Source organism: Ursus americanus, chromosome 23 (genome assembly GCF_024610735.1).
Source record: "Ursus americanus isolate L20-20 chromosome 23, mUrsAme1.1.p, whole genome shotgun sequence".
NCBI lineage: Eukaryota > Metazoa > Chordata > Mammalia > Carnivora > Ursidae > Ursus > Ursus americanus.
In genome coordinates this window covers 35,706,030-35,776,148 of record NC_142149.1, presented here as the reverse complement: position 1 = coordinate 35,776,148, position 70,119 = coordinate 35,706,030, and the positions used below count along the sequence as shown (strand labels likewise).

The following is a 70,119-nucleotide window of genomic DNA, read 5'->3' as shown; positions in this document are numbered from 1 at the left end:
AGGATGGCAGGAGGACTGGCCTAAACATAGCACCAGGCTGGGAGCATGAGCGGCTGGTCTCTAAGAGGACATTTGTGAGGGGCCCAGTGAGAAATGTACAAGAAGCAGCAAGGGTTTATCAATAATCTTTCCAAATGACCAATTTTTGATTTTCCTGACTTTTTCTTTTGCCTGTTTTCTGTCTCATTATTTACCAATCTTATACTTTTCTTCCCTCTATTTACTTTGGGTTTAATCTGCTCAATTTTTCCTAGCTTCTTGGGGTGGAGGCATTATCCATTATTTCACACCTTTCTTCTTTTCACATAGAAACATTTAAAGCTGTAAATTCTCTTCTCGGTTCTGCTTCAGCTTCACAATGCCGATTTTCTATGTATGTTTTCATTGCCATTTAATTCAAAATGTTCTCTTGTTACCCTAGTGATTTTGTCTTTGGTGCATGAGCAATTTAGAACTGCATTCTTTTTTTTTTTTTTTTAAGATTTTATTTATTTATTCGACAGAGAGAGCCAGCCAGCGAGAGAGGGAACACAAGCAGGGGGAGTGGGAGAGGAAGAAGCAGGCTCCCAGCAGAGGAGCCTGATGCGGGGCTCCATCCCAGAACGCTGGGATCACGCCCTGAGCCGAAGGCAGACACTTAACGACTGAGCCACCCAGGCGCCCCTAGAACTGCATTCTTTATTTTCAAATAATTTAGGCATTTTCTATGTATCTTGTTGTTACAGATTTCTTTAAAAAAAGATTTTCTTTATTTGAGAGCGAGAGAGCACAGGCAGGGGGAGCGGCAGGCAGAGGGAGAAGCAGGCTCCCCCACTGAGCAGGGAGCCTGAAGTGGGGCTCAGTCCCAGGACTCTGGGGTCATGACCTAAGCTGAAGGCAGATGCTTAACTGAGCCACCCAGGTGCCCCTTGTTATAGATTTCTAATTAAATTCCACTATGCTCAGAGAATATACTCCCACTTCCATCAGCAAACTTCAGGCCTTTTTTAAAAAAAAATTCGTTTCAGAGTTAGAATTTAGTGATTCATCAGTTGCATATAACACCCGATGCTCATTATATCACGTGCCCTCCTTAATGTCCATTACCCAGTTTTCCCATCCCTCCACCCACCTCCCCTCCAGCAACCCTCAGTTTGTTTCCTAGAATTCAGCATCTCTTATGGTTTGCCTCCCTCTCAATTTTCATCTTATTTTATTTTTCCCTCCCTTCCCCCATGTCTGTTTTGTTTCTTAAATTCCACATATCAGTGAAATCATATGGTATTTGTTTCTCTCTGACTGACTTAGTTTGCTTAGCACAATACCCTCTGGTTCTACCCACGTTATTGCAAATGGCAAGATTTCATTCCTTTTGATGACTGATAGTCCAGTGTGTGTGTGTACACATCTTCTTTATCCATTCGTCTGTCGATGGACATCTGGGCTCTTTCCATAGTTTGGCTCTTGAAGACATTGCTGCTATAAACCTTGGGGTGCAGGTGCCCCTTCGAATCACTACGTGTGTATCCTTTAGATAAATGCCTAGTAGTGTAGTTTCTGAGTTGTAGGATAGTCTATTTTTAACTTTTTGAGGACCCTCCACACTGTTTTCCAGAGTGGCTGCACCAGCTTGCATTTCCACCAACAGTATAGGAGGGCTCCCCTTTCTCCTCATCCTTACCAACATCGGTTGTTTCCTGACTTGTTAATTTTAGCCATTCTGATAGGTGTGAGGTGGTATCTTGTTGTGGCTTTGATTTGTGTTTCCTTGATGCAGGCCTTTATCAAAGTAAAGTGCCATATGTATTGTATTTATGTTAACTATTTAAGATGTGTAAAACTGTGCTTTTACTAGTTCCTATTTCTTTTTTGTGTGTCACTGATAAAATGTTTCAGTGTCGTGCCCCAACTCTCTCTTCCGCAAGACCTGTGGTTTTTATTGCATGATTTTGCAGCGTGCAATGGTTTTTAAATGCACACGTCATGGTCTTACACAACTAACTGTACCACAATTTGTTTACCCACTCACCACTCGATGGACATTTGTGTTCTATTTTGAATAAAGTTTGGGGATATATATATATTTTTAAGTAGGCTCCATGCCCAACTCGGGGTTGAACCCAGGACCCTAGATCAAGAGTCACACGCTCTATCAAAATGAGCCAGCCAGATGTCCCTCTTTGGGGATATTTTAAATAACACTTTTATAAGGACTTGTGTACAAGTCTTTGGACATAGAGATGAAAATTGTGGGAAATCAGAGGGAGCAAATGTAAAGGTGCTGAGCCTTGTGGGTGGAGCCTTGACCATGTCTTCATATAGGAGAACTTGGTAAGGAGCTCACTTTTCATTTGCACTCCAAGCTCCCTGGATACCTGTTGTATTCAGTGTCACCAAGACCTGCTCTGGTTGGACATTTATTTTTAATTCTAATAGAGTTGTCAGAAAGGATAATGGGGAAAAGGAAAACTTTAATTTCTTTTAGAAGCAAAATTATAGAGTTCAATACACTTAGGTATATAATATGTTATTTTTTTTTTACCAATTTGTTCTTGATATATGAAGAATATTAATCCTCATATAAATTGTGTGTATCTTTTCTAAAATTGAAGAAATAGGAGCGCTTAGGTGGCTCATTCAGTTAAGTGTCTGACTTTTGATTTTGGCTCAGGTCATGATCTCAGGGTCATGAAATCAAGCCCTGTGTCAGTTTCCACACTTAGCTGATAGTCTGCTTGAGGATTCTCTCCCTTTTCCTCTGCTCCTCCCCCCTACTCGCATGAGGGCACTCTCTCTCTCTCTTTTGCTCTCTAAAATAAATAAATATATCTTTAAAAATAAATAGATAAAATTGAAGAAGTAGTTGTGGATTCCCCATCTAAGTTGTAGAGTTCTGGTCTAATCCTATGAGTAATTATCCTCCTTTATTTTCCAGCATTAGGCAGTGTCACTGCCCTGTGTTGTCTTGGAATTTTCTGTGTCATTTAACAAGTTGTTGACTGGGATTTATCCTGTTGCAAAGTTGTTGTCTCATTCAAGATCATACCATAGACCCCTCCAGCCAAGACATCCTCTGATGATGGCAGGAGTAGCCCTTTACCTCTCCCCATCATTCTCTTCTATTGAGGCAGGAGAGTGAAGAGGGGGAACAGGAGAGAATCATTGCCCAGAGCAGGAGTATTAAAGTTTCTCTGCTCCCCAAAGGCGGATGAGAGAACTCCAAAGGAAATATTTCTAGAAATTGGAGGTGCCATCAAGGAAAGAGGGAGTCTTCTCACTATTTAGAGTCTACCTAGACAGCATATTTGTTGCTGTGCCCTGAGGATATATCTGAGTAGGGGAAGAGAGACAGATGGCAAGCAGAGAGACTGCCTACACTCTGACTTTTGGCTTGATGCGCGTAAGCAAAGTGAAGATGCAGTTAACAGGTAGAGGGCCTTGAATCATCTTGCTTTTGCACACCCACGACGATGATCTCCTGGTTAGATGGACCCAGAGCGCCCACATCACGGAACAGGGAATGCCAGTTTAAGTCTGTTCCAGGTACAACAACTCCTTGAGAGATAGGGGTCCGATGGTTAAGGGCGTGGGACATGAACATCCCAACACAGCCAACTGATGGAGGAGTTAACCTAACCTCCCTGAACTTCTGTTTCCTTATCTATCAATTGGCACAATAACAGAACAGGTGTCACAGTAGTATTCTGAGGACAAAATGAGCCAATGCATGAAAGTTCTTAATTCATGTTAAATTCAATAATTGTAAATTATTATTCTTAAGAAAGGTTGATTTATTTAAAAAATGCAAAGATGCATATGAAAGAATGTCTTGCTCTTTTGTTCAGGTCAAGTGCTGATTTTATTTTAGAGAATAGAGATTATGGTTTAATCTAAACATATATTTCAGCTCTGGCTTTTCTGGTTGATAATCTCCATTGTAAAATGAGGTGTCATTACAGATTACAGAGGCATGTTTTCTGTCTTTTCTCACTTCCCTTATTTTCTCAAACTTCCCCTTTCATTCCTCCCAGTTGGTATTATTTACGTTCAAGAAAACAAGCAACACAATGGCTAGAAGGTCTAGGCTTACTTTAAAACAAATGAAAGCATCTTTGTTATTACAAGGTTAAAACATAGTGCAAAGACCAAATACTCATTGAAAAAAATGGGTATTTAAAAATTCTTGTTTGTTGATGGATTTGGTCAAATATCTAAGGCAAAATTTAGTACCATCATTCAACATCACCTTGAATGACCATGTGCTATGTGATTTCTTAGAGAGAACATTCAATGGAAAACATAATTCAAAATAAAAATAAAGATGAAATAATTTAAATAAATTAAAATTTAAGTATGGAAGGCTCCAGAGTTTGGTTAGTGGGAGGTAGGGTTTAGACCCATAAAAGAGGTAGCTCCTGAGGTTCCAAGTGCTGTTCTTCTGGCTGAGGTCCCTGTTCCTCAATCTATGGATTGATTTGGTTCTTTCTTTCTAGACCCCTCAAATTCAGCTCCAGGTTCATGATGGACCCAGGCATCACTGGGGTTGGCACAGACCCAATTGGTCTCTCTTAGTATGGAAGCTAAATGGATAGAGAAGACAGAAGGATTCAGGAGGACATAGCCAGCTGGGAAGTTTCTGGGCCCACAGTGGCCCTTCCATCCCTTTTTCTAACTTGACATCTCAGGGTCTGTCACTTTCTCAGCAATCAGCTCTCAAACTTGAGGGCCCCCAATTTCCTTGACTGTCTCATGGGGATCTCCTCCTATAGCTTTCCTCCTGCTGTCACTTTCTTCCCCCTCTTCTTCTGCACGTGGCCAGCTTCTTCTGGCTCCTTCCTGGCCCTGGACTAGCTCAGAAACTTCTGTACTTGTGGTGGGCCAGAGATCTGGGTATTCCCAGGATGGTGTCCAGTCTACCTCCCTATACCAGTGGGGGTTGCTCTTTCCCCCAGGGCTTCCCCAGTTTCTCACCAGGAGTGAGTAGGAGGAGTGCCCTTATATGTCACTGGGCTTAGAGCACTGGCTGTCAGTTTCATAAGAGTCTGCTACAAAATCTTGAGGGATACTCTGGTGGGTGTAAGAGAAGCAGCAAGAGGCTGGGGAGTTAACACTAATTGTAGGAGAAGGAGCAGCTTGAGACTGAGTCATTTAAAATCCAAAGATCAACTTCTCCTTTATGCTAATCCCAAAAAAGGTCAAAAGGAACTAGAAAGTCATAGTATTTCTTAAAGTTGGGGAATTCAAATGAACTGGGGGATGTGCATTTTTCCTAGAAATTCCCATGTCCATCTCTCCATTTTGGTTTTTATTCTTTAAGAAACTTAAAATGTCTTATCTAGTCTTCTGCCTTTTTTAGGAAGGAAATTCATCTAGCCCGGGATATCACAATAGAACAGAGGTCAAACTGGGATATCTCTTATGTCATCAAAACAACTGGGCTTTTGAGAATAGCTGACGTGAATCTAAACTTATCTACACCAATGGGAAGTGAATAGACCTGGGGTATGTCTCTTGCCAACTGTTATTCAGTGAATTGGGCCTCAATTATTTTATCTATAAAGTGGAACTTAACCTCCTCTGCTCTCTCTCCTCTCTCTCTGAACTACTTGATAAAATATGATAGCTTGGACGCTCTTGAAAGAGAGACCAGGGCGGTTCAAATCCTCGTGTTAAGTATTCTATTTTCACCTGAGTGATCTTTGTCATCAGGACATTTTTGATATAGTCTCACCTGGGACCAGAGAGGGTGACATCTGAAAAAGACAGAAGGGACGATAGACTGACATGGTATTGAGAAGGTCTGGGAGCAAAGGGTCATGGTGAGTCTCGAATGCCTCCATGATGCTGGGCGGGCAGGAGATTCTGAGATCAAGCATTGGCACAGCTAAGACGAGACTTGGGTACTTGTAGCTGGCACCAGGTTCAAGCCGTCACTCCTTCTCTTTCTAGAAAGCCCCATAGCATTGGAAGATGGAAACTGGGGGTGATGGGCGGGGAAGATTTTAATGATAGTGTTGGTGTCATGCTATAAGTTGCAAAACTCAGGGTTTGTCAACACCCTTTGGTTAACACAGGGGCTCAGCTCTTCAAATGTAGTTCAATTTCTCCATCAGTTGTGGGCACTTCTCAGATAATTGTTTGCTAGTTCATTGAGATTGTTCTTAAGAAATTATTTCTGTAGTTAGTGCGTGGCCAGGAGTTGGTATCGCCACAGGCCTCCTTGCAAGGACAGATATACCTGTGAACTGTGGGCTGACTGTTACTCTCCCATAGAGCAGAAGGTGCTAATGCTATTTTACAATAGCTCTGACCACGCAGATGTGATATAAATTATGATGCCACAAGCTGTCCTACCATAAATAGCCCTCACCTCTGCACTGTAAGGTCTATTTCTAGGATGGCTTCCTCAATCACATGTCTGGCACCTGGGCTGGGCTGGTTGATAGGGTTGGCTTGGACTGTCAACAGGAGCTGTCTACATGTGGCCCTTCCAGGCTGGCAGTCTCAGGGCTCTGAGATGACTGTTCCTGGTGAACTAGATGGAAGGTGTGTGGCCCTCCACAACCTAGCCACAGAAGTCACATTGCATCTTCTCCACTGTAATGGAAGAAGTCACAAACCTGGCCAGATTCAAGGAGAGGGGAACTAGATCCCACCTCTCATGAGCGGAATGTCAGAGAAATTGTGGCTACGTTTTAAAACCTCTATGATATCATTTTATGTGTAAATATTTGTATTAGTTTCTTATTGCTGCTGTAACAAATTACCACAAACTCAGTCACTTGAAACAACACATTTATGTTTGTATCGTTCTGGAGGTCAGAAGTCCTGAAATGGGTCTCAAAGGGTTAAAACCAAGGTGTCTGCAGGGCTTCATTCCTTTTTGGGGGCTCAATGGGAGAATCCATTTTCTTGTCTTTTTGGCTTCTAGAAGCTGCCCACATTTCTTGGATGTAGCCAACAATGGCTGCTCAAGTCTTCCTCCCGTTGTGTCACTCTGACACTGACCTTCCTGCCTCCCATATTATGAGGATCCCTGGGATTACATTGGGCCCACTCAGATAATCCAGAGTAATCTCCCCAATTTAGAGTCAATGGATAGCACTCTTGATTCCTCCAGACTGTATAACATAACATGTTCATAGGTTCCAGGGATTAAGACATGGACGACTTTGTGGGAAGGGGAGGGTGACATTATTTTTACCTACCTGACTATTTCAGTCTGTATCTTTAAAAGTAAGGATTAAAAAACCCACAGTCAACAATACCATTGTTTATTTGTGGTGCGTATATCCTCTTCATTGAAATATTCCTTCATACCTCTTGCCCATTTTCTGATTGGACTGTTGGTTTGTTTACTGTTGAGTTTTGAGAGTTCTTTACATATTCCAGATACAAGTCCTTTGCCAAATCTGTGGTTTGTGGATATTTTCTCTCATTCTGTAGTTTGTCTTTCACCTTGTTGACAGGGTCTTTGGAAGAGCAAAAAGTATAAAGTTTCAAGGGAGTCCAGTTTATCAAAATTTCCTTTTATGGGTTGTACTTTTGGTGTCCAATCTAAAAACTCTTTGCCTAGTCTTAGATTCTGAAAATTTCTATTTTTTTCTCTAAAAGCTTTATAGCTTTATGTTTTACATTTAGGTCCATGATCCATTTTGAGTTAATTTTTTGCATAAGGTGTTAGGTTGACGTCAATGTCATGTTTTTTGGTCTATGGATGTTCAGTTGCTGCTGCACCATTTGTTAAAAGGCTATACTTCCTCCATTATTTCTTCCATAAATGTTTGACGGAGCTTGCTTATAGAGCCAGCTACGTATGAAGGTTTTCTTTTCCCAAAGGATTTTAATTAATGATTTAATTCATTAATAGAAATAGGACCAGTCATAGTTTCCATATCTTCTTGTTAAATAGTCTTCTTGTATCAGTCAATTATTATTTCTGAGAAGGGAGAATAGGGACTATATTCCAAAGGAACAGCAAAGTTTAGTAAGCATGTGCCAGCCTGAGCTGGGGAAGTGTCTTGGGTTTGGATTCTGAGGGTGCTTGATCAAGCAAACTGGAACACAAGACTGGATAAGGGGGAGCTTATTGACTTGGGAGTACTCTTTCTAGGTATAGGTTATAACTACCTGACAAGGATCCCAGGGGTTGGTAAAAATTTGCTGCCAGGAAAGTTCCAGATGCCTGGAGAAAGCAATGGATCATGCTGAGTGAAGTTAAAATACCTGACTTGCCATGACAGATGGAGGAGAAAGGGATAAAGAGGCTCATGGAAGTGAGCATGCTGGAATGGATATATTGGGTGAGGCTGGAAGACCCACCAGATAATGTTCCATGGGAAATCCCGGAGAACGTACTATTTACCAAAGCCATCAGGATTCACCGGTGGAAGGGGCACCAGCATCTCTAAAAAGTTCACTGGTATCTCTCCTCTGTAGGCTCGGGCTGATGGTAAGAGTGGCTGGCATTAACTTGGTCCATTGATAGCAACAGGGATGATGTCTTCACTCTTGGAATCTTCAAAATCATACCTTTCAGCAGTTTTGTAAAAATGTTAGCCATTTATCTCTCCAGATACATCCGCTGTCTTCTTTTTCTCTTCTCATTTTGGGTTCCAGTTAACCAGATGACAGACACCTTTTTATATTCCCTCTTTTGTATTTTCTATTCTTCTGTTTCTCCGTGCTTCATTTTGATTATGTTTTAACTTTACCAACATTTCTTCTGTTGTGTTTAATATGCTCTGAATTTTTTAATCTCAGTTATTGCATTTTTCAGTTCTGGAATTTATTTTTCACTTTTACAAATCTGCAGTGATACTCATTACAGCTTTTAGTGCCTTGCCAAAAAGTTCAGGCTTTGTTTGTCAAGCATTTGTTGCATCAACAACTGAGATCATGTTTTTAAAAATTTCAGAGTTTGAGATTTTCTAGACCATGCCCCCTGTCTGTTCAGGGACTGGTTCACTTCTAATTTACTTTTACTTCTATGGCATCAACCCAAACATGGGATGGTTTCCTAAGGTCTCTTCCCTGGGACCCTCAGCCCTGGACTCTGTTTTCCTCCAGCCCATTCAGGCTGTGTAAGCTTCAGATTATGTCCCCACCAGCCTCTTCTGAATTGCAAACATCTTTAGTCTAGAAGAAGTCTCTAACACCAGGCTTACATCCATGGATTTCTGTCTTTTCTGGGATCTTAGACAAACAAGTCCTTACTCGTTGCTTGCCTAGTGTAGACTCTCTTGTATTAGGGATTCGTGCTTTCCTGGTGAATCTGTTTCTGATGGAACATGGGCACATTGAGAGACTGTTTCCTAGTGGTTAATTAGGAGTGTGGGACTTGCTCTGGTCTTCAGGTTTAACTCCAACATGCCTAGCTGTGTGACCTCGGGCGAGTTTCTTAACTGTACTGAGACTCTGTTTCCTCATATGTCAAAGGGAGATAAGCAGTATAGACAACACAATGATATTTTGAAGACTAGACAATGCACGTAAATTCCTTGGTACAGGCTGTGGCTATAGTAAATCCTCAAAAACTGTTAGCCTTTATTCTTAAAAAGCTGAACTCATGAAAATACATAAACATGCATGATAGAATGCCTTGTTTGTTGTTCATTTCAGTGGATTTCCCTGATGCATATAAATTTGCGTTTGTTTCGAATACTTTGCTTATTCTTCAGCCTATGAGGACTGTATCACCAGCATAAAGCCTGGTATCATTGGAATGACACTCATCCATTTTCTCTTGTCATCCCTTCCTACTCAGATGCTCCTAATCATTCTCTCTTATTCTTTCCAGCCAATGAAACTGCTTTGTCAGGGAAACCAAACCAAACCAAAGAACAGACAAAACTCCAAGATTCACTTAAGAGAACAAAAAGAGTCTTTATTATTCTGACATGCATCACAGAGTAAAGGTCTCATAAAAACTCAATATGCATCTGTTGATGGATTTGGCCCAATGTCTACCCAGAGATAGGAACACAGTAATTCACTAACACCTTCAATATGGCAACCACTGTATGATTGACTGGGAAGGGATTTAGGGATAAGAGGGTGTCATATGATTGTTCAGAAAAAAATATCAAATAATAAAACAGTTTGTAATATTAAAATAGCTTAACTAAATTAGTTTCCAGAATGTGGTTAGGAGAAGAGAGAGGGAATTTCTGGAGTTATAGAGACAGTTCTCTGGTTCAGGTCCCTGCTGCTCAATCTACCCGTACCTCTAATGGGTTCCTGCTGGACCGCTTGTATTCCTGGACCCTGATGTATTCCTGGACCCAGGCACTGCTGGGGTTGGCACAGAAATACTGGCCCTGTTTGGTGACAAAGCTGTGGAGAAGGCAGAAGTATTATATAGAGAATGAGTAAGGATATTCTTGACCACTTCTGGCCCCTTCATCTTCATCCCTTTGGGCAGCTTAGCGCTGGACCACCTTATCAAGGCATCATTGCCCAAACCTCACGACTCCTAGTTCTTTCCTGAGTGATTTATGGAGATAACCTTAGGTCACTTCCTTTCTGCTGTCTCTTTCTTCCTTCTCTTCCCTTTACTTCTGGGCGCATCCTCCCTGGCTCCCTGCGTGCCCATCCCATGTTGGGAAATAGCTCAGTGGTCTCTCTCTGTGTCCTGGATGCACAAAAGACCCCCAGAAGGCCAGGCCTTCTCAGGACAGCTCCTTATCCATCAGTTGGAGCACCCTGCTCTGACTCCTGCAGACACTCCCAACCCCCATGTCCTGTGTTTCCCCAGGGTTGGGCAGGAAGAATGGCACCTGACACCATGTTTGGGCACTAGCTGCTGGTCTTAAAATAGGCAACCACAAGGTTGTGGGGGATCTGCAGGGACATGTAGGCGAAGCAGCAGGGGGATGTGGTGTAAACTTACTTGCGAGGGAACAAGAACAACAGAAGTTAGAGCACAGGTGAGCCCGAGAGGGTCTGGAAGAAGTAGAGAGAGAGATAGCATAGCTCAGAGTTGGGGCTTAGGAGGAAAGGAAGCTGGAAATAATTTGGCTTTTTTGTTTATTTGTTTGTTTCTCATTAATTTCCCTAGTCTTATCTCTGGTTTTGACTATTTTGGGTTCTGTCTTACTCCACAAGGAATCAGCCCATAGAGAGTCTATCCCCTTTTCCTAACTTCCTTTGGGGGAAATTTTTTTTCGAATCCATTAAATCATACAGATATTGAGTGAAAGTAGGAACAATTTTATAATTCTTTTAAAACTTATCGGCAGCAATAGGATCTAAATAGACCAAGATTCTACTGCATATTAATAACCCAATAAGCTAGGCTTTAGTGATCTCGTCTGAAAAGTAGGATCAAATCTCTCCTAACTCCCATTCTGCAGCCCAGATCAATAAGCTCCTTTTGAACCTTTTGAAGAAAACAACTGTGTCATTTTGAAAGCCCACTCGAGGCTCTCTAATTTCACATGGGGGTTCTCAGACCACAGCACTAGGAAGATGGGGACTGACTTCTGGCCCGTGTGGGGAGCAACTGTTGAAGGCAAATGGACAATAAGACTCACCTTGTGCATAAGAGCTGAGGGCCTGTGGTGCAGAGGAGGGTAAAGCCAGCAGCCACGAGGCCCCTCATAGCGCTGGACAGGTGGATAAGTGTGGGCAGAGCTGAGATGGGTCTTGGGAACTCACTAGTGCTGGACTCCGAGGATCTGAGCTATCTCTCTTCCTTTTTATAGGCAGCCCTATGGCTATGGGAACACAGAAATTAGAGGTGCCTAAGCAAGAAATTAAGTATGGCATCGTCATGTGAGTTGTACAACCCAGGGTTGCCCATAGTTATGAGAAATTTAGGGTGCACATCAGAAAGGTTCAATTGCTAATTTGACTGGGGTGCTTGAAAGGAAGTCATTTCCCCAGATGGGTGACAAGCCTCCTTCCATAAAACAGAGTGTTCTGATGGACTTCCACAGTAATTCTGACCGTATACCTGTGACAGAGGTAATAATGTCCTTCAGTCTCAAGCAGTAGAAGCCAAGTTTATTCTCCATGCATACATATACATATACACAACTACATCTTTTTTTTTTTTAAGATTTTATTTATTTATTCGACAGAGATAGAGACAGCCAGCGAGAGAGGGAACACAAGCAGGGGGAGTGGGAGAGGAAGAAGCAGGCTCATAGCGGAAGAGCCTGATGTGGGGCTCGATCCCATAAAGCCGGGATCATGCCCTGAGCTGAAAGCGACGCTCAACCGCTGTGCCACCCAGGCGCCCCCACAACTACATCTTAAGGAAAGAACAGAATTGGAAAGCCTGGAGGCATAAGAATGGTAAAAATAAGGATTAGCTTTCCAGGAATTGGTCTATTTATCAGATATTCATCATAGACCTACAGTGAGTCCAGATTTAATCCTGGATGAAGGTCAGCAGCCTTACAGATGTCCATACTCTTTCAACCAGAGGCAACTTCTCAGAATCTATCCTATGGAAATGAACTCACAAATGGGCAAAACTTTAGGGGCAATGTTATTTGGCGCAGCTTATCTGTAACCAAATAATTGACCCCAAACTATAGTCTACAGTGATGGAATTAATAAAGTTAATCCATGGATGGATCCTTAAACACATAGAATGACATGAAAATACTTGATTTTTACTATTAACTATTAAAAGGATAGATGCAAAATGTCAGAGTTTTATTTCAAAAATCCTGGGAAGAAAAAAAATCCAGAAAGAAAGAAAACCCTCTGCCTGTACCTATCTGCTCCTCAGCCCCATGTCCTGTGGGTCGTCTCTCCTCCACATGACCTGCTTCTCTCTGAGAGGGAGGAATGCTTCTGACGTCACACAAGGAGAGGGAGGCTGGCTGCCGGTGTCACCATGATTATCAACAAATCTGGGACAGATCTGGGGGGAAAGAAGAGAGAAAGCAGGAGCAGTGTGGTGTCTACCCTCAGTGTGAAGGAGCAGCAAACAAGTGTCTGAAAAAAGCTAAGCCAACTTCTTCCATACTGTGAGGGGCCTGGGGGGAAGTTGACGGAGATGTTGTTGCCCAGAGCTGCAGAGTAAGGCACAAAAGGAACCAGGGGAGCCAACCATTGCTTGTTTATCTTGAATTTTTGTTTTGAATCTCTGTCTTATTCTCAGTCTCTAGCTCCCTCTTGAGGAAGTCTGGCTATCGGAACCATGGGCCCTCCTACGTCTTTTGGGGAAACTTCGTCTGGCCTACAGAGATATTTCCGAGAAGACTTCATCTTCCAAGTCACCCAAAGGATGGAGCTCCTTGGGAGAACTGAGGGAAATTTGCCATTTGGCTCATCCTAGGAACCAAATAGACCTGGCATCTGCATCTTGTTAGAGACTGAGTTAGACCTCAATTTTTCCAGCAGTAAATGGGTCCTAGTCTTCCTCTGCCTCTCAGATTCTGAGACTAGGATAGATAAAACTCTTTGGGAAACAGCCTAGAACATTTGAAACCTTCTGTGAAGTTCTTTGCTTGCATTTAGGGACTTTCTAGCTATAGGATGTAAGTGATATGGTTTAGGCATCTATCCAGAGCACTGGGACACAACCCTAACAGCAAGAAAGGATAAGGGTTGAGAGTCTTGTGGTGTGGACAAGACCATGAGCTGAGGGCCATGTGAGGAGATGGTTAACAGGGCAGCTGTGGAGACCTTAACAATGTTGGGCGCAGAGGAGTGTGGGCAAAGCCAAGTCAGGACTGGGTACCTACTGCTGCGTATATCCTTTTGGGGTCCAAGCCATGTCCTTGTCCCTTTATAGGCAACTCTGGAGCATGGGGAGCCAGCGGCTGGGGATGGCCAGGGGAGAAGCTGTTACATGGTGTCATGCTATGAGACACATATGTTGGGGTACCTGGGGTCGCACATGGAGGTTCAGGTTACGCAAGAACAGTTCAGTTGCTTACTTGTTGGGACTGATAGTGTGAGAACATTTTGGACAGTGACGAGTAGGTGAGATGATGTCTGTGTCCGAGCTCTAAGGGCATGGAGAGATCTGCAGATTGATGATTCCTCCCACAGAGCAGATCTATGCTCTGCTACAGCTCTTCTGACCACATAGGCTGACATCTGCGGTGACACTTCAGCATCCTGGGCACACGAGTCACACTTAAACCACACCCTAGGCGAAAAGGACCATGACATCATGTTGACTAGTGTTTCTAAGGAAATGATTAACCAGTGAGGGGGAAACCGGGAGTTGTCGTCAGGGGACCAGGCTTAGCTGGTTCCTTCTACCAAAGCAGATCTGTCTGTGAACGGCACCGTTCTCTTTCCCATCCACAAAGCAGGCACGTCTAATGTCCTTTGCTGGTGTTTCGGCTGCACAGATGTGATCTATATAATGATGCCACTGAGTCTTGAGTAGCCCAGGCTATGTTTGATCTGGACCCAGATGGACAGAATGGAATTGGGGAACCCCAGGCCCCAAGCACGACAAGAGCGACAAAATCAGCTTTTTTTTTTTTTAAGATTTTATTTTATTTTATTCGACAGAGATAGAGACAGCCAGCGAGAGAGGGAACACAAGCTGGGGAGTGGGAGAGGAAGAAGCAGGCTCATAGCGGAGGAGCCTGATGTGGGGCTCAATCCCATAACGCCGGGATCATGCCCTGAGCCGAAGGCAGACGCCTAACCGCTGTGCCACCCAGGCGCCCCAGACAAAATCAGCTTTTTAATCGCTGTTTCATTCACCAAACATTCGCAAGTCTCTATCATATGCCATCACCGAGTTTGACAGTAGGGAATAAAAACACACATTGTATATGGGGTATCTATATAGGTCAGGAGCCTCAAGTGTCCCTCCTTTTTGGCCCTGAAAGTCAACCGCTAGGAAAATATCCAATAGAAATAACCTCACTTATGGAGAATGTTTTATGGATGTAGATGTTTGGTACAGTTTATTTATAATTAAAATACACTACAAATAAATAGACTACTATAAATAATACCCTATACTATAAATATAAATATACTATAAATAAAATACACTATAATTAAAAACTAAATACAAAACTAGAACCAGTTCAAATGTTCCAGAGTAATGATCTATAATCAATGATCTATAATCATTGAGCTGTAATAACACATGATCATATTGATGCACTAGGCTCATGGCTGAGTCAATCAGGCCGCTCTTAAAAATACTGGAATGATCTGGAAAAGTCTTACAATATTAAATATAAATAATAAAAATACAAAATTACATTCATATTATGATTATAATAATGCCCCTGACCCGCCCCCTCTCCGCCCCAGACATACAGTAAAAAGGAGGAGGAAAGCAAATAAGCAAACAGAACTATCATAAGCCTAGAAAAAAATGCACTTGAAAGAAATAAACCAAAATGTTAATAGGCGATATGGGTTATAACATTTTTCCTACCTTCCAGGAAAGAAATTTTCCTCAAATTATGCCTCAGAAGTCATATGTGCCACAGTGAGATGGAAAGAGTGTAGAAGCAAACCACCCACACCCTTACTGGGACCTGCCCCGCTGCTTACCTAGCTTTCAGAAATAAACTAAGTCTTAATCTTTTCTATTTTATATATTTTTTATTTTTTTATTTTTATTTTTTTTTAAAGATTTTATTTATTTATTTATTTGACAGAGAGAGACAGCCAGCGAGAGAGGGAACACAAGCAGGGGGAGTGGGAGAGGAAGAAGCAGGCTCCTAGTGGAGGAGCCTGATGTGGGGCTCAATCCCAGAACGCTGGGATCACGCCCTGAGCCAAAGGCAGACGCTTAACGACTGTGCCACCCAGGCGCCCCAATTTTATATATTTTTTAAATTAGCTTTTGCTGGGGTGCCTGGCTGGCTCAGTCAGAAGACCATGCGTCTCTTGATTTCGGGGTCATGAGTTCAAACTCCATGTTGGGTGTAGAGATTACTTAAAAATAAAATCTTTAAAATAAAATTAGCTTTTGCTACTTTTGGAGGGTGATCTACAGTTCACATTACAAATGAAGTTTAAAAAAAAAACCCAATTTGAGTTAAAAACACCAGTAATGTTGCTTTTTCTCTACTCTTATGAGACTCCCTTATAAGCCTGTGGAGAAGACTTTGTGAAGACCTGATGCCTGAGCAGCAGCAGCCATTTTGTAACCATGAAGCGACCACCCCTCCCCAAGAAAAGCCAACAAAATGTTGGGGGAAGGGGAAAGATTTTAAGAAAAGAGTCTCTGATGATGTCATTGAGCTGCCAGACAAACCCTGGAAATGCCACCTTATTGTAAAATAAGGACACAGGAAATGTTCTAGGGTTTTTGAGGAACAAGGACTTCCTTTGAACATTTCTTCACTTTCTCAGTTTTTAAGGGCTAATTATTATTATAAGAGGTGAATATACCATAATTGATTTAATTGTATTTTAATTAATTTTGGCTTTTTGCTTTAAAAAACTACCTATTTCTTTTTGAAAAAAATTATTATTATTCGGGGCGCCTGGGTGGCACAGCGGTTAAGCATCTGCCTTCGGCTCAGGGCATGATCCCGGCATTATGGGATCGAGCCCCACGTCAGGCTCCTCCGCTATGAGCCTGCTTCTTCCTCTCCCGCTCCTCCTGCTTGTGTTCCCTCTCTCACTGGCTGTCTCTATCTCTGTCAAATAAATAAATAAAATCTTTTTTAAAAATATTATTTATTTATTTATTTATTTATTTATTTATTTATTTATTTATTTATTTTTTTATTTTTTAAGTAGGCTCCATGCTCAGCGTGGAGCCCAACACAGGGCTAGAACTCATGGCCCTGAAATCATGACCTGACCTGAGATCAAGTCCAAAGCTTGACCGACTGAGCCTCCCAGACACCCTGTAGATCCTTTTTGAATTGTTACAAACAAGCTGTGACAAACACCATTATGCATACAACTTTCTTCATCTCTCTTTCTATCCATAGGACAGATCCCTGGCAGAGTACTTTGCTGGTCAAATGATAACAACAGTTTAAGGCTCATCATTCACATTAGCCCCCTGCCCCATTAGCCCAATTAACCCAGGGACCAGCTGTTTTGTGGGGGTCTCAGCCCTTTGATAGTGATGCTATGAGCTTGAGATGCTGGGCTATGTAGCTAGTGCTGGTGTTGAGCCCCCCAGACATTTCCCCGGCTGGAGCCAATGTTGTGACCCATCAGCCATTTGTGGTTCTTATTATGACTGTGAGGCTCGCACCTCAGCAGCAACCATCAGGGAAATTTTAAAACACAAGGTTTATTACTCACAGGGGTACTCGGCATGCCTGAGGGCTTCCCGGTGAAGTCACTGGTAAAGAGACAGGGACAGCATAGACCTGGGGTTCTGCCTTTATTGGGGTTAAGGGTGGGGGGCCTGGGGCTTTGTGGATTCACCATTGGTAAATGTAAAACCTAAGATCAGGAATTAGAGCGCGGGAAGGGAAAAGCAGGGTCACTCAAGTGACCAGCTGTATGGGTTACTCGGACCTTTCTCAAAGGGGAAATGTATGGGCGGGGCAGCCTGGCTCTTTATCTAGCAGCCTCACTGGCAATATGTCTTTGAAACGGATGCTTCGGCAATCCGAAGCTGACATTACAATCAGAAGAGCTCCTTGCCAGGCCCTGACACTCCCCTGCGTACCACTGAGATTCGTGCCTGTTTGATGATGGAGCTGAAGTCTGAAAGGCCAGCCTTGATCTTGCCCCTTGAGGAGCGGAGGCTTCCCCTCGTTCTGCTGTCTCCATCCGGGGTGTGTTCTGGCTTGGGTGATCCCCTTCAGACTCCACGGCATTATCATCTGTGTCCCCTCGATGCCGTCTGAACAGCTGGGCACATAGCAGAAGGCTCTGTGGCAGAAATGCTTATCTCCGGATCTGGTCTTGTGAGAAGGCACTTGCTCCCCGGGTCACACCAGCATCTCACCTCCTCTCACTATAGAAACCATTTCCCCCTCGAGGAGGCAACCGAACCATGGTTGCAAATAGCCTGAACTTTTGTGGCGACCCAGAGCTCTCCCACCTTATGCAACTCACAGCACGACACCAACACCGATGATTTTAAATATCCCCCCTTGGTTTCCTCGACTTTCTATCTTCTAATACCCCGAGGCTGCCTATATAGAAAAGACATGGTTTAGACTCCAGAAGGAGGCAGCAGGTCTCGGGTCCCAGCTCCACTTGGCCACCGCTTGAGCTCACACCCTCTGCTGCCCAACGCCATGGAGGTCCCCGCGGCTGCCCTGGCCGTCCTGCTTCTCACCGCAGCACTCTGTTCCCAGACCTACTCTTCCTCTTGTGAGTCTGTCCTCCCTGCCTCCTTTTGCCCCTGTCCTCCCACTCTCTGGCCACGGCTTGGACCCCGGGGCCAAAGTCTTGTGCCTGGGCCCCTCTGGGTGGAGAACTTCAGAGAGATTTCCGAGACTGTTTCCTGAGGAGGAGTTTCTTTCCCATAATGTTTTAGCCATTCTGTTGTCCAGCTCTGGGAGGGGGTGGGAGGAAGTCCCATTCTAAGGATGGAAAAACGGATGCCCAACTGGGATTTTGCCAAGAGGAAGAATCTGTGTCCAACTGGCTCTCGGGGATATAGTCTTTGCTCTCCTCATGAATTCCAGATGGAACTGCCCAGGGAGAGACAGAAAGGGAGTAGTTGTTTAGAAAGCTAAATTCCTGGTGGAGAGACACAGAGACCCCAAACCAAGACAGACAGAGAATGACAAACACGGAAAGAGAGACACAGAAATAAAAATGTCAAGGAAAAGAAGAAATGCCAGCTTCCTTCTGGATGTCTTTAAAGCCCCCACATCCCCACGCCTGCGCAGGACTGCCTCCTTCCAGTTCTTCCTGACCCTCAGGGAATGGCTGGCTCGCCCTATCTTCTGAATAGTGACTTAGGATCTTTCTGTCCTGTTTCTCTCAGTTGGTGCTGACACCCCGACTTCCTGCTGCTTCTTCTATATCTCCCGGCAGATTCCTCGGAAATTTGTGGTCGACTATTACGAGACCAGCAGCCAGTGTTCCAAGCCCGGTGTCATGTGAGGCCCAGTCTTCCTGGGGAAGGAGATGGGAGGGCTGGGATGAGGCCGCCCCTTGGAGGACTCAGCCTTCTGAGACCCATCAGAGCACAGGACACCAGGGGAGGCCACTGCCGTGTTTTCTGAGCTGGTCTGGGTTCCTGTGGGGAGTCCTGAAGGAACTGCCCCTGCTGTTGAGATGACAACAGGAAGTTGGCTTTCTGAGTGGACCCCCGTACGAGACCCAGAGGAGGTCAGGAACCCCAACAAGAGGGTACATTAGATGAGCATGTGAACAGACCCTGAGAGGTCTGAGGCAGAGAAGGATGGAGGGGTCACAGTGGGCCCAGGATTCCCCTGCTAGATTCCTCAGCATGTAATCCTTCCATGCCTCTCCACAGCTTCCAAACCAAAAGAGGCCGGCAGATCTGTGCTGACCCCAGGGAGGCCTGGGTCCAGGAGTACATCAGCGACCTGGAGCTGAATGCCTGAGTGGCCTGGAAGCTACCAGGAAGGTGTCATGGCTGTGTGCAGACTGGGGAGCAGGCACCTGAGCTGGGGCAATGACCTTGGAACTCTGGAGGGCACCTCCTTTATGGGTCCCACCCCCACCCCCACCCTCAGCCACACTCTGCAGCCCTCTTTAACTTTGATTTTAGTTTATGTATCTTATTTAACTTTTGTGATTTATTTCCATTGTTGAATTGTGTGATGTAATAAATATTTTCTCTGACTTCTCACGACATGCTCTTCACCAGCCCCCCTTTCAGTTCTCCTCACATTCAGTGTGGGGATCCATCAGCAGTATTAGCTCTCTCTCTCTTGCAGTCGTATCGTATATGTCAGACAACAAATGCTCATGGGACGCTTTTGCCCAGCACTGCATTTCAAAATACGGACGGTGCTTATATAAAAGGTAAACCAGACTTTTCCTTGCAATGACTCCATCGATTTTGTTTGCCCAACTGATCAGAACCACAGGCTGGGAGGGACACTGGGGGAAGAGCAGAGACGTGTGAGGAGGGGAAGAAACCGCCAGAAAGGGACGGAGTGTTAGCAGAGGGGTGCCAGACACTCACTGGGGATACTTTTCTAGAAAGTCAAAACTGGCGCATTGTTTATCACCCAGTCATAGCTGATACGATCTAGGACATTTTTCTACTTAAATGAGTCCCCAGATGATGCATACTGTGATGCATGTTTGCGTACCAAGTTCATTTTCATAAGCGAGGCTTTCCTCAGAATGATGGCTAACACTTGTTGAACGCTTAGCCAATGCTGGTGTTTGGGGGCTTCTGTTAGTGACAGTCTAGCGAACCTGCCTGCAGTCTCACAAGGACTCCCCGTCTGCCAGCTGGCTGAGAGCCCTGGTCCGCTTCTCAGGTGTTCTGTGCTCTGCTTTCTGGGAGAACGTTCTCCATAGCCATATCTGAGGAGAGGCTTGGAGGCTGCAGTGGCCAGCGTTAGTAAATAAAAATACAGAATGAATGCATGATTTTTTCGTGTGAGTATGTAAGTATAGGCACTATTTGGGATATACTTTAAAAAAATCATTTGGTGTGTGTCTGAAATTCAAATTTAACTGGGAATCTTGTATTTTATCTGGGAATCCCACTTCGGGGGAATACTTTTATAGAGGCTGGCTATTTCCGGTTGGAGTGGGTGCCTAAGGATTTGCTTTTCAACCTTGAATGCACGTTAGAATCGCTTGGGAAAGTTTTTAGAAATTCCAGTGCCAGGACCTCACCTGCCAAGTTTTGAATTTAGTTCAGGTTTAGTTAGGTGGGGACTGGGCGTCAATAATTTTGAAACTCGCAGGGTGATGTAACGCACAGGCAGTTTGAAAACCACTGTTGGGTGTAGTCCTAGGCTGTTTTGGCCAGCCTTGGCGTTTCAGAGGCAATGCAGCTCCATTCTCATTTTTCAAGGCTTCTGATCTGTTTTTGGTCACTTCCAAAAGCAGAAAATCTGTCACCTAATGTCACTTCTAGAAGTGGGTTCAGAACACCTCTCTTGCAGTGCTGGAGCTCTGGTCGCGCTGATCATCCCTTTCACAGCCATACCTCCTCCCCCAGGCCACTGACTGCTGTCCCTACAGTGCCCTCTGCTGCTGAAACGACGCCATGGCGCAGGGGTCCCTGGGATCAGCTCCTTGCCCCTGGCTGCACCCCAGCTGTGATGCAAGAGCGTGATTTCTCATTTTGTCCACAGATAAATACTTAAAAGGGGGGGGGTGTCTGCGGAGAGGGTGGATCCGGCCCTTTCTGGACCCCACTTTTTCATCCTTCCTCATCTCCCGTCTTCCTATTTCTGCTCATACTAACATCACCTTGCCGTGGAGAGTTCCGCTTTTCCGGTCTGCAAGCTCCAGGTCACTGGTATGCAAACCAGCTTGGTGTGCAGGCAGCACGCAAAAAAAAAAGGGCTTCTCTTAAGGAAACTTTTTCCCCCTCTCTGTTATCAGACGAGCCAATTTCAAAGTGAGCTAATCTTTTTCTTAATGGGCCTTACTGATTTATGCAAGAATTAGTCAGTCTCCAACATCCTGAATTTTCCTTTTTGATGCAACCTTGCTAGGCAGATGGCCATACTAAGAATACAGAACAGGCCAGGGAGGAAACCAGCTGTTATACTAGGAGGAGGTGTCCTCACTGACTGATCTCAGCTTCTGCCCTCAGCCAGTTCCCCTTTGTGGGGTGTGCTACTTACAATCTGTATCAGTATCTGGTACTATAACTTTGAGTTATAGTACCAGAAAAGCTGACTCAAGCTGACTTAAGGGATAAAGGGAAACTGTTAGCCCACGTAACTGAAGCTTCAAGAAGTAGATTAGCTTCAAGCAAAGCTTGATCCAAAGCCTTGGATCTTTGGTCCTCAAGTTTGATGGTAAACCATGGTTCCTTCTGAATTTCTGATTTCCCTTCAATCTGAGAGTTTCATCCTAAGATATCCCACTGTAAAGTGAGTCAGTTCGCTAGTAGACACTTTCAGGTTTTACAGGTTACCCCCTGGAGACCCCTTCATTGGGCTTCAAGAGGAGGAGAGGTAATGACCTTACCTCCATAAAGCTGGAGCCCACTAGGCTGGCCTCTCTCCTTCCTCTCTCTCTCTCTTTCTCCTTACTCTCCCCTGAGAGTTAGCAACTAATATTGTTCATCAGGGTGCTATGTAGACAGAGGACCTGAGAGAGAGACAGAGAATAAGACAGAGAGACATTGAGAGAGAGAGAGAGAGAGGAGGAAAGGGGACAGGAGAGAGAAAGGGGTGTTGGAAGGCAGCTGTGTTCCCACCACATGGACTGAGTTTCCCACTGAGTTCCTAGATATATGATAGCTGGGTTGAAGAGTATGTACATTTAAAATTTTGATAGGAACTGTGTTATTGCTCTTTATAAACCCTATCAAAATTCCACTTTTTGATACTAAAAAATAGTTTTAAATAAAAGGAAGTATGCCTTATCAAAAAATTACTGAACATTTGCATTTCTCATCAGTATGTTGAATTTCTCCCTCTTGAATTTTACAACAAAGACCCTGGGGCTAAGTCTACCTTTCTTCTACTTAAAAACATGACCTAGGCCAGAAGTCAGCAAATTTTTCTATAAAGGGTCAGATAGTAAATGTGTTTGGCTTTGTAGACATACAGTCCCAGTTGCAACTATCAGCTCAGCCACAGTCACAGGAAAGCAGCCAGGACACTATGTGATAGAAGAAAACTTTATTTACAGAGACTGCGTCATAATGGATTTGTTCTGAGGACTGTAGCTTGCTAACCTTGAGCTAGGTAATCGGTCTGATAAATAACTTGGCGCTCACGACAGAAGTCTTGTTGCATATATTGGCTGATTATTTATTTCCTTCTCTAATGTTAGCCATGCTTTTGTGGAGCATGGATTTTAGGAAACTCATATCCAGGTAACATGTCTATTGCTATATGCACCTTGTTAAGAAACGAGTGGTAAATCTCATTGACAAAGTCACTGGGGAAGGTCTTCTGTCTGCATGTCAATCACTTGAGGGTTTGGTAAAAGTCTGGGTCTCCAGATCCAAACCCCAAAAATTCTATTGCCAGCATTTGAAGCAATCATCCCTGGTGGTTCTGGGATGCTCTGAGAAACGCTGGGGTAGGTTTGCATCTTCGTTATATTATTTATTGGCTGCTTGACTGTGGGCAAGTTGTTTCACCTCTCTGAGCCAACACTTCCTCTTCTGTCAAATGGAGACCTTGGTGAAATTGTTAGGATTGAAAGGACAATGCATAATTTTTAGGAACGTTTGACTCATGAGAAAAATAAACTTAAATGCATGCATATATATGAAGAATGACTATACCTAGTGCTTATACATTATATGCTAGGTACATGATATTTTATCATCATTGTTTTCTATGATAATGTTTTGTTTTTAAATTTCAGGAATGTGTAGATACAGGTATTACTGTCATTTCCTTTCCGCTGACTTCCCCTCTTCAGATTTTCTTACTCTTTGCCCCCCCATCATTTTTCCATCTTGACTTCGTCACAAAACAAAACCCATAGAATCACCCAAAAGACTGGTTTGCTTTAGAGAATTTCCATTATTTCATGCAGCTAAACACAGAAGTGGTAAATAACACTCTATAAATATTTGTTGGTTGATGGTTTTGAAACAGTTTCCCCTAGAAAATGCTAAACATAAGCACTCACCTACACACTTGAGTATGTGTCAACCACTGTGTGATTGGAGGGCGCTGGGGCGTGGTGAAAAGAGGGTTGTAGGATCTCTACAGGCAGTCGAGAATGCATGGAAGCACATTACAAAGATGAGTCTAAATCAGTTTAAATTTACACCCAGAAGAGGCCCAGAGTGTAGTTGCTTGACAACCAGCACATAGTGCAGGAAGCTTCGGGATTTGCAGCAACATTCCCTGGGCTCAGGTCCCTGCTCCCTCATCTGCCCACAGAGGTACTTAGTTTCTTGTTGCTTCCAGGTCACTCAGGGATTCAGCTCCATGGTCAATGATGTGCTTGGCTCCAGGACTCGGTGGAGCTGGCACAGACCTCCTGACCTCTTTGGTTGGGAAGCTGTGAAGAGGGCCAGAATTATAAAAATTGGGGAATCAACAGGAGAATTCCTGGTTCCACGTTGCTCCCATTGACCCTCTCTGCCTTGGGAAGCTCAGAGTCTGCCTACTTCCTCAGGGCTGTTTCCCCAACCTCAGATTCCTAGACCTTTCCTCAGTGACTGAGGGAGTCTCCCCTCTGCCTGGGGTAGCTCTCCCCTGGATCCCAGGACCCAGGCAGGTGAGACAACACCCCCGTGGCCTCTCCTTGTGTCCTGCCACTGGATAGGACCTCGAAGCTCTGGGTTTCCTAGAATGGCTCTCACCCACCTGCGATGCCTTTCCAGGCTGTTTCCTACTCAAAGTCCTGCCGGCTCCATTCTTGTATGTCCTGCCTCTCCCCAGAGCTGGACAAGAGGACCAGCTCTATGTGGCTTTGGCTGCTGGTCTCATAATAGCCATCGACCATGTTGCTAGGGATCTGCCAGGGGACATAGAAAAAGCAGATCCTCTACTCTGAGGAAAGGGGCAGCCTGAGCCAGAGTCATTTTTCATCACAATAAGTGAGTCAGCTCCTTCTGCCCAATGATAAAGTCAGAAGAAAGAAGATGGAGATAGCACTCATTGTTCAATAGTAAGAATCTTCTAGCTCTTTATTTTTTTCAGAGCTTTTGTCTTGTTCTTTCGTTTGGGACGTGTGCCTCTGTCTCCTCACTTTGCTTGACTCTGTGTTTCTACATATTGAATGAAACAGCTACCTCTCCCAGTTTTGAGGGAGAACCTAAGAGTTCAATTTCACCCCAGCTCTACGTATCTCTTGAACCATTGTGCTTGTCCAAGCAGCCTGTTTTATTTTTGATAGCTCCCGGTTGTCGAGGGTGTGCCCAGCTCTGTCAGTGTCCTGAGGGAGAAGATCTCAGTCAGAACCCACCCTGGGTTCAGGCTGGTGGGAAGCCAGGGCCAGGAAACAGGCCTTCTGTGGAGAGAGGGGCTGTCATGTCAGCCGCTGTTTGTGTAGTGCCTGGGGGGGTAGCCTGCTCTCCCTGATTGGTAGTCTCTGATGTTACAGTCCCATGGGACACAGAAATGCATCACAAAACCTGGAGCACCAGACGTGTAGAAAAGCTCCCCTCCCGGACATACTGCTGCTGGGGAGCGAGGCACAGGGAGAGCACAAAAAAGGCCCTCCATCCGGGAGAGAATCCCGACAGGCCCTGCGGTCTGGGCACTTCACCAGGTTTCCTTGTTCGCTCAGCACTTTGGGTCTCGTGGACTCGAGCCCTGTTGGTTTTCAAACCCAGGTGTTTGGGGGCTCATCTCTCAGGGGCAGTTCTTAACAGTTGGGGTGCCTGATGTGGGGTAGGTTCCCTTGGCTCCTCAGGGAGAAGCTCCAGACTGAGCATCGCAGTGTCAGGGTGGGTGGGGGGGTGGGGAGGAGTTACTGTGAGACCACTGCTCCGTCTCTCCAGCCCACCTCCATGGGACTCTCTTCTCATTTGCTCATGTGAAATGGCTGGCTCGTTTTCTGGTCTTTTTCAGAGGAAATTGCCCCCCCCCCATGTAGCTGTAGACACCGTGTATCTGTGGGAGGAGGCGAGTTCAGGATGTTCCTATGGGGCCATCTTGGATGGACCACCTCCTCTGTCTCATGTCTTTGCTCCAGTCTTAAGTGTGGTGTCCGTTTCCTTCTGCAGGGAATGCAGCTAATGGAACAGTCTGGTGCTTGTTCCAGGTCTATTGGGGGGAAAGAAGAGATTTTTCCAGCAAGAGACTGTCTCTGTAAATCACCTATAATTTGGCACTGGGGTGTGTTTGTTTCTCAGTTGATCACTGGGAAGCAATTGAAGCTGGATTCTGCCCTTTGTTGAAAACCTACCCAGTGTCCCCCTTCCCAAAATAGACAAGTCCCCATCCTGTCCTCCAGGTACATAGACTAGAATGCTAAAACTCCTTTGGAAAGAATAGCCGGCTTAACAGGTAGTGCAGGACATTTTGAAAACCCCTTGGGAAGCTCTCTATTTCACTTGGGTACCCATAGGACTTTGGTGTTGTGGTCTGACCCCACAGAGAGAGGGACAACAACAGAAAATGGCAGCCAGAGACTCATGAAAGGCAGCCTGGGAACAGAGAGCCATGGTGAGGAGGATAGTGGGGGCCCAAGTGGGTGGGCCAGAGTGAGACTCACTCTTGCCAGCCTTCTTCTGGGGTCCCCTATTCTTTTTCAGGTAAGCTCTGGGCCTTGGGGAGATGGAAACTTAGGGTGACGAGAGAGGAAGTTTTTAAGCACAGTGGCGCCTTGTTGACTTGTAAATACAGGAGGGGTCTTGGGTAACCACAGGCACAGGGTATTTGCAAGAATGGTTCAAGTGCTCAATTGACTAGGGCTGTTTCTGGGGAAGTGGTTTCCACAGCAAGCGGAGGTGAGATGCTGGTGTCATCCCGGGACCACACTTAGCTGGGTCCTTCTCATTAGAGCTCTGTAGTCATAGTTTCCCCCAGCAGAGCAGAAACTTCCGTGTGATTCCAGAGCTGTTCTTACTAATAGACGTGACATGCAATGATGCCATGAGTCCTGATCGGCCCACCCAGTTTACTTCGCACCCAGGTGGACAGAGCTGTGCTAGCAAAGTGTGGTCTTCAGGAGTGATTGAACATGCAGGCACCCTTTCAGACACCGCTCATTCTAGAGAGGTTCACCAAGGGCCCAAAACGTACAAGGCAGACAGCATAAAGACATGTTGGATATGGGCACTAATGTGCGTAAAGAACTTTAAAATGACCTTTGCCTTTGACCTTGATAATCCATGGCTAGGAATCTATTTCCTATGTAGATGAATTCAAATATGGAAAAAAAAATTTTATACATTAGCCCTTTTGGTCTCCAGCATATTGATAGCAATTTAAACTTAGACCCAGGGGGTGGGGGAATGGGATAGGCCGGTGATGGGTAGTAAGGAGGGCACATATTGCATGGTGCACTGGGTGTTATACACAACTAATGAATCACCGAGCCTTACATCGAAAACCGGGGATGTACTGTATGGTGACTAACATAATATAATAAAAAATCATTATAAAAAAAAATAAATAAATAAACTTAGACCCAATTTAAATCACTTACAGTGTGAAAATAAAGAGAAAAGTTATGGTACCTTCACTCAATTTGCTGTTGGGGGGGCTTTACAAATAATGTAATATCATGGGAAATGCTTATGTTATGATAAGTTTAAAAAAAAAACCCAAAATGCAAATTGCGTTATCTCAATCAGGACCCACTCATGGTGTTGGGATGTAGTCAATTTCATATGATATTACTTTTTTGCAAATGCTGTTCCCAGAAAGGAAGGGGAATAGAAGTAAGTGTGAGGTGTCCTCTGTCATCTACATCTTTGTCCATCCAATATTAAAGGACTCTCCTCTTTTCTTCACTGCGGGCAAGCTCAGTAATGTTGGCTCATTGTTCTGGGAGTTCACTCATTTCCCCATCCCCAGTCTTCTGCTTCAGGGTCGGCCAGGCTCGTGGTAGGACAGCTTCTACCCCACTTAGTATGTCCCGGGGTGAACATGCAGCCTTAGTTTCTGGTGGTCGGTTTGGCACATGAAGAGCTTCGTGTCTCTTTAGCCTCAGATTTGAGCAATAGTCATTTATAAGGCAACAGGAAGTATACAAGTCAGCGGGCTCTTAAAAATAAAGTAATTCGGGAAGATGGAAGACTAACAGTTTCTAACCCAGAGAGCAAAGGAGATGAAGCATTTATCACCTACGAAGAGTTGGTGCCTTTCAGATGGTAGGAGAAGAGTCCACTGGGAAAGGACAAGCATATTACAGCAAACATGTGTTTTTGCTGACCAGCATCCCTCCTGATACCAGAAACCCACATTTCCCTTGGGAAGCCTCTCTTCCCCATAATCCTCAGGCTCTAAGATTCTCTGACATTCATGCACGTCACAGATCCAGGTATGTGCCTTGATTGGCTTAAGCAAATCCATGGAACGCATCCCCCTAGCCCTAGTGATTGGTTAGGAATTGGGTTTGTGACTTAAGGGTCAGTCAAATCTGCAAGAACCTAGTGATTTTCTTCAATGGCGACACAGGCTCTCTGCTCTGCAGACGATGAGCTAGGATTCATGTGACTCTGGAAGGCAGCCATCCTGGGACTCTGACGTGGATGGAGATCAGAGAGGAAAACAGGACCTGGGGGCTGCCATGGGGCTGCCCCATGCCACCTTGCCTGGAGCCAGTACCCTTCAGTCTTGGGGCCACAAGGCTCATTTATTCAAGCCTCTTTGAATTAAGTTGGTTTATTGCTCCCCCCTCCCCCCTTCAAATACCAGCATCCCGAGAAACGCAGAGACCAGTGTCTGGGCAGAGATAGAGGGTCTGTGAACAGTAACAGCCCCCAACTGGAGTGTGGGATCTGCTGAAGAAGTATGAGGAAATTTGCCAAGGACCTCGTTAAGTGGAAGTGGTGTTTAAACTTTGTGTGCATCAGAATTACCAGGAGCCTTGTGAAAACAGGTGGCTGGGCTCCACCAGCTAAAGGGAGGAGAAGGGGGTCTTAGGATTTGCATTTTTAATATGTTCCCAGGTGACATTCAGGCTGTCTGGGCGCCGCCTTTTCAGAACCACCATTACATGGCATTGCTGCTGGTTGAACTGAGCCCTATCGTCTGTTGCTGCTAAGGCCCTGTGCCAAGCACTAAGTCTGCAACGTTGAGGAATTTGATAGGGAGGAGTCTAAATATTGGAATATAATAGCTACTTCTAGCATCCATTAGCGAGGTCCTCTAGGAGAGTTTAGACTACTTGGAAATGGCCTTACCTGAAATCGGAAGAGGAAAAAAAATCATCTTTGCTAAGAAAGGCTTTTCCAACCTGCCAACCCAGAGCCAGACGTCTGGAGTCTCTAAGGGCCGTAAATGCAGAATTTTCTACTTGAAGCAAAAGTTAGTGCACACAGAGGCAGGGAGGTGAGAAACGGCACAGGAGAGAAAGCTGGGGTCTAACTGCACCCCTCACTCGCCCTCCCCACCTTGTCCTATGAAATGTTTATCTCCCTGACTTAACGAGGACAGTCAGCTCTGTGTGAAGGTGCAGGGAGGACGTGGCTTGGGGCGCGGTGTCAGTTATTCGTCACTTCCCCACATTGCCCCACCTTTGCAGGGGCGACATGGAGGCAGAGGTCTGTCACCAGCGGGCTGGGAGGCAGGGGTGTAAGGGTGGCTGCAGGACTGAGGCCTGTGCTGGGAAGCTTGCATTCTCACCCCTCAGTTGGCATGCAAAATATACGACTGGACAAGCTCTCTGCTCTCTGCCTTTAGATAACCCATAGACTTGATCACAAGCAGAGAGACCAGAAATCTCCTCTCGTTAGAAGGGTGTTACATTGCCAAAGAAACCACAAGACCAGCCAGAAATGGCCGTTAATTGCTCAACACCTAAGGCAAAGCCCGGGCTCCTAGCTCACACGGATAGGAGCAGGCAGCCCCCAGAGAAGGGCTTCTCCCCCATGCATATCACAGACTAGTCGAGGGGGGACATTCCCCAGGGAGGTCAACCAGAAAGGCTGACGGAGGATCTCAGTACAACTTGGACTCCGCAATGCCCCATAAGCTGATTAGCAATGCTATTCCCATGCTCCCTTTTCCAGCACAGGGGTCCTCGTTCTATTTATGCTGTTCACAATGCTTGTGTTTAGGGGAAGCTGGACCTGGTTAAGCGTCTCCTTTGGCTTGGGTCGCTGGACCTTGAGAAATCATTCAGGGTAAATAAGCAGATTTTGGTTGGCTCAAGATGCTGGACACCAAAAGAGAAGAAATGGTGACAGTTTTGCTGCTTCTTTGGGGACAAGGGCTATTCCTCCCACTCTCCTGATAGTGCCTACACACTTATCATGGGTGTGGGGGGTAACGGTGTTCGGGGAATGGGGCTCCTCATAGTGGAGGGGATGGTAAAATGCTGCCTGAGAGGAGCTGTGTGTGTGTGTGTGTGTGTGTGTGTGTGTGTGTGTGTGTGAGATATGAAAGTCTTGGGCAAATGACTTGCTTGTTGCATTGCCCGCCCTCTATAAAATCCATGCGTCAAGACTGCTATGACTGGCCACGATGAGCTCTATCCTCTCTGTCAACTCAGAATCACCAGAGAGTTATTCCAATGCATGGAATATCATCCATCAAAGGAGAGGGTCAAATCAGAGAGGCAAGGTAAGCAATGCATCCTTGTTGAAAAAGAAATAAAAGAGAAGTGCAGAAAATAAAAAGAAGAAGTGTCCATTACTAAAAAATAAATAATAATCTTCGTTTCCTCTAAGAAACCACAGTTAGCTACTTGAGATGTATCTTTCCAAATATTTGCCCTCATAAATAGATATGTATTTATGGCTTTTAAAAGTAAGGCAAAAGTAAACTTGTTCTTTACATACAGTTCTGTAACGTGCACATAGAGTAGATATGCCTAGACTAGATGTAAACACATTCACCTTTTGCACGTACCACCATGCACGCTTTCCGTAGATATGGGTGTGTGTTATTCTTTTAGCTGATTGCAGAATTTTCCATTGACGGGCATCTCAAACCTCTATTGACTTAATCTTTTGCTGTTGGTTGTTTCCATTAGTTTGCTGTTTACAAACCGTGCTGCCAAGAATATCCTTGTGCCTCCATATTCCTGTCCTTTAGTAGTGTTTCTACAAAATACATTCCTAGAAATGGAATCCGGGTGAATGGTATCTAGGTCAAATACTATGTGCCTTTTCATGTTTGCTTCATAGTGTAGCATTTAATTGTACTCTAAAGAGTTTGATCACTACAATTCTAAACCAATTTTGGATGCAAAAACTAGATGACTCTGAACAAAACGAAATAATCATGGCTCACAAAAATTAACACATGTTTGGATTTTGCACCAGTCTTTTGAATTTATCTCCTGTGGAAAGGGCTCTGGCTCAGCGTACCTTTCTTATAGTTAACACTATGAGTGAGCAACCCATCTATTAAATAGCTCAGCATTCACAGTTAACCTAGAAACAGGCTTATAGCAGAAACCCACACGCCCCACATGTGGGCTGGCTGTCTTTTCCTCCTCTAACGTTAGCCATTTACTTTGTGGAGCATGACTTCTACAGAAATAGTGTACGATATCCCGTTACTCTATGCAGCCATACGCTGTGTTTGGAAAAGAACGGTGAATCGTGCTATTTCCGTAGTTCTCAGCTGTTAACGTGCAGGGGGAACACCTGGTGAAGTTTGTAGAACTATCAATTCCCAGGTCCACACCTGAAGATTCTGATATGAGTGTCTTTTTTTTTTTAGAAGATTTTATTTATTTATTTGAGAGAGAGTGAGTGAGAGAGAGCAGGAGTAGGGGCAGGAGCAGAGGGAAAGGAAGCGGACTGCCTCTGAGTGGAGATCCTGACGCAGGGCTCGATCCTAGGACCCTGAGATCATGACCTGAGCTGAAGGCAGACACTTAACCGACTGAGCCACCCAGGTGCCCCTCTGATATGAGTGTCTTAAACAGTCATTGCTTATTATTTGAGGACAGGTAGATGGTGTTTTGGGACACAACTTTGCTAGTGTTTAAGAGTGAGTCTGGAGTTTTATCAAAGTCTAGTTGTACCATTTACTTGCTGTGTGCTCTTGGCCGAGTTGCTTAACCTCTCTGAGCCTGGCTGGATACTCTTGTATCACATGAAGATATTAATAGTATTTAAACTGTATTGTTTCATTGTGAGGATCAACTGGACCCTGCTTAAAAAGCACTCAGCCTGGAGTATATCTCCAATATGTTAGTAATTGTTATTAAGAAAGCCTGATTTATGATCAATATGCAGTATGAATAGTCTTCTTAATAATACCCACTGGCATAGTGAATTTTCCTGGAGCGTGTATATCATGATTTGATTTATGAAACATTCAGAATTTCAGTGATCTGGAAATCCCAATTTCCCTCCATCTCACATCTGCCTGTTTTTTGCCTACTATTCCTTTCAACCGGCGATTCTGACTTTCCGGACAAACGAAACCACACTCAGTGCCAGTTTCCGTTTCAAAAGACCATCTTTATTATTTCTCGGGGCCGAACACAGCACTGAACAGGAACATCCGATACACACATGTCAGTCTGGCGGTGTGGGTGCCACTCCTGCCTAGAATACACCAGGACAGTCACTCAGTCGTCACCAATCACAGCGCAAGTGAAGGGAGCAGGGCAGGGTGGTGAGGAAGGTATCTTGGGGTCTCTCGGAGCGAACGGTCCCAGAATATGACATTGAAAATAAATAATAAAAATTAAATAGTATAAATAAGTTGAAACTTAAGTTAGAAAGAGTCCCAGAGTGCGGCTGTTTGGCGACAGCCAGCCCGCAGGAGAGGTAGCTGTGGTGGTCCCAGGGGTGTTTCCAAAGCTCGGATCTCTGCTCCCCAGGCAGCCCACTGAGGTCACTGGGTTCTCAAAGCTTCCAGGCCACTCAGGCATTCAGCTCCAGGTCGGTCACGTACTCCTGGACCCAGGCCTCACTGGGGTCGGCACAGGCCTGGCGGCCTTTTCTGGTCTGGAAGCTGTGGAGAGGGGTGGAAGGATTATACACTGAGGAATCCAGCAAGAGAATTCTGGGCCCACTGTGGCCCCTACCCCACTCTGTCCTGGGCAGCTCAAAGCATGCCCACGGTCTCAGGGACCCTCTGCCCATCTGTCTAGAGAGCTGCTCTCACTGGTTCAGCCCCACCCCCACTCCCCAGGGGATCCTGCTGCCACTTCCTTTCTCCCTCCCTTCCCTCTGGGCTGGGCCAACCCTCCTTGACTTTGCAAGCCCCCCCCCCCCCCCGCCAGGTCAGATCACACCTCAGAGACCTGGGTCCCACATTCCTGATAGGCCCCAGAGGGCTGCGCCCTTCCAGGATGGCGCCCCTGGCCAGTCTATGCCCTTGGGTGCTGCCCCCACTGCAGACCGTCCCTGTCTCCCCCAGAGGAGGGCAGGAAGACTGGCACTTACATAACACCAGGCTTGGAGCATTGGCTGCTGGTCTCAAAATAGTCGACTATGAACTTGCGTGGAATCGGCTTGGAGACGTAGGAGAAGCAGCAGGCGGTTGGGGTGTCAGCACCAACTGTGGAGGAATAGAGAGAATGGGCTTGAGTCACAGTTCAGAAGGAAAAGGATCCCCGAGAGGGTGAGGCAGACTCGGAGGGAAACAGCTTTGCTCGGGGTGTGGGCTGGGGGATGGGGTCACTGGAAGGCGCTGGGCATCTTTGCCTAGAAATACGCCTGTCTCTGTTCTGGCTTCTGTGTCCTTCCTTCTGCTTGCCTCTTTGTCGTGGGCTTTCTTGATGTGATCCAAACATCCAAGCAGACTGCTCTTTTCTCATCTGTCTCTGGAAATTTTGCCTGGTTTAAGAAGTCATGCCCCAGCAAAAGAGAAACCTTGGACATCTCTCTTATGACATCCAAGGGACGGAGCACTGGAGGCACCTCGGGTGGGTGAGGGGAAGAACGAACCCACTGGGAGGTCACCGCGCTTGGATCCTGCCTCTTGCAAACTCATTTGTTTAGGGTCCCTATTTTGCCATCTGTAAAATGGGACGCCAACTCCCCTACCTCCTCCTGGCTCTCAGATCCGGGGACTGGGGTAGCTAAGACTCCTTCATAAAGATGAAAGTAAAAGGAGGAGAAAGGCCATGATGTTTTTGAGCCCTTTGAGAAGCTCCCCATTTTCTCTTGGGGGCTCCCAAGGCCATGAGACAGAAGTAGCTGTGGTCTGACTGCGGGGAGAGAGTGGGGACCGCTGTGGCAACAACAGAGACTCACATGGTGCAGAGAAGACCTGGCTGCAGAGGGCCATGGTGCAGAGGAGGACGGCGAGCACAGCCCCGGGGACCTTCATGATGCTGAGCAGTGCGCGGCGTGTGGGCTCGTTTGTCCGCAGAGGTGGGCCTGGGCGCTCGCGGCTGCCTGCGTCCTTCTGGAGGGTGAGCAGATCTCCCCTGCTCTTTATAGGCAGCCCTGGTGGAAGGGGAAATGGAATCCGGGGGCGTGGAGGGAAATTTTTAAGCACAGTGGTGTTGTCACGCTGAGTGTTGCACAACTCAGGGTCCTAGAGGACCACAGGGGTTCAGGATATCCAAGAATAGCTTCTCTGAGCTCGAAGTTTCAGCCTGAAACTCATGACTTGTTCTGGTTTCTTGTGAGGAAATGGTTTCCCCCGTGAGAGGGAGAAGAGGGCTAAGTGTTGACCCGAGGCTATTCTTAGCCGGGCCCTTCCCATAAGAACTGGTCTATACATGAACTCGCCAGCCCGGTCCTTCCCGCAGGGCTGCGACTTCTGTGCTCCCTCTGCTGTTCCAACCGCAGGGACAGGCAAGGTGACGGGCTGCAGAGGGTGCCACACACCTGCCTTGGATGCAAGGAGCCGAACTGGGAAATTCTCGCTGGGGGACTTGGAAGCATGAGGTCACATCTCCATTGTTCATCCTGTCGTCAGGCAGTCACCGGGTGACTAGGGGCTCAGGGTTAACACTAGATGAAGATCAGAAAATACATTAGATGTGGGTGTTCATATGTCAGGAGCCTAAAAATATTTATACCCCGTAACCTAGAATATGCATTTCTAGGAAGAAGTTCTAAAGAAACAAACCCAAACACGGAGGCATCTTTAAACGAAAGGTATCTGACTCAGCATCATTTATGATTCTAAAATAAGAAAACCTAGGGGCTCCTGGGTGGCACAGCAGTTAAGCGTCTGCCTTCAGCTCAGGGCGTGATCCCGGCGTTACGGGATCGAGCCCCACATCGGGCTCCTCCGCTAGGAGCCTGCTTCTTCCTCTCCCACTCCCCCTGCTTGTGTTCCCTCTCTCGCTGGCTGTCTCTATCTCTGTCGAATAAATAAATAAAATCTTTAAAAAAAAAAGAAAACCTAAATTCTCCTCTGTTAGGGAAGGATAAAGTGAATGCTACATTGTTCTAGCATAAATACATTCATAACATCGGTTATAAAAAAGTAAGATGAAAAATTGTGCAAGATGAAGAATTTTACAAATATATGTATATACCCACACAGGTACGACAATTACTGTAACCATGTATATGGGATATATATGTCAACACTGGGCATGGAAAAAATAAAAAGCATTGGGAATAAATGTCCCAAAGGATCAATAATAGCTATATTTGCATCTATGGTCTACGGGTGACTAAGTTTTTTGTTTTACCTTTTTTCAGATATTTTCTTCATTTTTTTTTAAAGGTGAGAATGCATTACCCTCCTGGTCAACCTACCAATTTACAAATACATTTTGTTTTAAAACATTTGCAACGTTACCATTGTTATCAATTGTCTAACTTGAAAGAAATTTTTGATATACTAAGGTTTCTGTCCAACGGCCTTTGTTAACAAAGTTTTGATTCCCATTTCCCTGAACTCTTTTAAGGAACCTGTGTGATATTTACATAAATAATGACAAATTCAAAGCCGTTTTCTTATTCTTTTCAATTCATAATTTCAGTGGTGTGAAAGGGTCTCCTTTTCAGCCAGATCTACATGTTTTTTCTTCTCTATCTTTTATTATTTTATTATTACATAGTTAATACACCTAATTCACTTTTGGCCTTTGTCCTCTCGATGCCCTCAGTCTGATGGGGCAGGTAGAGTATATAAACAGGTGAAAAATTAATGGAGGCTCACAGCACCAGGAGGACAGAGACATGACCTCCCTCATTTGGGGAAGGCTTCACAGAAGGGATGGAACTTTGCTTGGGTCTTGAAAGGTACACAGGATTCGAACACATATAAATGGGGGAAGGTTAGTAGAGGTCCAGCTAGTGCGGTTGCAGGGGTGGACCCTCCAGTTCAGAGGGAGGAGCGAGTAGTTCAGTGTGGCTGCTCCGTGGTGGAGCAAACAGGGACGAGGAAACTAAATTGGGGTCAAACCAGGAGGGTTTTGAAGTCCCCAGAAGGGGCTAGAACAATGGTGGAAATAAGATACAAGCAAAGCGAGATTACACCTTAGGAATTCTATCCTCCCTGTGTCTGTAGGGTTCCTGCTCTTAAAATACATGGGCTCTCAGGATGCTTGGGTGGCTCAGTAGGTTAAGCGTCTGCCTTCGGCTCAGGTCATGATCCCAGGGTCCTGGGATCAAGCCCCACTTCTGGGAGCCTGCTTCTCTCTCTGCCTGCAGCTCCCCCTGCTTGTGCACACTCTGTCTCTCTCTTTGACAAATAAATAAATAAAATCTTAAACAAACAAACAAACAAACCCACGTGGGCTCTTTTCGTCCCATCCCTAGGATTGCTAATGCTGGTCCTGAGAGAGGCAAAGGCAAGATCAAGGACAATGGCAGGTTACCCTGGGCTTCAGCATCTAAGTGTCTTCCCTTTTTACTGTCAATTCCAAAAAAGGAGTCTATCGCTTGTTTCAGTGGAAACTCTAGATCACAGACAGTGCCTCCTCCACCCGCCCCCTCTTCCCCAGCCCTCAGCTGATACCCCGAGCTATACTCCCTCCGTTCACTTCTTGGGGAACCCCCTTCACACTTGTGATTCAGTTTCTGAGAGTTGGATGCTATGAGTTGGGAGGGCAGAAGAAGGAACTGGAAACTGCTGAATCAACCCCTTTGCTGATAATGGACCTTATTATCCATCTCTATAATTACAGCACATGCCACACTGCATGGTAATTAGTTATTTATGCAATTTCCTGTCCAAAAATTTAGACCATGTCCTGTTCCAAATTTTTAACCAAATTCGTATCGTGTGTTATTGGTTAATTTAAACCAAATACTAGCACATGATGATTATAACATGATGTATTGTCTGACATTGTATCTACTCCTTACATTTTTGTTCTTTTTAATAAAGGTGCTTTACCGAATATAAAATTTTATCTTAGTGCTTATATATTTGTAAGCCTTTCCATATCAACCCCTGAATCAGAAAATAGCCCTTTGTCATATGTGCTTTTACTGGATCGGAAAATAACATACTTGTATAAAAAGTACGTGCTTAATGTGCATATGTTGAATGAGTAATATAAGGGGGCCTTTGGATGGTTGAGTTGATTAAGTGGGTCTTAGAAATTTCCTAGCTGGTAAATTGATGTTCCCAGGCAAAATGACTTTCCCGGGATCGCACAGATGGCACTGGTCCGTTTTATGTTTCACTCTCTGTTATTTGGCACGTTCTCTCCAACGATAACCACAATGCCTGACACATAGTAGAGCTTAATAAATATTTGGTGAATGAATGAATAAATCACTGATTTGACTAACCGTGTGTGTTATGCCCAAAGTCCCACTATGGAGCTGACATACTAACAGGAAGGAAAGAATCAGGAAGAGCCCGGTGTCAAGGTCTTGATCTTTGGTGGAGCACCCAAAATCTCTTAGATGGTGATGACAGAAAGTAGCTAACAGTCCGCATGGCAGATCTTTCAGTTTGGAGGGGCTTAATTTGTGTCCTCGCTTCCTGGCTCGTTCCAGCCTCTTTGAGGTCCCGCCCCGGTCCAACAGGGCATCGCAGCCATGAGCGCCGGGAATTTTGGCTGAAAAATTCATGTTCTGCAACTTCACTGCCTTGTCCTGCTCTGCTCACCTCCTCACTGCTTCCCATACCCTGGCCCTGCTGGATTGGTGTCCTCCCAGTTTCTGGCTCTGCGGTTCCACTTCTTTGGGCATCGGTCCCATCTCACTCCGTTCAGCAGCAGGGCTCCACGGACAGGCTCCCTGGTGATGACAACCTGTCCGACCCAGCCTTGTTCCCTTTTTTCAGGTGTGGCCCCACCTTTAAGGTAGGCCGACACTATATCCCAGATGCCCCTTTCTAGCAGCCTAGAGAGAAAATGTCTCACCGATGCAGCCCCTTCTTTCTACAGCCAGGGCCTTTGTGATCTTGGATTCTTCTTGTCATTCTCCTCTGGCCATACTGGATATGCAATAGATCAGGGAATACCTTTGATATTGAATTGGATCCATCCCTGTGCCCCTGCTCCCCTTTCTATGTTCTCCACTCAGTAAAAAGCATCTCCACCTACGAGGCTTCCAAGCCAGAAACCTGGGAATCACCCTTGACTCCTCCCTCCCCCCATCTGCATCTATTGTAGATTTGAAATGAAGTGTATCTACTTCTCACTGTTCCCACGGCCACTGTCCTAGGTCGGGCCCTCATCATCTCTTGCCATGACATCTGTGAAAGAGCATCCTCTCAACTGTTTTTCCTTCCAGTTTTGCTCTCTTCAATCTGTCCCATCGCATGGCATCCAAAGTGATTTTGCCAAGGCTCGAATCAGTCTCTATCTCTCGCTGTTGAAAATATTTCAAATACCCTGCATGGTTTCCAGCATGAAATGGAAGCTTCTCCTCTGTGACCTGACCCCTGCCTCCCTCCTTGGTCTATTTCTTGCCACTTTCAGACTTCCTGGAAACTTCGACTCAGCCCTCTGAACGACTTGTAATTCCTTAAAAGTGCAGACCGCTCCTCTGCTTTCTATGAATAAGGTGTCAGCTCACCCTGCTGGGAGATCACAGGGCAGAGTGGATTCCTATGTGCACGGGTACGTCCCATGATAGCTGCGGAGATGAACATTTAGAACAAATGAGGAAAGCCACCTTTTAAGTAATCTCCTCAATTTTCTAAGGAAAAGGGAAACCCATGGATTCCACTGTTCAAAGACATGCAGAATGCAAAACCGAAAGACATTTTACATCATCATAACAGAACTTTGGCTTTTAAGTTTTTAACATAAATTTATAGGAAGCACATTTCCCTTTTCTGATTTACTTGTGCTCTGGAGCCAGACCTCCTTGGTGTCATCTCCAAATCTAACACGTAATAGCTGGGTATTCTTCTGTAGATTACTTACCTCTCTGTGCGTCAGTTTCCTCGTATGTGAAAGGGGATAATAGTATCTGCCTCAGAGGACCCCCAGGAGGATAAAATACATCAGCATCTATGAAAGGCTTTGAATATTACTGGCTCCTGTAAGCGCTACGTTATTGTTAGTTACTGTTGTCGTTATTACTGCAATATTCCAGTTACTCTATTTCGTGTGTTAAAAAAAGCACAGGTCTCTTGTTCTTTGCCTGATTAACCCCAGCCCCATACTCTTTGCCAGGCTGATCGTTCTTCAGATCTCAGCTAAATTTATAATAGAGAAAAGTTAGAACAACCCGAATGGGCTGACCTAAGTAACAGTGAAATACCATGTATGCCGATTGTGAGTAACTTGTGTTTTTAATGACATGGAAGAATATAAAGTAACAAAAGTAAGATATACTCATTCAAGAAAGGATAGTAAGTGACAATAGTAAAATACAAAACCATGTACAGAATGCTGGGTGATTTTTATTTTCTTCTTTTTGTTTTCCTATATTTTCTAATTTTTGTACAGTGGTGATGTATATTTTCTATGAAAAAAATCCACAAAACTCAGGCATTATCTTTTTTGACATTTCACCACCACCTTCCAAAGCGTGTATCCCCCGTGCCTGGAACAGTGCCCAGAATATAGCAGACACTCAGTCAAGTTTTATTGAATTATGTTTCTCCTCTCTTTGGATATTCTCTGTGACCAAACTAGAAAGACCTTGAAACAGGTATAAAAGCACTGTAAAAGGAAGAAAGATGCTTCCTAAAGAAGAGCAAAAGTTTTCCAAACACTGGTGAGGCTTTAACCTTCTCTCAGGAATTTAACATCGCTAAAGTCACTGACCTCCACCCTTGACCACGAAGAGCCAGCTGTGGTGGGTGAAAAAGACCCATTTCCTCTTTAAGAAGAGTGAGGCTGCTGGCTTGTGGGCGGAGTGTGATTGTCTCTGACGAACTGCTTCCATCACCTCCCTTTCCTACAGACCCCATCCTGAACCCCACACTTTGGATAATGTTCTACTTGTTTCTTCAATCTACAATCCAGTTTCTGCTCCCATTTCTCCCATGACTTGGCTACCACATTGGCAAGACCAAAGGATTTACCCATATTGGTTTATTTTCTTGGCAAAGTGACTGTCCAGTTAGCTCACCTTGGCTGTCCAGTCTCAACATTTGCTCCCAAGGACTTCTCTAGTTTTGGGCATTCCACATCCTAGAGGCAATTCTCTTGGCCCTGACACCCAATGGTCTCCCCAATGCTCATGCATCTCAGTACTTTCCTTCTAGGGGGGCACAGAATGTCAGGATTGACTGCTTCTGTTTCCTGCTCCTTAGCAGCTTTATAATCTCTTTGGAAGGTCTGGTACCTTCTGAGGCTTCCTATGTGTACAATCTCAGAGGGTCACACCTGTAAAGGAAGTGTGGTTATCTCTGACCCAAGAGCTGGAAGACTTTGGTTATTGACACACATCCTGTGTGACCTTGATTAAGTCTTTGAACTTCTCTGAGTTTGTATTCCTAATCTGTACAATGGCAAAACAGATTGGGATCAAATAAAACCGTGGGTGAGGATATGCCAGGGGAAATCAAAAGTACCAGGACTTTGCAAGGTCCTGTTTCTGCTGTGGCTGGTGGTCTTGCTTGCAGCCCTGGGAAGCTGGTAGGACAAAATAAGAAAAGAGATGTGAAAGTGCCCAAATGGAATTATGAGCAGAGTGCTAGTCAAGGGTAAAGGGGAAACCTCTATGTCACCACGAGTGAGGGGAAGTGAAGGGTTTCCCTGCTTAGGAGTGAGAAGGGGGCCACGGGGATCCGTGGGACCATGGTTGACTCTTGCTGCCACTTCTCACAACCCTAAGCTGGAAAGAGTTGAGTCTAGAATAGTATCCTTGATGGTAAAACTGTTGGGTATGTGGGTGGAGGGCAGAAGAAGAAGAGAATGACCCCATCAAGCCTGGGGAATCACATTTTGGATAGAGTTTTTCAAAATGATCAGTTTATTCTTACTTCATTTAGCTAAATGAAGTTCACATCCTGAGTCCATGTTACCTGTCATATCCCCTCCCATTGAAACTGGTAGTTTGGGCTGCCCTTGGACACCTATTAAGGAAGTGTTTATTGAACACCTACTGTGTTCACAGAGATAAGCGTAACAAGGTTTCTACGTTAAGGAGCTCCCTTTTTCGTGAAGGAGACAATCAAATAGATATATTACAGGGTGTATGATGGAGGGAGCTCTGGGGCAAGCTGTAGGAGCATAAAGGGAGATACAGAATTCAGTTGGAAGAGAGGTCAGGGAAGGTTCTCTAAAGAAGAGCACTTTTTTTTGTTGTGTATTCGAGAGGGATTCGTTCTCATTCTCTATTGACTATTACTTAGAAATAGCCTCAGTGTATAAATCTCACAGGCCATTGATTCAGCTTAACATTGTGATACAAACCTTTGTACTTCTGGTGTGGAATTTCACTGGTGTGAACACAGCATTATTGTTGGGACCTGAATGAACAGAACATTTTGCCTCCATGAGCCAAAGATCAAACCAAGGCTAGGAGGCCAAAGTCAACAGTCACACTCATTGTGTGGCTCAATGCAGACTAATTACCCATTCTTATCTATCACCAGTGTCCTGTTGTTCCAGAGCAGACACCTTTGTAATCCCTCCACAGCTTGAAGATCAGCACACCCCACTCATTTAGACAGAGGACTCCATGTCAAGTGGTCCTTCTCAGTGCACAGTGGGGTTTAGACTTGACTGGGGACCATTCATTGCCAGCCAAGGGATGGTCTTCTCCATGCTTTGGGCTCTCTGACATTTTGTTTCTACCTCTGATGTGACACTTACCTTATTCCATCTCATGGCGTTGTTACTTCTGTCATTGGCAACACCATCACTAGACTAAGAACTCTTCGAGGGCAGGTTTGGGGATTCATTTAGCTCTGTCTGCCCTGACAAACAGCAGATGACTTATTCAGTTGACTTGAATGGAAATGCCATGAATAACGAAGTCTGTAGATTTGAGGGGGAACATAAGACACATCCTCCTTCCCTTAAAGCAGGGTGCTTGATGCACGCACATGAAACTCCATCAACCAGAAGAGGCCATGAGAGACACTAGCATATGTGATACAAGGGATAGCAGAAACTTAGAGCTGGAGATGGAGGTCTTGGTAAAGATTGGAACATTTGAAACAAGACTTGCACAAAGAAAAGGGCAAGGACAGGAGGGAGGAGAGAAGTAGAGTTCGTGTGTGTGTAGGTGGTGGTGGTTGGGAGATGAGGTAGACTGACATTGAACTTTATTTAGCCCTGAAGTACTCCAAAATGCTGCCCTGATTCCTCCTAGCCCACATTTCTATAGCACCCAGGAGGGCTGGCTCTCCCCTTTCCCTCTTCATTCTTCTTTCTCAGGGCAGAGGCAGGTAGTCATGTGAGGCTGGGGGTGAGCAGATGGGTCAACATGGGTGAGCTGATGGTGGATAGAGATCTTGATCCAACCACTCTAATTGCCCCCACGAGTCCCACTCCATGCACTACTGTATTCCTGGGCTTTGTAAACTTTAGGCGGTCACCTGCAGGTCAACAGCAGCTGCCCAACCAGGCAGGGATTTCCATGAATGCCAGGAATTCCCTATGGATGGGTGGGGACACCCATGTGCTTAGGTTACACACACATTGTATCCGTAACATGGATAAGCTCTTTGGTAGGTATATCCAATCCCATTTTTACATGAGAGGAACATTCTTTACTTGGGTCTTCCAAACTTGATTCTTCCTGAACTTTTTCTCCTTTACTATTATCAGTCAAGTAAACATACTGAAATCTTTATTTCTTTTTCTGTTCCCTTCTTGTTCTAAGACAGACTGACCCAAACTCTTCTCCTGATTTCAACCCTAATAAGATAGGTCTTTGTGTGTGGCATTGGCCCTAGTGGTTAATGTTTTCTCTCTTTGTGGTCACATTCTATATTTGTACTGGAAGCAACGGGGTGGAAACAAATGGATTTTAGAATCAGAGGAATCTCAGTTCAGATCTTGGCACTGCCACTTAACAGCCGTGTGGCCTGGAGATAGTGGATCCTGTGATGTGATCCTCTTTGCCCCAGGGGAATGATCATAGTCCTGCTCAGGGCTATGGTAGGGTTAGATGTCATGTGTATGTGGCAGCTTGCCCAGTGCCTGGCCCATCGTAAATCCCCAATACGTAGAGGTTGTAAATGATCCTGAGCTGCCCCGCTGGGTCCTTCTGCACATTCAATGCTGGGCTCTCTCTTTATGCCCAAGGAAACGTACAGGGCACGAAGGTCATTCAGCTCAGCAGAAGGTGTCCCAGGAATGGTATATGGAGTCCTGGCCGCCCCCTCCTACTTAAGGCCAGGCTTGCAGCAGCCCTGGCAAGACTGACGTGAAGCCTCCAGTTTCTGGAGGTGCCAACCCCCGAGAGCAGCACGGTTCTCGTCTAGAAGCCTCTCTGCAGGTGTGAACGTTTCATCCTTCCTCTTGGGGTTGCGATTCTCTCCACAGTCTTGATCACTGCCTTGGTGTACCACTTCCCTCTATAGCGCAGCCCACTTCTCCACTCCCCCTCCCCGCCCCATGATGACATCGTCCTGGGGAAGAGAAGCTGTGAAGGGCTGCTCACTGTCATCTAGCTTCAGTTTCCTTACTGGCACCATGACATCATCTCTACCCTGGAAATTCCATTTGCCCCCTTGTGCCTCCAACTCTGTCCGAGGCCTCAGAGTTCCTATAAAGAGGGGTTCCCAAATCAGTTTCAGCACAGAACACAGTCGGGTTCTGAAGCTTCTGGGCTCTGCGGTCTCAGCTCCAGGAAAGCCTCTCCTCTGCCGAAACCATGAAGCTCTGTGCGACCGTCCTTTCTCTCCTCGTGCTAGTGGCTGCCTTCTACTCCCCAGCGCTCTCAGCACCAAGTAAGTCCATTCTTCCAGAAGCTACTTCTACAGCCACAGTGTGGGCAGTGCTGACTTCTCTAACTGGGGCTTATCTAATGGTGGCACCTAGGGATTGGACAAAAGGGAGACAGGAAGATTTTCAAGTAGCTGTTAAATGTAGAATCTGGTAGACAGTCAGTAATAGTCAAGTTCCTGTTTTCTTAAGAAACGGCAACCAGTAGACTCATTAAACAAGTTCCTGTCTCTTTCTGTGCCTTGGTTTCCCCATCTATAAAATGAATGGAGTTAGACACATGCCCTGAGACTCAGTCCAGCTCCAACCTTCTAGAATTCTTTCATGACTTTCACGACTTTCATTCTTTCATGACTTCCTCTCATGGGTTTCTATTCAGAATAATACTCCTACTTAGGGTGAGTGGGATTGGATACATGGGACCATATTTTGGGATCTGGTAGTTCTACAGAGATGGCCACTGAGTGTCTGTGATTGAAGCCAAAATTAACAGGCCATTGTAGAGCTTCTGTCTCACCCCCTGCCTTTCTTTCCAGTGGGCTCAGACCCTCCCACCGCCTGCTGCTTCTCTTACACCCTTCGGAAGCTCCCTCGCAACTTTGTGACCGACTACTTCGAGACCAGCAGCCTCTGCTCCCAGCCAGCCGTGGTGTGAGTATCAACCCGGGGGGCTGCTCTAGGAGGCAAGGGTGGGGGCAGGATTAAAAAGGGGGCCTATTAGGGGAATGTGGAATCAAGCAGTAGGGAGGCAATTCTCAGGGCTGAAGCCCTCCCAGAAGTCAGTGAGGATCAAGTCTTGAAGTCACCTGTGAGTCCAGAGGGGGCTGAGTGGGAGCCGATGGAGAGGAAGGGGGTTCCTGGGGGAGGAAGTTAGCCGGAAGCCAGGAAACCAGGGAAAGTAGTAAAGATGACAGGAGATGTGGGCTGATTTCTTAAACCATTCTTAGAAAAACACACAGAAAAGTCACTGCTAGGGGCAATAGAGAATGAGTGGGGTGACGTATCCTCAAAACTCATTTGTTCCTAATCTGGGCAACCCAGGAGGTAGAGCTAAATGCAAAGTAGAAGTTACCAGGAGTCCAGTTCTAGCACCACCCCAGAGAGGGTTTCCCCATCTATTGGAGCGGTCCAACGTGAACCGTGGTCAAGAAGAGGAAGATACCTACCACAGGCAAGATCCCACGGGAGTCTAATGTGTCCATTCCTTGTCCCACAGATTCCAAACCAAAAGGGGCAGACAAGTGTGTGCTAACCCCAGTGAGGCCTGGGTCCAGGAATACATGGATGACCTGGAACTGAACTGAGCCGCTCCTCCAGGTGCAGGAGGCGGTCTCCAGGGAAGGTCACTGAGCCTGACGCTTCTCACGAGACGCACCTTCTCCACACTCGCGACTCTTCTCAGTAGCCCGTTCCTTCTCTTAATTTAATCCTATTACGTCCTGTGTAATTGTATTTGGAGTTATTTCTATTATTTTTTTGCCAAAGGACACTTGTCCCCCATGGGGATGGTCGACCGTCACTGTTTCTCTGCTATTGTAGATGTATGGATAATGCAACTGATTCCATGTGTTTTCAAAATAAAACTTCTTAAAAATTGTAGACAATTTCTTTGCATTTTAATTTGACTGGGGGTGAAGGGAATTGCCTCGTATTATGATTGGGCCAAAAAAACGACTGTTTCCAAACACAATAAGAACGAGCAATTATTGAGTGCTTCATAGGGCTAATATGTCACTTAACACTTTCAGTGGGATTTTAACACCCTTATAAAGCAGGGACTGGTGGTCTCAATTTTACAGATGAGGAAACAGAGGCACAGAGATCACATGACTTGCTAAGGCTTGTCGGTCTGCTGGGGAGCATTACAAAAGGATGATCCGAAAGATAGCTGTGCTGCTGAGCGTTGGCATGTCAGCGTTCCGTAGGGAAGTTGTAAAGAGCAGCAGTACAATGCAGAGGGAGGAAGGAGTTCAGAGTCAGAAAAGCAGGCCTGCCTAACTTATTATCAGCATACTGCCTTACTGGACCTCAGTTCTCACACCTGGAAAGTGGGGGCTTCAAAGGGCATCTGTAAGGTGACGTGTCCATTACCCATCATGGGGCCTGACATCTGGAAGATTCTTTCCTTCTCTGAGCCTCAGCGTTCTCTCTCACGTAAAATGGGCAGACTGTCTATCCTCCTGGGGTCATTGTGTGGATTAGGATGGTTAGTGAATCAGCTCTAAAAGCCGGAGCAAATGTGAAACATTATCATGAGGACAGAAGAATGAATGTCAGATCTGGTTCTAGATGGTTGCGGGAGTAACCTGGAGCCACATCTCATCTTAATTCTTCACTCAGAACTTCCTCTTACAGGGGTGCCTGGGTGACTCCGTTGGTTGGACAGCTGACTCTTGATCTCAGGATCTTGATCTCCGGTTTGTGAGTTCAGGCCCCGTGTTGGGCTCCACACTAGGTGTGGAGCCTACTTAAAAACTTTTTTTTTTCTTACATGGGTCAGAGAGAACACGGGCCTGAAATAGAATTATATGTAAAAATAAACCTTGATCCATGGGACGTAGAATTTTAGTCTATTAAAATTTTGGGGACCTTTTCAGACCATCTGGTCCAACTCATTTCATGGAAACTGAGAGCCAGGGACTGAGAAGTGACTTACTAAAGGCCACTCAGCAAGTGTGTGACAGAGGAATCCAGCCAATGCCAAATCCCAAGTTAGTCCCTTTTCTGTGCTCCACATGACATGACTCTGGTCCCTGAAAGGATGACCCACGTGTGAGTAGGATGAAGAGGGGGCTACCCTGAAAATCGTTTGAGTGTTCTCAGTCCAGTGCAGAAGCAGAGCTGGGACCATGTACCTCTCTGGGGCCAGCAGGCAATTCCCTTCCTTGCCCTGCACTTAGCCACCCCCATCGTCCCACAGCCTGACTGGCTTGGCTTTTGCTTTTCATCTGCCTACATCTGAGCTGTCCAATGTATTAGTCACTAGCCACAAGTGGCTATTTAAATTTTTATTAAATTTAATGAAAATTTAATAAAATTTAAAAATTCTAGGATTTTGATGGATTCCTGTCTCACATCGAGGTCTTTCATCCATTTGGAGTTTATCTTTGTGTATGGTGTGAGAGAGTGGTCAAGTTTCATTCTTTTGCATGTAGCTGTCCAATTTTCCCAGCACCATTTATCGAAGAGACTGTCGTTTTTCCACCGGAAGTTTTTTCCTGCTTTATCAAAGATTAGTTGCCCAAAGAGCCGAGGGTCCATTTCTGGGTTCTCTATTCTGTTCCATTGGTCTATGTGTCTGTTTTTGTGCCAGTACCAGGCTGTCTTTGTGATCACAGCTTTGTAGTACAGCTCGAAATCCGGCATTGTGATGCCCCCAGCTTTGTTTTTTCTTTTCAACACTTCCTTGGCGATTTGTGGCCTTTTCTGGTTCCACACAAATTTAAGGGCTGTTTGTTCCAGTTCTTTGAAAAATGTCATTGGTATTTTGATCGGGATGGTATTGAAAGTGTAGATTGCTCTGGGTAGCATGGACATTTTAACTATGTTAATTCTTCCGATCCATGAGCATGGAATATTTTTCCATCTTTTTGTGTCTTCCTCAATGTCTTTCAAGAATGATTTGTAGTTTCTAGAATATAGATCCTTTACGTCTCTGGTTAAGTTAATTCCAAGATAATGTATGATTTTTGGTGCTATTGTAAATGGGATGGATTCCCTAATTTCTCTTTCTTCAGTCTCATTGTTCGTGTATAGAAATGCAACTGATCTGAGCATTGATTTTGTATCCCGCCACATTACTGAATTGCTGTATAACTTCTAGTAGTTTGGGGGTGGATTCTTAAAAAGTTAAAAATTGAACTACCCTATGATCCAGCAATCGCACTACTGGGTATTTACCCCAAAGATACAGACGTAGTGAAGAGAAGGGCCATATGCACCCCAATGTTCATAGCAGCATTGTCCACAATAGCTAAATCATGGAAGGAGCCGAGATGCCTTTCAACAGATGACTGGATTAAGAAGATGTGGTCCATATATACAATGGAATATTACTCAGCTATCAGAAAGAACGAGTTCTCAACATTTGCTGCAACATGGACGGCACTGGAGGAGATAATGCTAAGTGAAATAAGTCAAGCAGAGAAAGACAATTATCATATGGTTTCTCTCATCTATGGAACATAAGAACTAGGAAGATCAGTAGGGGAAGAAAGGGATAAAGAAAGGAGGGGTAATCAGAGGGGGAATGAAGCATGAGAGACTATGGACTATGAGAAATAAACTGAGGGCTTCAGAGGGGAGGGGGTGGGGGAATGGGATAGGCCAGTGATGGGTAGTAAGGAGGGCACGTATTGCTTGGTGCACTGGGTGTTGTACACAACTAATGAATCATCGAGCCTTACATCAGAAACCAGGGATGTATTGTATGGTGACTAACATAATATAATAAAAAATATTATTATAAAAAAGTAAATAAATAAAAATAAAATTTAAAATTCATTTCCTTAGTTGCACTAGTCACAGTTCAAGTGCTCATTAGCTACGTGTGCTTCGTGGCTGCCATGTTGGACAGTGCAGATATAAAGCATTTCTATCATCGTGGAAAGTTCCATTGGATGGCACTGTCCTAAAGGCACAGGGCCTGAAGTAGTGAAGGGAGGGGGGTTGGAAGTAGGCTGGAAGGTAGGGTGTGGTCTTTGGTGAAAGATACACATACTCTATTCTGAGGGAAGGGATTGGGAGAGAAAATGGGTAATCCCCAGGCCTGAGACAAGGTATAGACCACTGTGGGAGGCTGAATAATGGCCCCCAAGATGTCCACATGCTAATCCCCAGAACCTGTGAAGATTGCCTTATACAGCAAAAAGGACTTTGCAGACGTGATCAAGGAAAGATCTTGAGGTGGAGAGATTCTCCTGGATTATCTGACTGAACCTTAAATGTAGTCATAAGTATTCTTATAGAGGGGGAAAAGGGAGATTTGACTACAGAGAGAAGAAGGCCATATGACAACTGATGCTACACTGTGGGCTTTGAGGATGGAGGAAGAGCCCACGAGCCAAGGAATGCAAGAATACCATTCTAGAAGTTGGAAAAAGCAAGGAAATGCCTTTCACCCTAGAGCCTCCAGGTGGAGTGCAGCCCTGTTGATACCTTTGATTTCAGCTTAGTGAAACAGATTTGGATTTCCGAGCTCTAGAACTTTAAGAGGACAAATGAGTGTCGTTTTAGGGCACGAAGTTTATATTCATTTGTTATAGCAGCAATAGAAAACTAATACAATCACCAACTGAAGAGTCACCCCCTCCTCAGTGTGGAAGGGAATGGAACATTCTAGAAGGTTAGACCAACTTCCTTGCAGGAGGAACCCAGAGTGAAGTGGACACATTCCAAGGCAATGTGCTGTAATGAAGTGAGGCATCTCAAGAGGAGGGTCTGCTCCGGCAGTTAAGTATGAAGGCTGAGGCTTCACCAAGGGTACAAACCCACCAGCTAGGGTAAGAGGAAGCCTGACTCTTCTTGAGACACCATGGCCTTCTGGGGCTGGGGGTGTCTTGGATTCCTACCTGGAGGAGTCCATCCTCTCATTTGTCAAATGAACCCCAGAGCAGAGCCGCAATTTGTCTCTGGTTTTACCATTAGAGAGGGCAGAGTTAGGGCCAGAATCTGGGTCTCCTCGCTCACATGGAGCGTTTTCCCCCCACAACTCCCTGCTCCTGCACAAATTGGAAGGGAGAAATTCAGCTCTTCAGAGGCCAGAGCTCCAGCGATGGCTGCAGGAGACCTGAATACCCTCGTGAAGAAGCGCATCCGCCAGGAATTCCCAGCGACAGGGTGGAATCCTCTCTGTGGGGCAATGTGGGACTTCACCTGTTGCACAATAAGAGACTTGTTCTGCCTTTCCCCTTTCTTCACAAAACTTCCTTTTCTGAGCCTGAGGCCAGGGAGTTGGTATCTGACTTTCCACTTATTTCACCAGGTTTCTGGCTGGAGACCAGACCAGAAGAGATTGAAGCAGGGCAGGAGGTGAGAGCCACAGTTTGTGGAGAGTAACACACAGTCCCGTGTGTTTCTCTTGCACTGTCTGCATCCCCCATTTCCATCTCCAGATGGGGGGCAGGGGGTGTCTGTTTCTTCATGTTCTGGTTCATGCAAGTTCTATGTTCTCTCTCCACCCCACTCCAACCCAGATCTCCTGTCACGCTCCCACGACGTAGGCATTTTCCTCCGAGGAGGCCAGGAGCCGACCCAGCAGGAACAGTGACCGAGGACATAAACCGAGCCACAGATGGTGGAAGAAACCACAGTTCTTCCCGATGGCTGAACCCAGAGGCCACATGGTGGTTCTGAGCTGCTTTCCACACACACTTTTCACAGACCTGAGGGCCTCGTCCTCTCTTTTCCAGTTCTTTCCCCCTGTCCTCCCTTCTAAAAGCCTCTCCTCTTGGGTTCCCATTGAGTCCAGGCAGACAAGAAAATGGAAAAAGATGTAGGAATTGAGAGACAAATTTGTGAATGCATTTTTCTACATTTTAAATAGTTTCATTGTTAGATACATGAAAATTGTGTGAAATACATACATTCAGAAGAAAAGAGAAAATCACATTTTTTTTTTTTTAGGGGAAGACAGGCTTGATCTCAACAGGATGGTCTGGGGACTCCCCTCTTCTTCTTCTTTTTCTTTTTTTTTTTAAGATTTTATTAAGGAGGGCACATATTGCATGGAGCACTGGGTGTTATACGCAAACAGTGAATCATGGAACACTACATCAAAAACTAAGGATGTACTGTATGGTAACTAACATAACATAATAAAAAATTATTTAAAAAAGATTTTATTTATTTATTTTAGAGAAAGAAAGAACAGGGGGAGGAGCAGAAGGAGAGGGAGAGAGAAAATCCCAAGCAGATTCCACACTGAGCACAGAGGCTGACACGGGGCTCGATCTCATGACCAAAATCAAGAGTCGGATGCTTAACCGACTGAGGCATCCAGGTTCCCCTGGGGACTCCCTTCTTCTAGCAAAACAGTCCCAATGGGGAGAACGGCACAGTGGCAGGGAAATCTTTTCTCTGGGCCGGATTAGCTCCCTCTGAATCTGGCTCCCCAAGGAGACCTTAGTTATTTACAGTGACTTCTGATCCATTGCCTCACGAGTCCTCTCTTCCCTCTGCTCGAGGCTGGAAGGAGAGGGGCGCCAGGGTTTCCCAAGCTCCTCCCCCTTCCAGGCACTATACTGCCGACTTCATGTGCAGTCTTCTTCAATCCTGGCAAAAACTCAGGTAGATATTATTCCCATTTTAAAGATGAGGAAACTGAGGTCTGAGAGGTCAAGAGGTGGAGCCTCAGTGTGGGGGTTTGATCGTCTCATCTGGGAGCTCTGCAGGTCAATGCGATTTTTGTGAGCTCTTCTTTTCTATAACCTTGCTGCACATGTCTACCTGGAATCATGAAACTTCTTCCTTCCATCTTGCCTTTCTAGATCTCCTCCATTCGGGAGGTTGAAGAGCTTACCTTCTTCGCCCCTTTTAGTTCTTAGAAGAGCAAGTCCTTGAATCTTCCAGCCCGACTGTGAAGGAGACTGCTGTATCCACGACTCAGCCTGAAGTCGGGGATTCAAGTCCGCAGCCAGCGGGTGGGATTCGTGACAGACGAGCCCCCACTCAGTCGTCTGATATCACGCACTCAATTACCTTAACATTAATATTTTTTTGACTGGGTAACGACAGACATTGTATAAAATGCAGAAGGATATCCAACAACAAAAAGGCAGAGAGAGAGAAAATCCTAAGCAGACTCCACGCCCAGCCCAGAGTCGATGGAGGGCTCGATCCCATGCCCCCAAGATCATGACCTGAGCCGAAAGCAAGAGCTGGACGCTTACCCGACCAAGCCACCCAGGTGCCCTCGCACACCCGGATTTACAAAGGTTTTGCCAGCTGGACAACTTTAATTCTGACAGAAAATACTCCCTTGAGCTTCGAAAATGCTACCTTCTCTCCCCTTAATTCCCTATACAAAAGGTTGCTAGAAACATCCTGGTAAATTTCGTAAGCCTGCCTAGTGCCCATGGTGCTTGTAAATTTCAAAGTCACAGACTTTAAGGTACAAAAATGTAACTTTATTTTCCCCATAATTGAACCCAACCCTCCAGTGTCTGTTTCTTTTGGTGGTAGAAGATTCAGTGTGGCCACAAGCTATGCATGATTACTTCCCGGTGTTTTTTTTTCCAGTTGAGAATCTGCCATGAGCCATATTCTTCCCATTCTCTCCTCCCATTCTTCCCCAGATCCACTGTCGTTCTGGAGCGTGGTGCGGTTAGACTCATCACACAGGAGGGCGCAGGAATCTTGCTCCTTATTGTCCCTCGGCCTCTGCTGGCATCTGCAGAAGGCGTGTCAGCCCTCTGGCCACTGGGCGTCAGACCCTCTGCTGGCTCCCTTGTCCTGCCATGGCCTCTGCGGTCAGGTCCATGACTCTGTCCTTTCTGGCTCACTCTAAGCTCCTCTGAGCCCACAGGGCTTGGGACTTCTTGGAAAGGCTGGGCTCCTTCTTGGACTGTGCCTCCCTCCTGCTCCCTGACCCTAGAGCCCAGCCTCTTCCTGGGCAGCGCTGGGCCCTGTTAGGTTCATTCTCAGATGGCTAACTTTTGGGCTCAAGCCTTTCACTTTATTCTGCTAATAGTGTCTATCTTGTTTGCTCTCCCAGTATGTGGGAAACTAGCTCTTCAATCATGAACTTTAAAAATACATCTATCATTTATGATAGGAACCCAGTTTCCTTTGGGGTTTGTCCTTGCAAACACCGCCCCCCCTCACACAAACCCCTTTCTCTCAGAAAGCCCAGATCTTGAAATGGAAACTGTGCTTTCAGAACTATTATGGCAATTAGAGTTTTAAGAGAAACCCAGCGAGGAACTCAATGGGCTTGTCTCTCTAAGGTGTGTCCACTCTCCTCTGAAGGCAGGGAGTCTAGGTTATAATTCACCGCTTGCCCCACAGGGAAATGGGAGGGAATACAAGGAAGCGAGGAAGGGAGGGAAGACACCTTGTTAATTCCTCACAATAGTATATGTGTTATACACTTAAAGTAATGTGGATGGACAAACAGGCCCGCCCTGTGTTAAGGAGACTTCCTTGGCCGGATCTGTGCCCTCTGACTTAAAATGTCATCATCTCGGACCTAGCCAAGTCTCGTGCTCTGTGACAAAATGTCTTGCTGTTCACTGTCACAGGACAAAGCTGCACCATGAGCAAGGTCTGGGGCTGGTGGGCTGAGCGTGCAGTTAGGTGTTGGAAGGATTTGGCAGGGATGAGAAATGACTCTTTGGGATATGAAATTCCAGCCAGTTTAGGAGTCTAGACACAGAAGCTGCTGTACCCTAAGGTCTCACACGTCATCCCAAAACCCACGCACACACAGACACACAGACACACAGACACACAGACACACACACACACACACACACACACACACCAAGGAATAAAACTCTGATGGCTACAGGTATGAAGGATGGTTTTGCAGACTGAGGACATCTGAGAATTCCCAATGTCTAGATCAGGCTTCTCCTTTAGTTTTTTATGTATGTCTGACAGGTGCTGCAGGCACCTGGCCCTTTCAGGTGGTGATGTGTCATGAGGCCTTGCCAAATCCCCAGATCTGTGATCGTCACTAGAGCAGTAGAAAGCAGCTTTTCATAGGGACATTGTTTTGTTTTTCACAAAGAAATCAGGTCTCATCAGGCGGGTGCTGTGTTTCTCATGTGCGTGAAAGACATCTGGAGAACTTTCCTGGACCCCACCAATGGAGATTCCACAGCAGTGGGTCTGAGGTGGGCTTGGGGTGTTTGCAGGGCATGGACTTCCTATGAGTCTCAGACCCTTCATCTGTGACATGGGGATGCCAATGGAATGACCCCACAGGCTTGAGAGGCTTTGGTGAGACGGGTGACAGGACGGGTATGAAGAGTGAGCACAGGGCCTGACATACAGTCGTGCATAACCAAGGCCAAGTACTCCCGTCATGATGGAAGAGGCCCTCCTTAGCGATCTCACAGCTGCCGGTACCGACGGGCGTGCTTGTGCCAAACTGGCCCAGGCCATCATTACCCTTTGCTTCTTACTGGAAACTCGGAGCAGTCAACACCAGATTATATTGTCTTGTGTAATTTCCATTCATTAAATCTCTCCATGTAACTGTGGTGGGACCTCCCTGCTCCACGTTCCCAACTGGCATGCGTGCAGTGGGGTGTACGGGAACACACAGCTTGCAATAGCCCATCAGACATTTAACTTGAGGGGGCGCCTGGGTGGCTCCATAGGTTAAGCATCCGACTCTTGATTTCGGCTCGGGTCATGACCTCAGGGTCATGAGATCGAGCCCCATGTTGGGCTCTGCGCTCAGTGGGGAGTCTGCTTGAGATCCTCTCTCTCCCTCTCCCCCCGTGCACATGCTTTCTCTCTCTCTCTCAAATAAATAAACAAAAAAAAATCTTTAAAAAAAATTTAACGTGAGGAAGCAAGATTACAAATGTTTTGGGTCAGTTTAGGAGGAATCGATGTCCCTTTCACCGTGGGAGGAAGTGGAAGTTGTATAGTCTTTCGGAGGACAATCTGGCAATATCTTCCAATGCTACAGTAGAGACATCTTGGTATTTCCAGGCTTAGGCATCTAATCTGGGGGAAATACTGACATATATAAACAAAGAAGTATATACAAAGTATACAATGCGTGTACACAGCAAATTGTTTATAATAACCGGGGAAAGAAACCCAACCCCACCAAAAACCACCCAAATGTGCAACAATTGAGTCTTGGTTAAATAAATTATGAACCATTCATTAATGGAATTTTAGATAGTAGTTATTTTAGGAAAGGAAAAAAAGATACCCGGAAAGCTCTCTAAGGCATCATGTAGAGTGAATAAAGCAAAATAATACGTATAACTTTATTTCTGCAAAAAAATGATCTATTTGTATATACACATATGTGTGTATATAAAAGCATAGAAAAAGACCTTAGGAAGATACACAACAAACTGCTAACATTTGAGTACCTCCTGGAAGGTTACTCTGGATAGTTCTATATCTGAATTATTGATCACAAGAGTTCATGCATGTGTTTGTTCCGTAAAAATGAACTTTCAAAGATGGTGTTGGTAGGCGATAAGAGTCATGTCTGGGTCCCTTTTAGAGGAGGAAAAGAGAGCTCTCCCCTTGCCAACAGCATCCTGGAGGCTTCTGCTGCAAGTTCTTTGGGGCTGCCTGGCCTGGCTCTGCGCACTCACCCAGGCCACGCTACTCAGCAGTCTGGGACAGGCCAGCCACCGCGGGGCTGGATCTGGACTTGCCTTTTCTGTGCTCTGTGCCGCCCGGCTTCATTGATCTGTGCCCTGCACTGAGCTGCCTTGTCCTCGCCGGGTTGCCTAGTCCCTCCTCCAGACTGAAGAGTCATTCCTGGTCCTTGTGCCCACTGTGCCTCCAAAGCGTCTGAGAAGCTGGGTGTGAGCTAACTACCTGGGTTAGTCGGAGCCCTCCTCTCCTGGGCTTGCTTAGTATTTCTGTGCTTGCAGGGTAGCTTGTCCAGGGCTCCCCAGAGGCGGTCCTGAGGTGCCTGCCCCAGCTCTGACCACCAAGGACAAAGCAGGATTTGTCTTCGCTTTCACGGTCATTGGGGTCTTACCCCTACGCCCTTCCTTTGAGATTCTGTAACTGGGATAGGAAAGAGGGTGGGCCTCTTACTCAGGCCCCTATGAACACCTCGGACTCTCCTGTAGTCAGCTCGCCTTGCTCACCTGCACAGTCCTCTCTCCAGGAACCTCTGCTTCTGGAGCAGGGGAGGTCGGAGACCACCAACCATCAGGATGGATCCTGTCTCTCAACCCTCAAGGGCCTGGCCATCTGGGATCTTTGAACGTTGATTTCCTCGGAGGAGTGACTTCACAGCCACCTGTCACTACCTTTGGGTCAGGGAGTGGCCCATATTTCATCCCTGCTCAGGGATCTCAGCCCTAGAGATTCAATCATCTCTCCTGGAAGGAAGCACTTACCCATATCTGATCCCCAGGGGCCCCCATGGGCCCTGACAAATAATAGCTCCTGCCCTCACAGTTCAAGGTCTCACTCTGATATTCTAAATTTCGCAATTGTTTTCTTTGACCACAGCTCCCGAGGACACCGGGAAACCCAGGCCAGGTTGTGCTAGAACAATGAACAAAGGGCTAAAAGGTGTCCCTAAGCTTTCCTGTTTGGCATTTGCATCTCTAAGAAACCACTCCCTAACTGGAAGGGAAACCCATTGTGAACCCGAATGAAGGAACTAGAGCATCTGGGGGACACTCCCTAGAGAGCTTACTTTTTCACAGTCCGTCTTGCTCCACTGCCTCCCGCCCCACCCTCCGTTCTGCTGGTGCTGACGCTGCGCTGGCTGCGGTATAAATTAGGGCTGAGCTCCCTGAGTGCCTCACATCAAAGGCACATGAAGACAGGTGCGGTCTTTGTTCTGGCGGCTTTCATCACCGTGGGGATGGAGCTGGCCTGTGCTTGGAGACCTCCTTTCAGAGGTGAGGGTGCTGAAGGGATCCCACCTGGGAGCAGAGATGACACAGAGCCCCACTTCCGACCCGGGGATGGTTTGGCACAGAAGCTATAGAATGGAGATTCGGCATTCATCAGCCCTGTTTCCTTTGACCTACAGGAACAAACACCCTGCGTTTCTCATTCTTCTTATCACATTGGGTTGGGTCTGATTGGAAGTGGGGACTTCTCTCTAGTTGGAAGATGTGCCCTGGGTGGGGACTCCAATGAGGAATAGCTCTGGGATGAACACGGGGTAGGCGTGAGGGAGGAAGGTGGCTGTCTGTGATCAGAGATTTTCTAATGAGGTGGGAAAAAAGAGGGTTATGACGGTGCAGGTTTCTTGCCTGCTGGGACTATCAGTCTTTGGAGCAGGGAGAACATTCGCCCTCTGGCCAGGCTGTAAAATGGGGACCTAAGAGTGAGCGTGTACACACTCAGGTTGAAAGGGGGCATCAGGAGCACGAAGGAGGAACCGGAAGAGGTGGGATCCCACCAGCCATGAGAGCTTCAGACCTCCAGCGTCAGTTCGCTGTCTTAGTAACTATTCCAGACCCCACAGAAACCACTGTATGTTGCAGGGCAAGAAAGACCCGGAGTCTGCCCAGAGGTGCCCAAAGGGGTCTTCGGGATTTGTGCTGAAATGTGCTCGGGAGATCAATCGTGTCCCAGAGGGATGAAATGCTGCAGCAATGGATGTGGTCATGTCTGCCAGTATGCTGTCCCCCCGGTGAGTATGAATCAGTCAAGAGCTGTCCAAGGGGATGGACAGCTGCCCAGTGGACTTTGCTGGGCAGACAGATGCTCACATGTCCACGGCACACAGACGTCTGGGTAGCTCCAAAAGAAATGGGCTGGAAGCAAATGGCAGAACCCCTGGCTGCGTTATCTAAGGCTCTGTTCTAGAAGAGAAGCCCTATCGCAGGACAGCCCTGAGGGGCTCAAGTGGGACCAGTCACCATGACTCTACAATCACAGGTCAATATTAACCAAGGGTTCCTCACCCTCCATCCCCTCCCCTGCCAAAGAGGCTTAACTCTTGGGAGGTGATCTTGGGAGGAGGGAAAGGAAAGGGGACCCCAATTTGTTGAGTATCTCCTGTGTCAGGCAGGACTTGTGCTGGAGTTGAGATAAAAAGGTAAGCACAACCCGGTCAGGGAGACAGATCTATATAAAGGATTGTAACCCAGTGTGACTAGCGCTTTGTACAGATTTTCTACTAAGTTCCATGGGAGCAAAAGGAGGAGTTATTGGCTTTGCCTGGGGAGTTGGACAAGTTGTCAGACAGTGGAGAACATCTACAGGAGAGCTTCAAGGATGAGTGAAGTTTGCCAGAGGAAGGAAGGGCAGTTCAGATGATGGGAAAAGTGTGAGCCCTCTGCTGGGGATGGGAAGGTGATGTGGTGGGTAGAAATTGCAGCATCTCGGGGCTGGGGGCGGGGGTAGAGGGGGGTCATCTGAGCCAGAGCCTAAAGAGGAATGAGCAGCCTGCTGAAGAGTTTGGAAAACTGGTCGTAGTTGCTAAGCAGAGGACACGTGATGATCGAATTTGTATTTTAGAAGCGTAGCTCTGCTGGCCGTGTGCAAGATGGACAGGACGTTTATTAAGCATGCCTGGATACCAGCCCCAGAAGATTTCTCGTGAATCCATGAATCTGACGCTTGGCATTAACAAGACTCTTCCACAAGCCATTCCTGGCTATTCCCTATCCCTGGAATTGCAGCCCTGGAAGGAGAATATCTAATGTGGTGGAGTGACTGCTTTCTAAAGAGCTCGTGTCCAAAATAAACTGTGTCTGTGGCATCATTCAGGCTGCATTATTCTTCCTTTCTGGGCTTTGTGGTGGACTCCCTGTGGGTTAGCAGGACCTGAAGTGTGCACGGGCCACGAGTCCATGAATACAAGGCACACAGAGCACCCACAGACCAGGGGAAGGTCCTCCCAGCCAGTTCACCTTTCCTCCTTCCGTGTCAATGACTTCAGACGGAGCAGATGGCACAAGAGTATTTTCTGCAGCGTCCTGTGAATATGAATTTGGCCAAGCATAAAACTTAATGACCCGGTAGCACAGAGCAGGCCTGTAGGAGCAGCCCCTATTAGGGCAAGACTCAGAAGGAGCAGGGGCAGGAGCAAGTGTGGAAAGACTCCATCCTAAGGCAACGCACTGATATCTAGCAGGACTGGATGCCTAAAGCCGGGGGAGTGACCCTGACCCTTGAGATGTGGGACTTTGAGTGGCGTGAGCTGGGAAGTGCCGGCCCCTCCCTGGAGTGATGAAGAGTAAGGATGCAGTTAGGAGGTGGCCTCTGGGGCTGGAGCGTTTGATTTGGATGCTACCTAAGCAGAGGAGAAACCTGGGTCTCCCAGAGAAGCCCTGACAAAAACGGTGCTTTGAGCTGACTGCTCCGTCCCGCAGAGTCTACTTCCTTCCACCTGGATCCCCAGCGCGGCCGGCTGGGGTTTCCCATATCTGCTTGTCTCTGTCTCCCCTGCTCTTGCTTCCATGCAGTACATCTTCTAACTAATGAGCCCGTGCGTCGGAATGAGGGGTATTAGCACCGCCGTCTTCTTTTACTGGTTGGCCGTCCCTGTCCCAAACGCCTCCATGCTCCGGTTTCACTTGGTCATTTATGGGCATTCGTGAGCAGACCCTTAAAATATTCCTAATGGTCTCACCTCTTATCTGTCATTCTGAATGCCAAGGTATGACCCTCCCTGCAAAGATACTTGAGAAGAGTCTCCTACAACTTCCACATACGTGTCCAGATAGTCCTGAAGACCCTAGAAAGCTCTTTCTGTTCTTTTGTGAACTTCTCATTTTTCTCATCTGCATTCAACCCCTTCTTATATTTAGGGGATACTCCATTTTCTCCCAAGGGAAACTGGTAAGAGCTAGACACTCCCTCTACTTCCGGGAAGGTAGGGCTTGGAATTAGGATGCTTTCTGACCATGTGGATTTATAGGGAGTGACGCGACTTAGGGATCGTTGGAAACAATTCACAACAGCAGAGGTGTCAGCGACAGCATCCTAACCAGACTGTTGCTGCGACGTGTGCTTGGCTATGTTGTTGTCACTAGCCTTATTTTAGCCCCTGATACTTTCCTGAGCCTGGTTGACCCGTCTTCCCTGCTGTTTCTGTGAACTGTATGATACTATCTTTCCAAAATCCCTGCTCTCTCGAGTTGGTCAGAATTCGTTCTTTGGCTTGCATTCGCAAGCACTAATTTGCGTGCAAATTGGTGTCAGGCATGGACCCAGGCCAAACACGCGTAGGGAAATGGCAACAGTGTGGGTTTCCTGAACAGGTCTCGTTAGAAGCCGACGGCAACTAGAATCATGAGGATTCTAGCATGGAAACTGGCATGCAGCGTCTTCAGTAAGGAGGTAATAGTCTGAGCTAGATTTTGACAGAGAGCAGGATTTAACAAGAGCAAAGAAGAACGAGTCACACAGAGGGAGCAGCGGGACATGGCCCCAGATGTGCCAAAGCGATGGGGGTTTAGAGCACAGGGGTGAGCGGAGACTTGCTGTGGGCGGTAGCAGGGAGAAATCTATAAAAGCAGGAGCACACAGAGTGAGTGGGGCTCTGTGGTCGGTGTTTAAGCAGGAGAAGAGTCATGATAAATCTGTTTTATGTCAGCAGCAGTGATGGTCACGTATATGGAAAGGTGTCTGGCCAACCCCCTCCCCCTTGGAAGATTCCTCACACGTCCTCCAGGTCACAGAAGAACAGGTTCTTCCACAAGCCTTTCCTGGCTCTTCTTCATCTTTGGAAGCTCAACCCTGGGAGAAATGCTATATTCCATTTACTCAAGTTCTGAAGTTTCCAGGGAATAAAGCTTTATACAGAAAATCTTTATCTTAAAACCCCTAATCCAGAAGAAGGATACTATTGTGCTGGCATGATCCAATCTGAATTTTTCACTATTTGACGTTTCTAAGGGGTCCTCTCTGGACTAGTGGCATCATAAGTAGCATAAAATACAAAGGTACAAGCACGTAGTGCCCCGAATATAATTCTGAGGACTCTCAAGGGACAACGTGAGGGGTCTCTCTCACGTTCCTTCCTCTGTCCTTAATGGCATCTGGGTATTACTCCAGAGTCTCTAAGTGTGAGCGGGTCCACAAGTGTTTGCCCTGAGGCAAACTGTTGCCATTAGAACTCTTGGCTCAGTCTCCACGGGGAAGGAGGGAGATGCAGGGTAGACTTGGTGAGCACCCAGCCTGGGCTCAGGGACTGACTGCAGAGACTGAATGAAGGGAAACACTCCTGAATCAAATGTGGGCCTTCCAAAGAAGCCCTGGCAAAAACAAGAGTCTGAGTCAACTACACAATGACTCTAGAACCTGGATGTGATCCCCCCGTTTACTTCTTTTTTTTTTTTTTAAGATTTTATTTTATTTTATTCGACAGAGATAGAGACAGCCAGCGAGAGAGGGAACACAAGCAGGGGGAGTGGGAGAGGAAGAAGCAGGCTCCTAGCGGAGGAGCCTGATGTGGCGCTCGATCCCATAACGCCGGGATCACGCCCTGAGCCGAAGGCAGACGCTTAACCGCTGTGCCACCCAGGCGCCCCCCCCCCCCCCCCCGTGCCCCTGTTTACTTCTGACAAGGATTCTGACTGGTCCTGCTGGGACTTGGCGTCTCCTCCTGTGGCCCTCCTCCTGACTCTAGCTGTTGCCGCACAGACTGGATTTTCACATTCTGTCCAGGCTTCCAGGGCATCTGACAACGAATAGCTCTTGGTCTGGACTTGCTGTGCCTGACTGAGCAGTCCGCAGGGATTCAGCCACGGCCAAGGCCATGGGAAAGTCTCAGGGAAGGAGGAGAGGCAGACAAAGGAAATGATATCTGAAAGCAAGTTTGGAGCTTTTTCTCCAAAAACACATTTTGAAACTCTTTATTCAAAATATCTTTATTTTTAAATTCCCGAAATATTGAGAGATAATGACAAGCTTGATTTTTTAATTTTTTTTTCAGATAGTCTAGATCAGGGATCCGTCACCTCCAGCCCACAGGGCAAGCCTAGCCCCCATCTGGTTCTATATACAGCGCATGAGCTAAGACTGGTCTTTACCCTCGACATGAATGATATTTAGTGACACGTGAAATTACTTGGAATTCGAATCTTAGTGTCTGTAAAGTTTGGGCTGGGGTAGTGAATGGTGAGGTGACTATGACAAGGGTTAGTTCACAAAGTTTGTTTGCACAGATTTCCCAGATTTTCCAGTCTCTGAAGATGGGGATGTCTTCCTTTCTCCTGGCATAGGGAAGGCACCTTTCCTACGGGAATTTCATCTCCTGCTCTCAGGAAGTAAAAGGCGGATCAGAGTACATATTCTGTCTTGATAATCTCCCTTCTGATGTAAATGGCGTTGGACCTCTCTAGGTTGTATTTGTGGTTTAAGAAAGAACGTAAATGGGGGAGCCTGGGTGGCGCAGTAGTTAAGCGTCTGCCTTCGGCTCAGGGCGTGATCCCGGAGTTATGGGATCGAGCCCCACATCAGGCTCCTCTGCTATGAGCCTGCTTCTTTCTCTCCCACTCCCCCTGCTTGTGCTCCCTCTCTCGCTGGCTGTCTCTGTCAACTAAATAAATAAAATCTTAAAAAAAAAAAAAAAGAAAGAACGTAAATGCATGAATTTAAACATAAGGGTTTATAATGAAAAGTAATTTCCTCCCCATCCCTGGCTTTCAAGCTCTTCCACCCTGTTCCCTCTCCAGAGGGACCACTATTAGAATTTCTTGGGATTCCCTCTAGAGAAAGCCTCTCTCTCTTTCTCTCTGTACCCAATAATATTCTGAAAATATTTTAATTTAATGCTGGATTATATACTATCCCAACCCAAACCCCATTGTCTTGTCAGTTCTAGACAAATTTATTATTTCTTGGTCTAAATGGTATACAATGTCCTTTTCTGGTCACTTTGGACCTTCATTCTCTTGTGAAGGCTCTCATTTACATGTAAACATTTGAGGAGAGTTTGTATGCTTTTCTCCTGTGAATCTGTCTTATTCTGTTTAATTCATAGGCCCAGCCAGAGACCCACAAGGATAGAGGAGACTATTTCCTCCCCTGCCCACCCCATATCCAGCCTCCCCTCTCCTCGGCTATGGTCAGGGTTGACGTGACCTAAGCTTCATGGCCGTACACCCCACAAAGTCAGCCTCCCAAGATAAGAATAGTCCCACCAACAGCTATCGGGAGACAACACAAGTCCACAGGTGAGAGCCGAGTGAACAAGGTCATAAAGACCATAATGTAATTGTGAAATATGGACTTTTAATTCATTTTATGTATGTCTTATAACAGCTGGCAATAGGGGAAGAAAATCATCTGATCTAGGCATGTTTCCCTTGCCCCCTACATAGAATAGCGAGAGACAGATTCACCAGAAAGAAGTGTTGACCGGTGGTCTCTCGGGTGGTAGGACCTGAAGTGAAGAACTCCAACGGGCGAGTGGCATTAAGGAATGTGGGAGGCAGCGTTGGGAACGCCAGCTGCCCTTACCCTGGCCCCCTGCAACAGGACACGTGTACCCGAGCCCTGGTGGGGACGAGCAGTAGAGGAGAAGGCAAGGCAGGTGGGGTGCAAGAAGCAGCACGCCCTGAGACGTTAGACAGAGCCAGAGTATCTCCTGCCCGCCCTGCAACTGAGTTCTCAGTAACTACGACAAAGTGGAGCCGTGTCCGAGCCCTGATCTGTGAACTGGAGGCGCTCAGGACGAGGCCACGGTCGGGTGGGCACCGTGAGGTGAAGCCCACGATGTCTGGTGTGGGTAAGGGGCTCCCTAGAGATGAGTTCTGCAAACCCTACTCCGTGCTCTGTCGTTTGCTCACGTGGCGGCCCTGGATCTTCAGCGGCCTTGTCTGCTGAATGCGGAAGGTTGTTGCTGTGGGTGCAAAGAGCTCGTTTGGGAAGGCGGCCCACACAGGTGTGTGTTATCCTCGGCCACCTGCCTGAGGCCTCGGCTTCCAGAGACGCGCTCGGGCCCAGCTCTGCAGGCGTGAGGGAGGTCAGCCTCCTTCGGCCCTGCCTCACCTTCACAGAACCAAGGCTTTAAACAGCAGCACGGACGGGGTGTCTTCTCTAAGCATGGAACTAGAGTTTCCCCGAGACCCGAAAGATCACAGGTAACAGCTGCCCCTTCACCTCGGAAGGACGGAAGTGAGAACAGAGAAAGCAGAGGCTTAGTGTTTCGTGTTGTTTTTTCCTCACAGTCCTGTGGCCCCACGGGCCCAGGCATAATCTATAAGGACTGGGGACAAATCTAGGTTATGGTCTCCAGGCCAGATAGACCGCCATCCCCTCCGGCAACCATAACCTATTTTTATTGTGCTGAATTCTCCTCCAGTCCCTTCTCTCCCTCGGGGTGAGCCTGTCCCGGGCCACTCCTCACTGTCTCGAGGCTAGATGACACCCAGTGGAGGCCCCGACTGCCCGGTCTGACAAGCCCCGGCCATGCTTTCCTGGAGTTAGTCTACATGAATCAGGTGGGAGAACCTGCTAGCAAGTCTGGGGTGGCCATGTCAGAGACAGGTGGGAGAGATGGAGGAACTTGCTCTCTACCTGTCCTCTCTACTCAATATTTCATAGGACTTCTGAGCCTGGGAAGTGAGAGGCAGTCTCTCCACTGCTATCCAAACATGGTGTGACCATGGGAAGACTAATGGAAACAAGGCACCATGTGGCACTTGGGTGGATTTCTAGCTTTGGAATTACCTGGAGAGAGTGCTTGGTTGCCCAGGGCGGCATGCCCGCAAGGACACTGACAATGACGGCAGTGATAGGCCTCTGGGCTCAAGTGGCTTTTCAGAGACCAGAGCACAGAGGCCATATGGGAAGGCCATGAGTGGGCTGGTTGGGGAGCACATGCGGACAGCTCGGGGACTGCCGGAAATATGTGGGCAAGACTAGGGAGACGGGGTGGGGGGTAAATGGGTGTGAAATAGGGGCAGCGAGGCAGCCAGATATGGGTCTAAATAAGATATGACCACTTTTCTCTCTCCAGGACAGGTAAGTCTTGGAACCCTGAACTTAAAGATATGTGGCCCATTAGGAGTAGCAGAGGAAAAGAGAGACCTTTTAGAAAAAGTGTGGTTGGTCACTGTCGGGGCTGGAGGCAATATGGATAGAACCCAGGTGTGTTCCTGGAATCCTTTTCAGAAGAGCACAGGTCGAGATAGAAGTTGATGGAAGGCCAGAGCAACTCCCCACAGCAGTCCCCTGGTGTCCAGCTTCCTCCACTGAAGGGCTGCCTCCTTGACATTAGCGGAATGATCCAGATGGAAACCTCTGATCGACCTGATGTTTTTGCCCTCCTGGGAGTTGGAAATGTGGAACAGAGAGACGCAGACACTGGACAGTATTGAGTTGAGTCCCATTAGCGCAGCCCCCTTGAGAGGACTTTCAGAGTTAAAATACGTGTGACTTATTCACTCCACTGACGAGGCTGTGCATGAAGGCTTAGCAGACTCTGCGGTCACCCGGCTTTGGGGAGCCATGTAAATTAGGGGAAGACAGTTACCACTCACCGCACACAGGCCTGTAAGCAAAGTACCATCTCACTTCACACGCACTTCCAGCTTTACATTATCTTTATAAACTTTACAGACTTTATAAACTTGCTTCATTTTTGGTCTCAAAGTGCCCTCTCAGTTTGGAGGATATTTACTGTCTCTTCTCCACCTTCTAACAACTTATTTCTTGTGTTTTTGATTTTAGCCATTCTGGCAGGTCCGAGGTAATAATCCCATTGCGGTGGTAATTTGCATTTCCCTGAGGATGAGCGATGAGCGTCTTTTCTTGTGTTTGTTGGCCAAATCTGTGTTTTCTTTGGAAAACTGTCTACTTAGGTCCTCTGCCTGTTTTTTTAATTGGATGATTTCGGGTTATTTTTGGTGTTGAGTTGTATAAGTTCTTTATGTATTTTGGATATTAATCCCATATCAGATCTATCATTTGCAAATATCTTCTCCCATTCAGTAGGTCGCCTTTTTGGTTTTTGATGGTTTTCTTCACCATGCAGAAGCTTTTTATTCTGGTGTAGTTCTAATAGTTTAATTTTGCTCCCCCCCCCCCCACCACAACCGGATGAGACATGTTTAGAAAAATATTTCTATTACCAATGTCAAAGAAATTACTGCCTGTGTTTTCTTCTAGGAATTTTATGGTTTCGGGTCTCTCATTGAAGTCTTTAATCCATGTTGAGTTTATTTTTGGGTATGGTGTAAGAAAGTGGTCTGATTTCATTCTTTTGCATGTAGCTGACCAGTTTTCCCAATACCATTTATTGAAGAGACTGTCTTTTTTCCATTGTACAGTCCAGCCTTTTTTTGTCACCGAATTGGCCATAAAATCATGGGTTTATTTCTGGACTCTATTCCATTGATCTATGTGTATATTTTTGTGCCAGTATCATACTGTGTTGATTACTAGTGCTCTGTAAGTATATTTTGAAATCTGGGATTGTGATACCGCCAGCACTTTTTAATTGGCTAAAGCTTTTCACCAACTCTGGGGTGGCTGCCTCTGCCCACAACCTATGCGTGTCACCTCCTAACCACCCGTCACTCCCCAATTCCGTGTCGGAAGAGGGTTGACTCCACCTAACAGAGCAGAAATGTGGGTGTTACAGGGTCACAGGATTCTGAGGCTCTGATTCCGGTCTGGCTGGGGAGGCCTGACTCTGTCCTCTCACCTTGTGTCCATACATCCTTCAGAAAAGAAAGTCATCTAAAAAACCCACGGTGGAAAAGAGTTTTTTTTCAAGTACTCCTTATCCTGTGATTATTTGATTTGCCTGTTTGGAATGCCAAGTTTCTGAGCATGTTCATGACAGAACATTCCATATCACAGGCGCAAATTGTAGGGAAGGGGTAGCTTTGGGCTTCCTTGGGCTGCTCCCCTTGCTCTGGCTCTGGCTACTGGGAAGGTATCATCTGGGAGGCCGCATCTTGCAAAGTTTGTTTTTTTAAATCCCAAATGAGCCCTTGACTTTGAGGGGGGAAAAATCACAGATCCTGAAAGGGCTTTTCTCTCAGTAGAATGAATCAAAAGCCTTATTCTCTTAGAAGCCATAACCACTCATTGCAAAGTGATTGAGAAAATGAAAAACAATGTCCATAGAATGAATAAACCAATAAAAACCTGTCCACCACTGTACTTAATAGCTCCCCCCAGTTTACAGAAGATTGGCTTATTGCCAGCCTCTTTCTTCCCACCCCCAAATAATCGTTTCACTAAACCTCCATGTGTAAGGCGTATGTGGGGCACGAGCTGTTGGGAGAGGTGTGTGGAGATCGTGAGTGGCCCAGGTTGGGAGCCCTGGACACAGAATTGGAAAACACATCTCATTTCAGGATAACTTTCTCGGTGAGATAGACACTCTGAGCACAGACCCCACAGAACGTGTGAGAAAGTCCACATTTGTGTTTTAGTCTGAGACTGTTTGAGCAGAGCTCCGCTTGTAAGGACAAATAGGACCTCTAATTAATCAGCTCTTGGGTTTGGTTAGCTTCTACTGAAAAAGTACCCTCCAAATGTGCAAAGGTAGGCTAAGAACCAAGGCTTCATCCCTAATTATGTAAGTACATTCATTATGACAAGGGGAATGGTGGGTGAGCCAACCTGGGAGCTTGAAGGGGAAAATCCACGTGTGGTGTGCTGTATTTATCAAATGCTGAAACGGGCCCTAATGCAAGATAGCTTAGACCTTCACTTTTGACACTCCCGAGGAATTCCTTGAGCATAATTCTCAAAGGTAGCAGGAAACTTTGTCAGATGACAGCAACCTGATGAGGAAATCGGCTGACAATGTTTCCAACTATGAGTCGATTTGCATCTTTATGTCTCCGAAGAGGCAGCTGAAGCAGACGGAAAATTCGCCTTCCGTAGTGAGACAGATAAAGGAGCCAGACGACGATGTGGATATCAGAAGTTACTCAGTACCACTCGGACGTCCAGCCCAGCCCAGCCGCATTCTCTCATACTGGAAGGTTATAAACGGGGCCGGTTCTGCGTGTGGGGTGAACCCCACAGAATCAGGCACTATCTCTATGGCAGGCAGTAAACGCTTCTCCATTATGAGTTTCCGTTCATTGTATCCACACGGATGTTCTCTTTCCAAGCCTCCCTGTAGGTGAGGGAATTTTGCCGTCATGGTTTTGGGGGACAGAACAGGGATCTTCTCCTCTGATGAGGTATAGGTTTCTTTTGAGCCTTGACTCGAGAACGATCGTCTTGTATTATGCGGACACCACAGTCTGAAAGGGCAAGAAAGGCTACAGTAAAGGTGTGGACTGACCTGCAGGGTTGCTGTCCACCGAGAAATGAATGTAAGGAAACTGGAGATCTGCTTGTGGGTCAAGGAAGTCATCATCGCAGGCAAAAGGAACACCCACCCACCCTCTCCACGCAGCAGTCTGCAGAAGCCTTGCAGAAGAGCGGTTGGTAGCAAAGGCAGGAGAACTGGAATTGTCCTACCTAACAGAGGTCCTGGGAAGGAATAAAGAACTCTCCTCCTAGGAAGGGAGGCAGCTGCTTCCAACTGCTCAACTGAGACACACGACCATGTTCCTGGATTCCCAGGACACTGATTAAAATCCTTGAGATAGGTCCCTTCTGCCGTATTGACTGCTGGTGGCCACCAAGACATGTGCTTGCTGTTGGAATAAAAGCATGTACAAGGCAGGTTTGGCAAGACAGACCCATGTAAGGAATTATAACATAACCTGCCTGACACTACGGCAGAGGTCTGTGCAAAGTTCTGCAGGAGCAGAAAGGGGAATTATGAGCTCGTGTCTGGGAAGTTGGGAAAATGTTTAGGTGGTGCGAAGTCCATGAGCTAGAAGCTGAGGGGTGAGGCGGAGGTCTCCAGGTAGACGAGGAGCCAGGTGCACTATCCAGGCAGCAGGACCAGCGTGCAATGACCTGGGGGTGGGAAGAGCACGGCAGGAGGCAGGGTACTGGCATAGGGGGACTCAAGGAGGCTTTAACAGGAGCTCCAGGTCAATTCTAGAGGGCCTTCATTGCCATGCCAAGGAAGGTGCATAGGAATCCACCGGACATAGTCAAGCCAGCAAAGTGTGATGACCAAATTTGTATTTTTTAAAAAATTTATTTCATTTTTTAAAAAAATTTATTTGAGAGAGAGAGAGAGAGAGAAATAGCATCTCTGAGTGGAGGGAAGGGGCAGAGGGAGAGGAGAGAATCTTCAAGCAGATTCCCCACTAAGCGCAGAGCCCCACGCCCGGCTCGATCTCACGACCCTGAGATCATGACCTGAGCTGAAATCAAGAGTTGGATCCTTAACTGACTGAGCCACCCAGGCGCTCCCCAAATTTGTACTTTAGAACAGCATTTCTGGTGGCAGTGAGTGATTGATGAGATCCTGTCTCCCTTGGGCAATGACTCATTCCAGAAAATTCTTCTGGAGTCTGAATAAGGGAAGGCTCAGCCACAGTCTTTTCCTGACTGGTCCTTTCTCTACATCTGAAACTACAGCACTAGATGGGAATAGACAATAAATGTTTGATTTCTGAGGATTTCAGGTAGCATTGCCTGGTGGTTCCTTTTATAGAAACTTTATTCTGAATACACTCTTGCTTCACCTTATCCATCCTGCGTCATTGTGACTAATTAAGGTGTGTGCCAGAGTTCCTATAATCAGCAGCATCTCAGCGAGGACATACTAAGTACCATGTGGGAGGGTTCTTCCTCCAGATGATGGAGATGCCAACAGGGCAAAGAAGACATTCTACCTTCCAGTCCCTTCTTACTGACAACTTCTAAGCCCTGCTACCTGCACTCACTTGGGTCTATTTTCTCAGCTAAGGGCAAAAAGAACCCTTCTCCCTGCACTGGTATTATCAATGCAGCTCCTTCTAGGGTGTGAGACTGTGGACTACCTTATGTAACTCACCTGGCCAAGTAAATCAGCAGACTCTGAGTAAAGCAGATATAATAATGTGGGTGGGTCTTATCTAATCAGTTGAAGGCCATAAAGAAAAAGACAGAGGTACCCTGAGAAACAAGGAATTCTGCCTTCAGATCGGCTTTTGGACTCAAGCTGCAACGCCAATTCTCCTTTATGCCAGATTCTTTCCCCTTGAGCCCAAGAAGAAGAGAGCCTCTCAACTCCAACATGGGTGACTGTGGGGTCTACAGATCAATAGGCCATATAATTACTTGGGAGTTCTGTAGGGTCAATGCCCTGGAGGAGAAGTAGTCAAAAGGCCATGGCAGAGATAGTTAAAAATAGTTTGAGAATTCAATTTCATTTAGAGTGACAAGGAAACAACATCCAGCTAGCCAGGCACTCATAAGGTATAACTTTGCGTGGACACACAGCACTAAGTGCCTTAGCTAAGACCTGAAATCCGACCTCTCTACTACTCTCCCTCGGCTCTGGCGTCCCACTGCGGGGCACAGAATTGACTTTGAGTCGATGCTCTTCCACCAGGGAAACCCCAAGAGTGCCAGAGGCTTAGGGACTGACACCCAAACTGTGGGTCATGAGTCCTCCCTTGTTCTAGGGTTGGACGTTTTATAAGGTCGTGTCCAGAAAGCCACAGAGGTCAGTAGCGAATGACCTCCATCAGCTCACCAACTGGCATTTACATTTGCGACTTTCTGAAAACTTGAGAAGCAAACAGGGAACTTAAAGCAAGTTCTATAAGAATTTGGTGCTTGTGGCCTTTCAGATGCTGGTTTCAGAGCGGCTGGCATATCTCGGAAGTATAAGCCACGCAGAGCCCTTGGGGTAGAGGTTATCTCCAGCTA

At 46.3% G+C, this 70,119-nt stretch overlaps 4 protein-coding genes across 4 annotated transcripts; 3 read left to right on the top strand and 1 right to left on the bottom strand.

Moving 5' to 3' along the window:
• The first annotated feature begins 17,958 nt into the window (after window positions 1–17,958).
• On the top strand, window positions 17,959–19,761 carry LOC123777065 (C-C motif chemokine 3-like). The gene is made up of 3 exons (XM_045773522.2): window positions 17,959–18,219; window positions 18,842–18,956; window positions 19,337–19,761. Exons 1-3 carry the CDS (start codon window positions 18,144–18,146, stop codon window positions 19,425–19,427), a joined length of 282 nt encoding a protein of 93 aa, XP_045629478.1. The 5' UTR covers window positions 17,959–18,143; the 3' UTR covers window positions 19,428–19,761.
• A 12,235-nt stretch (window positions 19,762–31,996) lies between these two features.
• Window positions 31,997–33,986, bottom strand: LOC123776969 (C-C motif chemokine 3). The gene is made up of 3 exons (XM_045773362.2): window positions 33,782–33,986; window positions 32,969–33,083; window positions 31,997–32,534 (listed from the first exon to the last, which is right to left on the bottom strand). Exons 1-3 carry the CDS (start codon window positions 33,855–33,857, stop codon window positions 32,444–32,446), a joined length of 282 nt encoding a protein of 93 aa, XP_045629318.1. The 5' UTR covers window positions 33,858–33,986; the 3' UTR covers window positions 31,997–32,443.
• Window positions 33,987–42,518: 8,532 nt separating this feature from the next.
• LOC123776974 (C-C motif chemokine 4) lies at window positions 42,519–45,316 on the top strand. Its single transcript, XM_045773365.2, has 3 exons — window positions 42,519–43,760; window positions 44,292–44,406; window positions 44,972–45,316. Exons 1-3 carry the CDS (start codon window positions 43,685–43,687, stop codon window positions 45,057–45,059), a joined length of 279 nt encoding a protein of 92 aa, XP_045629321.1. The 5' UTR covers window positions 42,519–43,684; the 3' UTR covers window positions 45,060–45,316.
• A 10,920-nt stretch (window positions 45,317–56,236) lies between these two features.
• LOC148107983 (WAP four-disulfide core domain protein 18-like) lies at window positions 56,237–58,856 on the top strand. Its single transcript, XM_087854698.1, has 3 exons — window positions 56,237–56,321; window positions 56,916–57,064; window positions 58,752–58,856. Exons 1-3 carry the CDS (start codon window positions 56,237–56,239, stop codon window positions 58,854–58,856), a joined length of 339 nt encoding a protein of 112 aa, XP_087710824.1.
• Window positions 58,857–70,119: the final 11,263 nt, after the last annotated feature.

Coding starts and splice junctions, on each gene's coding strand:
- LOC123777065 (XM_045773522.2), top strand. CDS start 18,144: ATGGAGGTCCCCGCGGCTGCCCTGGCCGTCCTGCTTCTCACCGCAGCA. Junction 18,220..18,841: donor CCAGACCTACTCTTCCTCTT/GTGAGTCTGTCC, acceptor TGTTTCTCTCAG/TTGGTGCTGACACCCCGACT. Junction 18,957..19,336: donor TGTTCCAAGCCCGGTGTCAT/GTGAGGCCCAGT, acceptor GCCTCTCCACAG/CTTCCAAACCAAAAGAGGCC.
- LOC123776969 (XM_045773362.2), bottom strand. CDS start 33,857: ATGAAGGTCCCCGGGGCTGTGCTCGCCGTCCTCCTCTGCACCATGGCC. Junction 33,084..33,781: donor CCAGGTCTTCTCTGCACCAT/GTGAGTCTCTGT, acceptor ATTCCTCCACAG/TTGGTGCTGACACCCCAACC. Junction 32,535..32,968: donor TGCTCCAAGCCTGGTGTTAT/GTAAGTGCCAGT, acceptor CCCTCTCCACAG/CTTCCAGACCAGAAAAGGCC.
- LOC123776974 (XM_045773365.2), top strand. CDS start 43,685: ATGAAGCTCTGTGCGACCGTCCTTTCTCTCCTCGTGCTAGTGGCTGCC. Junction 43,761..44,291: donor CCCAGCGCTCTCAGCACCAA/GTAAGTCCATTC, acceptor CTTTCTTTCCAG/TGGGCTCAGACCCTCCCACC. Junction 44,407..44,971: donor TGCTCCCAGCCAGCCGTGGT/GTGAGTATCAAC, acceptor CTTGTCCCACAG/ATTCCAAACCAAAAGGGGCA.
- LOC148107983 (XM_087854698.1), top strand. CDS start 56,237: ATGAAGACAGGTGCGGTCTTTGTTCTGGCGGCTTTCATCACCGTGGGG. Junction 56,322..56,915: donor TTGGAGACCTCCTTTCAGAG/GTGAGGGTGCTG, acceptor TGTATGTTGCAG/GGCAAGAAAGACCCGGAGTC. Junction 57,065..58,751: donor GCCAGTATGCTGTCCCCCCG/GTGAGTATGAAT, acceptor TCCGTCCCGCAG/AGTCTACTTCCTTCCACCTG.